This window comes from Cupressus sempervirens, chromosome 2 (genome assembly GCF_028749045.1).
Source record: "Cupressus sempervirens isolate cs-2001-9-10 chromosome 2, ASM2874904v1, whole genome shotgun sequence".
NCBI classification, from domain to species: domain Eukaryota; kingdom Viridiplantae; phylum Streptophyta; class Pinopsida; order Cupressales; family Cupressaceae; genus Cupressus; species Cupressus sempervirens.
Window position 1 is genome coordinate 168,787,245 of NC_143119.1, and position 72,089 is coordinate 168,859,333.

The following is a 72,089-nucleotide window of genomic DNA, read 5'->3' on the forward strand; positions in this document are numbered from 1 at the left end:
TGCTCAAACATCAATGTAAATATTAATATCATTCTGGTATAATATTTAGTATCATTTCAATATCATTTTTAGTTTCAATTCTATATGTTTTTGAATGTATCTAGAAAATCTGAATTAATAGTTTCAACATTTTATATTTTTTCTCTTTCATTTTATATTTTCAAATTCACATTCTTTGGGCCTATTATAGTGGTATCAGAGTAGGTTAATCAATGGGGAGAAGGGTGCTTTTAATAGATTTTTGATGGCTAGACCCTGTTTGTTGTGAATAAAATAGGAGGCTAGAGGCAATGGAGGTTGGAGGATTTTTTATCAGCTCGAGCTAGCTTCTTGCTTAGAGATGATTATTGCATGGGAAGCAATTATTTATGTCTTTGTAAAGATAGGGCTTGGCAAACTCATCCCTGGAGATAAGAGGGGACTTGATGGATTTGTGTCCCTAAAGAAAAGAGGGGGCTTGGCTATGTGATTGTCCTTCTATTGAGTGAGGGGGGGCAGGATTTTAAAAATGGTGTTAGAGACACTTAGAGGAGATGCCAATTTTTGGAGGAAAGACATCCATATGTTAGTGGTGATTATTTCTACAACACTTGAGGAGGTGTTAGACACACTCGGAGGAGATGTGGGTTTTTGGAGGAAAAGTGTCTCATGTGCAGCATAGAGGAAGCATCAGGCACACTCCATGGAGATGTGAAATTGTGGAGGAACTATGTCTCGTTATGTAAGTGAGGTGGAAACAATGTTATTGTGAGGTCAACTTCAGGATTTATAGTCTGAAGTTGGGATATTGGGATAGAAGGGCAACTTTAGGATTAAGATTTGCAATCTAAAGTTGCAGAGAGCTCAACTTCAGGATTAGGATATGCAATCTGAAGTTGCGGACTACTTTCAAAGATTGGTGAAGGAGCTCAAGTTTAGGATTAGGATTTGCAATCTAAAGTTGCAGACTACTTTCAAAGATTGGTGAAGGAGCTTCATCAAAGTTTCCAGAGGAATAAAATTGGTGAAGGCTTTTCACTTTTATTGTATTAATGTAATAAGGGGGGGAAATATTGAATTTATTACATTAATTAGGTTAGGTTAGTTATAATAAGCGAGAATGTTAGATTGTTGAATTAATGTAATAAGGGGGGAATGTTAGATTTATTACATTAATTAGGTTAGTTTCTATGTTTATATTAGATAAATAAAATTAGTTCAATATATAGTTGTGGAAAGTTATTCCCGTAAATAGTTGTTGTAAGGGAAATTAATTGTTGTAAAGAAAATGACTATATAAAAATGCTCAAACGTCAATGTAAATATTAATATCATTCCAGTATAATATTTAGTATCATTTCAATATCATTATTAGTTTCAATTCTGTATATTTTTTAATGTATCTAGAAAATCTAAATTAATAATTTTAGCATTTTATATTTTTGCTCTTTATTTTATATTTTCATATTCACATTTTTGGGGCCTATTACAGACTGAAATGCTAAGAATATGATAGATGAAGTGGCAAGCAGTTAAGTCAAGCGGGGAGCAATAATGACAGTTGATTAGTAAATAAACGAGGTGAGAGAAGGCAAGCAAAATGAGGAAGCGCGAGTTGAAACTTTAACAAAAAAAATACCCTAGTCATACACTAATTTGACTTACCACGCAGTTGACTGCGGCGGGCACATCGGAATTCATTACTTGCCTCTGTAACTTGGTAAATTCCTCGCTCTTTCTTTGACACTTGAAAGTCACATATGATGATCGACACATTTGAATTCCACAAACGAGAAATTTTGACAAATTGAGAGTTAAAGTTTCAAGGTCGTATTTAATTTGACTTATAGTCGACAATCGTCGATTCATGGAAATTAGCCATTCTAATAGAGGAGAATAATCTGGTATGGGCTAAATCAGAAAGTAAACCGTTAAACATACAATGGGCATTCAAAAAAAAGTCGTCTCCTTGGAGAGACGAGAGTTTTAGTTTAGTATTTAGATTTCGATAGGGAATCGCATAGCATCTGCAGAAATACGAATAGTGGGTTCCCCTTAGTTTGGATTATTGTTGAAGGATTTTCCTCCTCCATTTTGTACCCTACTTAAAAGTACTCCCCACTTAGAAACAAAAGAGAAGAAGACCAAAGAGAAGAAAAGTGGTTATGTTGATCAGTATTACTTTTCGAATAAGTTAAGTATGCAATATAAAGTTTGGTTGTTAGGTTTAAAATGTGAAATATTTAAAGTTGACTTATTTTTTCCAAGTTTAATTTTTTAGCATGTGATGCTTTAGGATAGTCATTACTGAAGGACATGTTAGCCTCTTTTTTATGCCCCATTGTTTCTAAGTGGTTCGTTCACAATTTTTTGAATTTTCAACGATCATATCCTTTATCTAGGGCAGGAAATTTAAAATAAACCCTAAATGCAAATGTGAATGTTTTGAAAAAGCACTAGTAGTATTTAAAATCTTTTGATGGGGTTATTTCCTTGTCAAGTTTTTTTTTTTTAAGAATAGAGTAAATTCTTTTAAGTCTTAGTTTACTCTACCCATGGTTGAGCCCTAGTTAGTTCACATGGTAGTTTAATATGTTTATGCAATAATGTGAATTTTTGACACCTATCTAGTGGGACCAAAGAAATGCAGTAATCCTTAGTTTTAATCTCATCCCTCAAATCATGTCAAGATCAATGCCTATTGCTTTGTTGTTGAAGAAAGTTGTGCATACTTTAAAAATTGTGACATAGCAACTTTTTGACACATGGATAGTGTTAGCTTGTTGAAGACTCTTAGAATACCTTATCATCGTAAGCCACTTGTCATGCCTTGATTAGTTCTGAACTCAAGCCAAGCATGTTACCTAGTTACTTCTTGATTGTTGATCAAATTGAAGATCAAATGCTATCACATTCTAGCAAAATGGAGTTTCCACATGTACCTGTGGGTCCACAAAAAGGATGGAGATGTTTACAAAATCTTCAACCGTTGATTAGAAACAAGATCACAGATCATCACATTTTAGTGATTTCTAACTACATGATATTTTAAAATGTGACAAAGTGAAGAACTGACACATGGACTTGGTGGGACCAAGTGTATTGTGAGGTTCAGAAAAAATGATGTCAACATTAAACACCAAGTGGCACATCCTGATTTACTCTTAGTATTATACATGCAACCTTACAGTTTTCTTCCCAACCACTAGATCAAAAAGTGATCCATGCTTGTTGCTATCTCACAAAATCAAGATGTTCTAGTTTTATGAAATGCAAGAATGCAAAAAATCACCACATGTTCCTGTAGGCCAAAATTTTACAACATCAGCATGTAAGAATCATTATTGTCCAATAACTTATAGATCAACTAATGTTGGACACTCACAAAAGAAACATGTGGGATGATTAACCAAAGTGAGAAATCGATAAAGTCACATGTGCCATTAGTAAGCACATTTTCTAAAAGAAATATTAAGAAGCCACAATTATGTTTGGTCATCTGATATGAAGCTAATCAAGGGTTGTCACTATGTCGCAAGTTTGAGGTGCACGATGTTTAACAAAAGTGACAAAGTGAGGAAATGACATGTGTCCTACCGAGTAAAAACATGACACAATATCAAGTTTGAATCACAACTTCATATTTCTTTCAAATCAATGACTAGTTTTCAAATTCTATTGTATTACATGCATAATTTGACTATTGGAACATTAATGATGAATCAAGACACCCTCATACAAATGAATTCATCTTAAAATGTGCAATTTATTCAATGATTTGGTACAACGCAAGATAGATTGAAGTAGAGTAAACAAAGCTTGATTTTTTGAGTTTTAAGTTTTACAAAATGGAAGAATGCAAAAAATCACCACATGTTCCTATAGACCAAAATTTTACAACATCACTATGCAAGAATCATTATTGTCCAATATTTGATAGATCAACTAATGTTGCATACTCACAAAAGAAACGTGCGAGATGATTAACCAAAGTGAGAAATCAACAAAGTCACATGTGTCATTAGTTGGCACATTTTCTAAAAGAAATATTAAGAAGCCACAATTATGTTTGGTCATCTAATATGAAGCTGATCAAGGGTTGTCACTATGTCGCAAGTTTGAGGTGCACAATATTTAACAAAAGTGACAAAGTGAGGAAATGACATGTGTCCTACCAAGTAAAAAGATGACGCAATGTCGAGTTTGAATCACAACTTCATATTTCTTTCAGATCAATGACTAGTTTTCAAATTCTATTGTGTTACATGCATAATTTGACTATTGGAACATTAATGATGAATCAAGACACCCTCATACAAATAAATTCGTCTTAAAATGTGTAGTTTATTCAACAATTTGGTACAATGCAAGATAGATTGAAGTAAAGTAAACAAATCTTGAATTTTTGAGTTTTCATATTGCGAATTATTGTGATTGAGGTAGGTTTTTTTTTTTTTTTTTATGATCAGAATTTTGCAAGTGTCCAGACATTGCTATGGAAAGGTTTTCTATTTGATTTTATGAAGTTGTAATGATACCTTTGCAAAGGGATTTTATTGGAAAAATGGATTACCAACATAGGAATGTTCATGATGATTTACTTGAACAACTACCCACTTCTACAAAAGAAACCACAAAGGGAAAGGAATTGGTTGAGGGATGTAGAAACATCAATGGGTGGCTTGGAGTTATTTAGAAAATGGTTTCAGAAAGAAATCATGATACACCACTCAACAATATCTAGGAATTTGACATTGGAAAGCTTTTTGTACCAAGTCTATTTTTCATGGATGATGATTTGTTGATAATGTTGATAAAGAGATATGATCCTATGTTGTGAGTCGCAAAGAACCATGCTGGGAAAAAATTGTTCAGGGTGATAACGAAAGTGATTATAGAAGTCTTATGTTAAATTCCAACATTGCTCTACATGAGAAGATTGACTTTGCTGACTTGTAGACCAGATATTATGCATAAAGAGTATTCCTTCAAGGTGGACCATTGTGAGAGCATTTTGTTATGGTAGGAAATTTAACATTCCAGTAACACCATATACCCTAGAGCCCCTATTGAAGAAATATTTTAACTCTAGGGCATAGGCTATATGTATTTTGTTCTACAAGATTTTTGGCATGGATGAGCAAGAGTATGCCCCAACAATCTTAGTGTTTATGATGGCACAAATTCTGCAATATGGAATGAGCTCAATATTTTCTTTTGCTTCCCATTTAGCTAAATAAATGCATAGTGGGTTAATTGGCATAAGCAAGGGTAATGTAGATAAATCTTTTGGTTGGTATTCCTATCCTATGTACATTTGTCTCTTTAAAGGTCTTTCTATCTTTGCAAAAGACATGAAATTAGGATGAGAAAAGGATGGAGAGAAGCTACCGATCCAATTTTGGAGTGAATATATAACTTGGGAAGTCAGAGATGCCAGTTTTGTTGATTTTTATCAATATTTTGCATATAAGATGAGGATGTTGTTAAGCCAAGACAACCCTCATATTTCTAAACCCTTACTATATTTTATAAGGCCCAAGGATCATGCTAAGGGATTGAAGGTAAGCCACAATTGGAGAGATATCATCCTGTATTTAGTCTCTACTATTTTAAGACTATATGGTTTCCAAGGGAGACCCCATGTTCTACCCTATCAAGTACCCTTGAAGGTCAAAGTTGCTAAGATTCTATCGAATATTGGAGAACATGGAGAGAGAGAGAGAGAGTGAGTTGGTAGGAAGTTCCATGGGTACAATTTTTCCAAATTTCATTGTTGACCACAATTTTGTAATAACTAAAAGAAGACAAATACACTTGGGTAAGTCCCTAGATAGATATTGGATGACCAAATCTCACCTTAGATTTATAGATCTAGAGAGATTGTTTGAAATGTTTAAAGAAAGAACTGGGGCTAAATTCTATGATCATATATTTTACTTTCTTGAGGATATAATTAGAAATAATTTCTCTATACAAGAACAGGAAGTAAAGAAAGAAAAATGAAGAGTTTTTCATACAATTTAGGAAATTTTTAATGCTGTAGATAATAAATATGATCCTTTTGGTGACATCAAGTTTTGGGGAAATAGGGTAAATAAATTGATGTCACATTTTGTTGGATTATGCAAACATTGAATGAGAAGAAAGGGGCATTAATAAAGACATATACAAACTAGGCCAAGGAGGTGGAAGGAAGAATGGTAAATAAATTTGACAATAGTCCAAGGCAATACACCCTCCAAAGGAAGGCTAGATATGTAGTTGCTAGGAATGTGGAGGCACATCCTGTGCTAGTTTATCAAAGACATCATTCAGAGAGCCCACCTTTAGAGCTAGCAACTAAGAAGAAAAGGTTGGTAGAGGGATCTTCATCAATGATGGAAAAATACTCTCCTTCTCAAATCCCCATATATTTTGATAATGAAGAATACTTGAGGGAGAAATTTAAAAAAATGGGAGGCCAATATGATATTTTAATAACAACATCAAATATAGAGGAGGAAATGCCTCAAAAACTGATAATACCACTGTTAGACCTCATTGTTGAGATTTAAAAGGGAGGGAGATGGACCTTATTGTAGAGAAGGTTTCTAGAAAATTCCTCATTGATAATGATTTTTTTAGGTCGAGCACCTTTATTCAATTCTTGTGGAGAAATGACATCTCCAATTTTGAGGAAAAGTGCAAGAAAATAAAAGTAGAGAAACCTAATCAACAGGACTCTAAAATTGAAGAACATATTAAAGATGAACTAATACAAAGTTTTAATTAGATAACCCCTAAGGGGAGAAGACAATTTTTGAAGGATTCAAGTTTTCTTATACTACCAGAATGGGACGTTGGTCATGCAATGGTGGTTGATGCCATTAGGAAAGAAAAGGGCACCAAATTCAATACACAAGAGGAGGTCGAGGAAAGCCACAAAGTGGTGAAATACAATGATGATCATAAGGCCTTAGTTATGTGGTCAATTGAGAAAATAGATAAGTCCAAACTTTAGGAAGCTTTTGATTTAGAACATATAGGAAGTTAGGTAGTATACAGAGTAGGAGACGTGGATAATGAGAAAACTACTCTCATGAGTGAAGAGGTGGCTGAATTTTGTGTGGTGGTGGAAAAGAAAGATAAAAATAAGCTCCTTAAGATTAACATTAAATTTAAAATTGTGTTAGAAGCCTATGATGAGAGAGGAAGGAAAAATAATGAAATGGAGAAAATCATTTCAAATTTGTAGAAGTAGCAAGGAAAGAGATAGTCAAGGAAGAACCTAGCCAATTCATGATTGCAACTTCCCCTACTCCACCTCCTCCCACTAGGCCTATTGTTGAAATTTGAGATACATCTCAGTATCAAGAATTCTACATTGCAGATGAATTGAATGAGGAGAAGGCTAAACTCAGGGTAGCTCAATTAGAGGTGTAAGTGCAGCATGAGGATAGAGTTAGAGACAGAGTTTTTTTCTTAGTGTATAGAATAAATTGACCTCTGTTCCATTTAGAAATGTCAAGGTTGGTAGACATTTGGAAGTTATTAGAGAATAATGATGTCACTTTGAGACAAATTTCAAGAAAATGGATAAGTAGAACGTATGATATCATTACTCTATATTTTACTATTATTGACAAGATTGATGGTGAAATTAAGAAAGCATACAACCAAGGAAGTGACCTACTAGAATTTGATCTTAAGAAGGAAATGATACAAAAAAGGCTGAGGACATGTTTCTCTAAATATCTTAGTATGAATTTTGATCTCTTTCCCCATGTGTTAAAAAGCCTTGGTAACATTAAAGATAAATAGGAATGGAGAAATGAATTGAAATAAATAATGAGTATAAGGATAAATGATGTTGTCAACAAAGAAAACTATATCTGGTTTTCTAGAATTGTTGAAGAAGTAGTCAATGTCCAAATATTGTTTGATTCTTTCTAACATGATTTTGAGGAAATAAAGAAACTTGGAAAAAATATTTTGAATAGAGAGAAAGAAATCTTCAATTTCAATTGGCCAGATGACCAAATAACACTATTTTTGATAAATGGATGGTAAAGCATTCTTTAGCCTCAAAACTTTTATTGGTTGCATCTGAGAGTAAATCAATGGACAAGTCCATGGCCACTAAGGAAAAATAATTAATTGGTAGGGATATTCATGTAACCATGGAAGAAATAGATGGGATGGATTCACATCTAACACTTGAAGCTAAAGGTAAAGTATTAGAAATAGTTGTGAAAAAAAACATCCAATCATCAAGTAAAGAAGCCAAAGAATTAGATCAAAGCATAATAATAAAAGAAAATGTAGCCCCACCTTCCGAGAGAGATCAAAAGGTTGAAGAAAAACCATCAAAAATTGGCAAGAAAACAACAAGATAGAAGAGGTCATTGCCCCACCACAAAGCACCCAATAAGAAATTACTTTGTTGTCAAATAGAAAGATACCACAAATATTTTTAGTTTCTTGTGTAATAAGGATAAAAAAAAAAATTTCTTTTGTGTAACCTTTTTTTTTTTCTTTAAGAACAACAACCATTTTCACTCTAGGTGTGAAGTTTGTTGCAACTCACGCTATATAAATGAGTTTCCAAGGCTAGAGGAAGGGTCTAAGAATCATTTTGTTGAACTAAGTCTTGTTCATTTTTGTGTTGGTCCATGTATACTATATATGTTTTTTCCCAAAGATGGAATGAAAGAAGTAATAGTTAACAGTGGTTGATAAAATTGAGATTTCTCGGATAGGAATTGACATCGAATTATATATTTTTAAAAGAAAGTAATACAAAGATGCAGAAAGTTGGTTATACATTTTTACATATTGTCTCTTCTTTTGTTGCTAATTAATTCTCTAATATTTGATAGAAAAGCTTACTAAATCTCAGTTTTACTTCATTTTGAGTTGTGTAAATTCTAGACATAAATTGGAAGAATTACCCTCTTTTTAATGAAGATTTTGATAAGAATGAGATCTAGAACTAAATATTGATATTCTTCTCACAAAGTGTTAAGATAAGATCCAATAGTAAGTGTCAAATTTGTATGAGATAATATCCCAATACATAAGGAACTAGTCATCCATTAGAGTTGATATAGTTTGGAATGTCTATATGGTATAATCATTTTATAAATCAACCTTTTAGTTATATTGTTGAAGATTTTGAAAAGTGAGCCTATACTTAATTCATGGAGTCTTAGGTTTTGATAGATTATCAATTGATCATCTTTGTTATAGTCCTAGAATTAGAAGAATTAAGGCTAATTTATTTTTTATACTAGAATTAATATTAAGATTTTAAATTGGAGAGAGAAAGTGAATTCCTAGGCAAACCTATCTAAATTTTTCATAGTTCAAAGTGGAGAAGACATTACAGAGTCTTGTTAGTTGATCCTTTTAAATTGTGTTCTCAGAAAATACTTCTCATGGTTTTTAGCTAACTCCAAGGTATTTCTATGCTTTTTAAAGATTTTTGAAATTATGTCAAATCAAAAGCCAACAAAACATATCCAAGTTGCTTATAAAATGCACTTATATACATAAACATTATATGATGTATAAATAACATTTATCTTTGGCATTGCAAATGGAAAAAATGAAGAAAACCAAGTTCAGATGGCATTTGTTTGTCAACATATTAGAGCACATACTTGTGCATTAGAAAAACTCTCCAATTTGATCGATGGAAATTTTATACTTTTTGTTTACAAATATTTCCAAACTCTTTGTTCTTCATTTTGCATTTTTTATTTTTAACTTCTCATTTATTTTCTTGCATTAATGCATATTAAATATTATTAAATATCATTTGGTTTTAAAAGACAAACTTTGTCATTCGATTTTAAAAATGAACTCTTTTATATTAGGATATATTATTTTAAAATGAAAAATATTTTAAGGTCTTCTTATTTTTATAGAAAATATTTATTTAATTTTTAATTCATAAAATATTTCTTTTATAATTATGTTATTATTAAATATATTTTTAAATTATTAATGTTATATTATTTGAATTTGATGAAAACAAAAAAAAAATTAGAAATCTTGAAATTTTTAAACATGCCAATCTTATAAATGTTTTTGAGTATAACTATTATTTTTCTTATTTTAAAATTATCAGCTTAGATTTCTTAATTTGAATAATAAATTAAATTAATTAGATGCAATAAATCAAATATAATTTTTCTACGAATTTTTACAATAGAATTTTTATTTTTTATTTTTGATTGGTAATGTACCAAAGGCTAGGTTCATTGTTAATTTTATTTGTTGTTATTAACAATTATTATGTTAAGTTTGAGTAGATTCATACCTTAGACCTCCCACATGACAAGCTCATAGGTTATCAATGTGATGCAGTGTCAGGTAGGAGAATCCCCAGTGGAGATGTCCTAACCTCTAGCAATTAACCATGTAATAGAAATAATGCAACAAATAAGATATTATACTAACCACAACACTTTATTAATGAAATAATTGTTTACATGCAATGTGCTTAGTTGTGAGGACCTATGGTTTTCAACCATGTGGCTGCTAATTTAATACTAATTTAAACTACCTTTTATAATGCCTGAGAAAAATAGGAATGAGCTAAAAGCCATTATGGGTATTTTGATAAACAATAGGACCAACTAACAAGACATTGTTGTCTTCTCCACTTTGAATTCTATAAGATTCAAGTAGATTTATCTTAGGAATTCATTCTTATTTACTTTAAAATCAACATTCTCAATACAAACTGTAAAAATCATAGATAATTTAGCCTTCTTCCTTCTAATTCAATGGCAACAAATAGATAATAACTGGCTATTTTACCAAACCCTAAACCCCATGAATCAAGTACACATTGACATTTTGAACTTGAACAACAGAATATTTAAAGATTGATTGATCTATGAATTTCTTGCATTATGTAAAGTATCCCAATTAGATTAATTCCTAAGAATTTCTTGTGTCTTATCTATTGGGCAATGAACTCATAGAGATTATACACCTACTTTTGGATCTTATCTTTACACTTTTCACAAAGATTATAAGCATTCATTTCCAAATCTCATACTTATCATAGCTTTGCTAAAAACTACAATGTTCTTTCAATTTACATTAAGCATTTACATAATCCATTAGATTATTAGCAAAAGCAAATTGAAATATAATTCTAAATGAATTACAACTAAAATTTAATAAACTTTGCTAAAAAATCTCAGAGAACAAGATGGAAACAAGAAAATAGTCAAGATGTGGGATAGACAACTAGCTTTTTGTATTTGTATTAGTTTCTTTGAGATTGTCTACAATTTAGTGATTATCCCTATCATAATGTAACACCAATAGACCAACAATAGTTTATTTTCATATTTAACTCTAGAATAAATTCACAGTATCCATGGACCGACTCATAATTTACAAAACTAGTGTAGAAAAAGAAACTTGGACCCTCCTCTAGTCTTGGAAACTCACTTACATAGTGTGAGTTACAACAAACCTAAGGCCTAGAGGGGAAAGAGCAGTGATCCTTAAAGAAAAAAGTTTTAAAAAGGACCAAATTATCACTATCAAAAATAGTATGAGAAGAACAAAAACTTTTGGTCTTTTTCTTGATAAAAAATCATCCTTTCATTGATAGCTTTCTGGTGGGGCCAATTCTGATTTACCACTTTCTTATTCCTCTATTGCACTTGATGATTTATCTTCTTCCTTTTGTTGCTCATCAAGATTTGGTTCCACCTTTTTGTTTTCTTTTTTACTTGGCTCTTATATTTTGACATCTAAAACAGGTGGCTAATCACTTCTTCCCTTAACAACTATTCGCACAATGCTTCAAATTTCTTGTATTAGTTGGGAAAACACCTCATATGTTATGATGAAACATCAACTATCTGAACAACTTTATCAAAAAACTTTACCTTTTTAGTAGACATTGATTTATCCTTCAATATGTCATATGTTTCTATTGTTGAAGTTTCAACCGTTGGCATATATTTGGCCACCCATTCATCATATGTTACATTGTCAAGATAGTCATAATTGATATTCTCTTTCTCTTTATTAACAATATCCTTCCACTCACTTTTGAACAATTTTTCCTTAGATATAGAACACTTATAAAATTCTTTGTCTTCTTCCAAATCTGCTATAACGTATAAAAATAAACCATTTTCATCATAACTTATTATATAGCCTACTTCCAAAATGTCGTCATCCCAATCTAACAAGGTTTTTATTTCATCTCCTATTGTGAATAGTGAAGGAAAGAAAGAAAAACTTTTATTATGACACTTGGAGATGCATGACCTAATCTTTCTCGTCAGTGACTCTCTATTTATATCAAAATTCAATAAACCTCTTACTTGGTCATAAGTTCTCTTAGCTCTGAGATTATCATTCCCCTAATCAATTATTTTGAACCATATTTCTATCATTACCTCCTCTCCAACTACCCATTTATTCAAAATTTCTCTTCATTTGTCACCATCATTACTAGGAGTTTTATGGATAGAGAGGAATTTATTAACCATGTAGTGTAGTTTTCTGGTATCAATGTCATAGACAAAGAAAAGAATTGCCTCCCTAATATTTTTCTCATACATTTGTTATGCTTCTTCTTTCATAGTATTGAGCCTAGTCTTTTCTTTCTCCACATACTCTTTATTAGTATCTTCTTGATGTAGAGGGGTGTCAGGAATCTCAACTATGGGGCTAGTAGGTGGTGGAGGACTAGGTGAGGAAGCAATAAACCTCTGAGATGACTCTCTAGTTTTTCATATTCTAAATTGTTTCCCTTTATACTTAGCCATTTCATTGTCAAGTCTTAGCTTCTTTTGAATTTCCTCATAATAAGCTGCTAGGACTTGTTTGTACTGTTTCTGCAATTCCTTTGCAAATCTCTTTTCCCTCATCATAGTGGCTAGTGAGAGGTTTGTTGTTCCAATATTTAATTCTGCTACCTCATCATTTGGGATGTCCTCCACTCTTTTTATAATAAAATTGCTTGTTATATAAGAGTTGATAGGCTAAGAGGAGCAAGTCCTAGATCCTCTTTGTAGAGACCAAGTGATGAGAGAAACATGGTCTTCACCATACTTTACACCATTTAATGCTTTACATTTTTTCTCTTTAGTACTACTTTCCTTTTTCACAACATTAAAAATAATTTCAGCTTCAATGTGCCAACTAGGGAGAGGCAAAACCCAAACTTCTTTAATCAGTCTCCTTTCTTCTTTATGAGTTACCTTGTTGAACTCCTACATCATTTCTTCTTTAGTCTCACTTTGCACAACAAAGTCTTCTTTAAAAGGTTGTTCTATTTTCCTTTTGTTTCATCTATCTTCAAAATTTGCAATGTTCATTCTCCATGCAATTTGATAGAAACCCCTTGATTTTATAAAATCATCACTAGATAGGAATTCATGGCTAGCATGTTCAATTATAGGATCTAGATCCTTTCTTTTAAAATCATCCACAAGTAACTCTAGGCTAGGTATAGGGGGTTCTTTCAGAGTTCCTTCCTCCAGCTTTTTTATAGTGATGAAGATTCCACCTTGGCATCCAAGCTTCTCTTCTCCTACATGGAAATGAGAGTAAGATGATGTGTAAATTTTTACTTGAACCATAAGCTCTTCTTCAATCTCCTATCTCTTTGATGATGGATCTGATGGTCATTCTTCAAGTTGGGGTTTCTTTGAGGAAACACTAGTAATTGCTTCAATTTTCCTTTTTCCCTTAGAATTATCTTATTCTTCAACTCTAATTGTATTGTAGCTAGCCCTTCCTTGAATAACCAATTGACCTAAACCAACAATAGGAGTGAAAGATAATCTCCTCATTACCTCTCTTTATCTATTAGGATAGGTTCTAATGAGGAGAGATTTCTTCTCGTTCATGATATCCATTATCTTTGCAAACATGCTCATTCACTTATTTAGCTTATCAACATTTGTTTTAGCCTTTGACAATGAGTTGTAATCTTTTTCAAAATCATTTATAAATAAAAGTACCCTAGAATAGACTCTCCACTTCTCCTTCTTTAACTCTTTCTCCTATAATGAAAACTCGTTCTTAATAATTTCCTCTAGAAAATAGAACTCATGCTTCCTAGATTTAGCCTTATCTCTCTTCCTGAAAACTTCATACATCATTGTCATTGAACCTTGCATGTGAAGTAACCATCTTGTAGGGATTAAAAAAATTTCACAAAAAGACCCAGCCACCCTTTCTAATTACAAACTGGTGTGCAACAATCTAAGTGGGAAATATGGAATCTTTTATCTGCCTATCAAGTCTAGTTCTTCTAATCCACCTATTTGTAACAAAATGTCTACTAATCCTACCCTAAAAGTAAATTAGTAAGGAAGCAGATGTGGGGTCCCTTGAAATCCATATACCCTGAATACAATAGATACTAGATATAGGATGATATCTTCCCAAACAAGGGAGACTTTCAAATTATTGGGGGCATCCATATGTCTAATGAAATCCAAAAGCAGCTTAAGAATCCTTGGATTATCATTTGACAATAGAATCCTCAACCTAGATGCAAAATACTTGTCAAACCTCACAAAACTAGCCTCACCTACATCCCATGTCATATCTGCACTCCCGAGCTAAACTAGCAAAGGCTCTTCATCATATTCTCTTATTAATTCCATCTCTTTCTCAAAGTATTGAACTCCTTTGAAAAGAAATATATGCATCAACATGTATTAGAGACCAAATGTTTTCTCTATCTTCCCCTTCGCAATCCCAATCAATCCCACATGGATTTCTCTAGCCAAGAAGGAGGCAAAGTAAAAAACAATATTAACCCTGGAAGATGAAATCTATACCATCATATACATAAATTTAATTGGCATATAGTCCTACTCATCTTTACCAAAAGCCCTACATAATGTCATACATACATACATACATTCATACATCCCTGCATGCATGCATGCATGCATACATACATACATACATACATACATACATATATATATATACATATATATATACATATATATATATACATATACATATATATATATATGTATATATATATATATATATACATATATATATATATATGTATATACATATATATATACATATATATATGTGTATATAAATATATGTATATATATATATATATGTATGTAGATATATATATATACACATATGTATATATATATATATACATATATATATACATATATATATACATATATATATACATATATATATATATGTATATATATATATACACACATATATATATATATATATGTATATATATATATATGTATATATACATATGTATATATATATATATATCTATATATATATCACAAGGGAGTTGAGAAAATGCTTCTTAAAAGGTGCAGGGGTTAAGGCTATGACTAGTGTCAAACCCTTAATAGTGGTAATATGTCCCCTCAATGCTCCTTGCCTAATTTTCTCTTTCTAGGGGTGATATTCCTTTTCCAACCCTTGAAAGTCAATGACCTCATGATACTATCAAGTAGGTTCCATCATGAATACTTCCTAGAATACTTTTGAAAACTATTTCTTGAAAACTCATAATCTTGTTTTATATGTTGTTGCATCTTGGGTCTAGTTACCTTTATCATACAAGCCTTTAGCTACCTTTAATTTTTTATTTACAATGATCAATTTCTTTATTTAAGTGGTTTCATCAGTAGACTCATTCAACTGTTCTAGGTAATCATCATGAATATTCCTATGCATGTAATCCCTTTTCCTGGAGAAACCCTTAATTTGTGGCATTATAAGTACCATAGACAAGAAATCCAAATTCTTCTTGAGGATGTGAAATTACTTGGCTAAAAAAAATTGTATCTAGATATCATAGTAGATTACTATTGTGAAAAATCACAATTTGGCTTTACACAAGAAATAATTCCAAATGGCACCATGAAACCATCAACTTTTCCATTATAGTTTTCATATCAATTTGCACGAGATGCCATTAATTATCATAAATATTTTACAGAGAGGAGAGTTGCATGTTTTAATTTGTTTTTAAAAAGGGTTGTTGATTCACAAAAAAATGATGAACATAACTTTATTTGCAAGTTGATCTATTGTGTATCCTCTATTTTGGTAGTCAAACTAATCATTTCATAACATTTGGAAATATTATTCTTTATCAAAATCCTTTGTCTAATGGTTGCAATACATGGGACATGTGTCACACTGTTGTTATGTTGCTATGTTTAAAAATTGAGAAAATCTTGTTAGTGATATAATGAAAGCCTTTGATCTACCTTAGATCTAAAGACTAAGAAATGAATATTTGAATTATTTCAAAGTGGACCATACATTCCACATGTCATACCATCACTATATTGCTATGTTGAAAACCCTGCATCTCAAGATAGTGACATAGTGACAACCCTTGATTACTTTTTGATCTAACAGCTGGGATAAGCTCTACATTATAAACTACACTTGCCCATAGGGACACATGTCATGAATTCATTATGTCACTATGATTGAACAACTTATATCTTTCTATAGGGATATAATGACAATTGTAGATCTGTCCTTAAATCAACAACTCATATTATCTTCTTTTAATATTATATTTGGCTTAAGAAAAATATGTCCCACCTATTCCATATGTTGTGTTGTTGCTATATTGTTATTTTTAAAACTCTTTGAACTCTCATTAGTGACATAGTGAAAGCCATAGATCTTTGATCAGATCAATGACTAAGAAAAGACTTCAAAAAATGGCACACCTTGTAGAAGAATGAATTAAGAATGAACATATGTCACTTGCCTGAGAACCTTACCTCTTGCAAAGGGAACTAGTCCATAGGGACACATGTCACCACATTGTTATGTCACCTTGCTTCAAAATTGCACTATAAGTATCCATGACAACATAGCAATGATTGTAGTTCATGTAAAAATTAAATGATTGAGAAGATGCACCAGATCATTATTTTTTCTATGGTCCCACATGATAGATGTTACTTCATCATTATGCTACTTGGATTAAATAGTTTACAACTCTTCTTAGCGACATAATGACAATCCTTGATTTTTGGGAAGATCAAAGGCTATTAATTATAACCTTATAACTTTGATTTAAAAAAGGTATCTTATGTAGATCAAAGGGAAAAATGTGATCTAACCTTAGGTTGAAAAGGAGTCACTAGCTAGGGAAAAACATAACTCACGAATGACTTATAAATGATCATAGAAAATAAAACTTTAGAATAAGAAAATTAAAAAGATACTATTTCCTTTTTTAAAATCTCCCACCTCAATTCAAAAAGGTGTGGTCAATTAATTTATTTTTTTGAAGGAACCTAGGGCACAAAAGATCTTAGGGCATAACAATTAGGGATTTTCTAGGGTATGACTAATCATGAGAATTGCAAACCCTAATTTCTTATATGAAATAAACTCAATTTTCATAGTGAATTTTAAGGATTCCAACTAGGTGAATAGCTAGGCCAATGGTGGCTCTGTTTGGGGATGATGAATGAAACAAATTCATATGAGGGCTTAGAATCTCTAGAAAAAGTAAACCACATACTTTAAAAAAATGATAATTTTTTTAGAGAGTAACACACACACACAAGGAAACACAGCAAAAACAAATAGCAGGGCAAACATATATACAAAAAAATTACATAAAGAAAACACACCTAAACTACTACTCATGGAAAGAAAAAATACCTTCAATAGAAGTACTTCTTCAACAATTTTCCATGAACTAAAAATTCAAGAAGGTCATCTAATAGTTCTTTCAAAACATATGAATCCTCACCCCAAGTAGATTCAATCAATTATGGGCCAATCCAAATGGGATAAAACTTTCCATGTATACCTTTATCTTCAATTCTTGCATTCCAAATGAGGATTAGGTCCCTAAGCTAAAATCTCCTTGCCACTTCTTTCTTGTAATATAGGCTCTTTGCCTATAACTACAATTTTACATTTCTAGTAGAGGCTTCCTTCCTAGTTTCAACTAATCCTACCAATTCATCCATTCTTTCTTGCATAAAATCTATGATATCATCATCATACAACTTGATATAATTGTATAGGCCTTTCAAGTTATTTTAGGGGATTCTTGCTTGGATTTTGTATACTAGATCAAAAGGTGAAACATCTATTGTCTTTTTAACTATTACTCTATTAGCCCACACTGCCAGTTGTAGCATAGAATCCCATGCATTTTTTTTATTATTAATCTCCTCTTTATGATCTTTAACTGACTTTTATTAGTTAATTCATCTTTTCAATTCCCCTATGGATGATAAGGAAATGATGTTGATCTTATAATTCCACATTTGTCACAAAATTTTATGAACTCCTCTAATATCATAAAACAAATAGTATTATCAGTTACAACCTTTTTAGGGCACCAAGTATTTGTTATTATGATATTCAACATGAAATTATTTACTGCTTTACTAATAGTGTTCCTAGTAGGAATAGTCTCTACCCACTTTGTTGAAATAATCTATTGCTACTAGTATCCATGAATAACTAGTGCTGGATTTAGTTGATATTTCTCCTATGAATTTCATTCCCCATTGCTAGAAAGGTGCTCATGTACTTCTACTAACTTCAAAAGGGTTTTTCCAGATAATTTTAACTTTCTAGCAAATCTCTAGCAAGAATCATGTTTCTTAACCAAAACATGTGCATCTTTAAATAGACTAGGCCACCAGAAGGCAGATCTCATTACAATGTGGGCAATAGTATCTGCCATATAATGACCTCACATATTCTTGAATGCATCTTAGTGAGTATCTTTTCTGACTCCTTATGATCAATACACTTCAAAATTATTTCTTCAAAATTTCTCCACCACAAACTTCGATTAATGATGATGTATCTAAATGCATATAACTTCAAAAATCTATTTTCATCATTATCTTGATGATTTGGAGTCTCCATGTGTTTTAAATAGTATATCACATCTTTGTACCAATCATAATCATCCAGATCACATCTGCCTAATCTAAGGTCCTCACATAAAAAATTTATTTTGTTAGCATCCAAATCTGATTTAGCCATAAATTTTGCTAATTCTTGACCTCTAACCAATTTAGTAATTTGGATTTCAATATTGAATTCTTGGATTCTATTATTCCAACTTCATCTTTTGTTAAACACTTCTTGTTGGGAGAATATATCTTTGACTATTGCGCTAGGTAAAAGTGCAATAACAATGGCACCAACTAGATAACATTTGAAAGCCATAACAACTTTGAAAAGAGTGTATGCCTTCTTCTCATTGATCTTATACTTTAACTATATAGGCTAGAGTGATTTTCAAAAAAATGCAATGGATTGTCCATACCCTTCTTCATTCTTTTGAAGTAGAACTGTTTCTATGGTATGGAAGGAGGCAATAGAAAATCTATGCATTGGCTTTGTATAATCAGATGTCATTAACACTAGTGTATTTTTATAGCATCTTTGATTTATTGGAAAGAAAGAGATGGCTCACCTTCTTAGTTGATTGTTGCCCCTTTAGTACACATTTTGGAAATAGACTTGTTAATCTTAGAAAAATTTACCACAAACCTTCTCAAGAAATTTACCTTGCCAAAGATAGGATGAATACCTTTGATATTCTTAGGTTTAGGGACCTTATCTATTGATTTTACCATTTCAAGATCAATTTCACTCCATCTTTGGATACTAAGTGGCCAAGCAATTTTCCTTTTATCACTCCAAAAGTACGCTTCTTTGGGTTCAATGAAACTCCATATTCCAAGAACTTTATAAAAATATTCTCTAGATGCTTATAGTATTCCTCATCCATTTTTTCATATATTGTTAGATCATCCTAATAAACAACCATAAACTTATCAATGTATTAGTTGAATGGAACATCCACGGCTCTCTAGAATGTGGCTCCAACATTAATCAAGCCAAAAGGCATCTGCACATACATATGTTATCCAAGGAGTTGCCAAGGCTATGTTGAAGTGTTACTTTTCATTAACCAACACTTGGTTATATCTAGAAAGTACCATCCATCATGGACATTGATTTTGACTGAGTTACTTACTACAACATAGCCTCTATATTATCTTTTAATGAAGTAATAATCAAATTTATAAAATCAATGCACAATCTAATATCACCATTTTTCTTCCTAACTAGCACTAGGTTGGACACCCATGAAGAATGTCTAATTAACTTAATTATCTCCCCATTCCTCATCTTAATAAGCTCTTCTTCCATTTTAGAGGTTAATGTGGGATTAACGGGTCTTTGCTTTTGTTTGAAATGCTTAGCATTCTCTTTTAGGGATATTATATGCTGAAAAAGGCCTTCCCTATAAGATTTAAGGTCATCATACGAACATGAAAAGACATGCCTAAATTTTCACAGCAATACAATCAAGGATTTTCTAATTTTAGGAGACAAAGTCTTACCAATGCACTATTAAACTAACTACCAACCTTCCCCTTTGGGATTCATGGCATGGCTTAACCACCTACTATGTTCTATAAGTCTAGTGGTTTTATTAGGCATTAACAAGTCAATATTTTGGTGCACGATAACTCTAGCTTGCAATAAGTGATATCAAAGCTTAGTCACAAGTTCAAATCTCCTTGAGTAACACTAAGGGGGAATTGTTGGACTAACCACCAACCTTCCCCTTTGGGATTCATGACATGGCTTAACTGTCTCCTATGTTCTATAAGTCTAGTGGTTGTATCAGGAATTAACAGGTTGATCTTTTGGTACAATGACAACTCTAGCTTGTAACATGTACATCTTCTTAGGTGATTCAACTATTCCAAGGTTTACTTCTTGAGGCTCCCATGGTTTCCTATCCTTAACATCTAAATGAACTTTTTCTTGATCGCCAAAGACACTCTCTAATACCACTAATCCTTTGGGTACTTTTTTGTAATTGTAGAATTTCTTGACCAAAAATGGTTTCCTTTCCATCTATTCTCTTAACCAAAGTGCTACAGTCAAGTTCTTGGCCATGCTATTTATGTTCATTTAGAAGAAAATTCAAAATATCTTTATCATTCACAAATACCTACCAATTTTCTATGTCGTTAGGGATGGATGGTATTTTTTGCATCTCAATCTTGGATACACCAAAAAATGATATGCCATCAAGTTTAATGACTACATTAGCCAACAAATCATTCATCTTATTGTTACTTCTATCCATCCAAGAAATACCAAAAGCATCAAATGCATCAATCTGATCCAAAACAACATTACTATTATGTGTTAGTCTCTTGTTCTTGGATGCATATATGTCTTTTACTTGAGACACAACCAAATCACAATCACCAATAACATGTAATTTTTTGATACCATGTGTTACAACCACTTTTAATCCAAATAAAAGTGCCTCATACTCTATAATGTTATTGGTACATGTAAAGTTTAGGGTGAATGAGTATCTAAATGTATTCTTATCTAGAGATATGAAAACTACTTGATCCCTTGACCCTTCTTTAGAGTTAGCCCCATCAAAATATGTAGTCCAAAGACTTTGAGATTCTATGAACTTTGCTACTTCTTGTGAAATTAGTGGGGTTGGCTTCTCAATTTCTTGAATGGTAATTTAAGCTATGAAAGAATTCACCTCTATATCTAGGAAACAAGTAGCATCTATATCAATATTATCTTCAAGCATATGAGAAAATATTGGCTCTCTATCAACTTTAATGACTTTTTATCCTATGTGAAATGTGAAAAATGACATATCATATTGTAGGCTACCTCCCATTGTAGTGTTCCATTATCTTGAGAGCAACATCCCATATTGTGGACGAATATCAACTGCTAAGATAGTCATAATTAGGTCAACATAAAGGTAGACAACTAGTTTAAAAGGCAAGGCATTAATTGTACCTATGACATAGACTTCTTTTTTATCCATGTCTCTACACCTACCTTTATTTGAATCTATTTTCAATTCAAGGGCTTCCATAATTCTAAATGACATGATATTGTTTGATGCTCTTGAATCAATCATATAGTTCTTTAAGGTTTTACCATTTATGATTAGACTAATGAAGGAGGGGTCAATGTTCTCTATATATGCTATAGATGAATTATCCAAATATATCTGGGGTAGTTGGGACATGACTCCTTTTTCTTCCTTTTCATTCACTACAAGTCATACTTCTTTCCCTACTGATGACTCCTTTTCAACCACATCACTATCCCTAATTCCTCCTAACCAAGAAAAAGCTTTATTCTTGTGTTCTTATATCCTAAACATCTTAGATAATGCTACTTTAATAGTAATTTGTGACAACATGGAAATCATGTCTAGAGGATCATACACAATAGATTTAAAAAGATTACCTCTAGTTTCTTTTTCTTGGAGAGTGGGTTGTTCAACTTGTTTGATGACATCAAGAATTGATTTTATTTTTTCTTGTGTGTTGATCTTGACCATCTCTACATCTTGGAATTTCACTTTCTTCTTTCATTCCCATTTCTTAGCTTTAACATCCTTGATCTTTAAACTCACTGGACATTCTTCTTTATGGGTTTCATTCATCTCATGGGTTGTGTCCATGATAAAAATGCCAGATTATTTTCCAACATTATTATTTACTGGTCTATTTATGAGATTACAAGTGTTGAGAGCTTGGGTTACCATCTTAGTAGTTATTCTATCAATCTCTTCATTAGATTCATATGCTCAACATCTGATATCATGTTGCACATCTTATCCTTATTTTGATCATCAACATCATTTGAAAATACATGCTAATGATGCAATTGATATATATGTCTCTGGCTATTAACATAAGTCTCAGAGTCTTCTAGATTATATTCTTAACCATTATCACACAAATCAATCATATTATATGCCACATCTTAGGGTCCTTTCCTCCCTCACCTTCTTTAGTCTTTTTTTTTTCTTTTTTTCTTTTGATTTTCATAAAATGATTGGGCAACAACATAGTAGTTAGGAGAGTGAGGGGACTAGCATATAATACACAAAGGTATATCCTCCATCATATTTATAGAGTTTCTCTATAATGGGTCTAGTGTACCCTTATCCTTTGTTCCTTGGGTACGATTAGGAATGGGTTTCCCTTCCTTCCATTGTGTGGCATAAGGATAGTTCTACATTTTGGTTTGCTTATTGTAATGGTTATTAAATTGAGGCTTCTCACTAGTATTTTCTTTATTTGCATAAGTTACTTGTGGATTCATGTTCTTAAGTAGGTCTAGAACTTAATCCATCTTATGATCCTTAGGCTTCTTAGTTGTAATAGGCTTATCACCTTTCTTTCTATCATCCCTAGGATTAAATAACTTTGGATCATCTCTTCTCCCTAGCTTACCAAATTCTTTCCTATTGTTTTTTATTTTGACAACCATTTTATAAGCATCCTTCAATGTCTTGGGATCTTTATCTCTTAGGGTGCAGGCCATCTTACTATCAAAAGAATTGAAATAACTTGTAAGACACACATCATCATCTAGTCTCATTACTTGGAATAACTTATATATTCCCTTCTAAAATCATACATTGAAATAAATTTTAATTCATTTGGATTCTTCTTTATGTTATTGAACTCATTTAAAACAAAATTTATGTTAGTGTTATTACCATACTTCTCCTTAAAGATCTTTTTCTAAATCATCCCGCGAGTCAATACTGTCATCAGGTAATCTTCTAAACTAATCCCTTACATCTTTAATAAGTGAGAATATAAAAAATTTCATCACCACATCCTCATGCTCAACTTTATAGTCATTGGACATATCAATGAACATTCTATGATTCTCTTCACTAGTTATAGTATTATTGCCTGAGAGCTTAATGACCTTATCTCTTAAATCATTTGAGATGGGATAAGGAAAACTAGGTATACCTGCAAAACACATCTACTTATATTTTTCCATGTAGATAGGTCTCTTCTAGAAACCTACAGTATTTGAACTACTTGCTCCTACCCCTTGAGTCTGTATAGGGATTTGAGCTTGCTAAGTAGATGTTATTTGGCCAATTGTTGTGGAAGAGGAAGCTGGTACTAACTGAGACAAATTTTGGTTAGTCATTATAGGTCCACAAACTAGGATAGAAGACATGGCTTGTGAGGGCTGGTTTGGCTAGGATGCTAGGGCTGAGGTGGATTTGGGAAAATATATATTTCAATGACTTGGGTCTCATTTACAAGTTTTTCTCATTATTTAGCCAAAACTTCCCTTTCCTTCTTTTCTTTTTCTAACTCCAATTGAAGTTTAGATATGACTAGATTTTTAGCATAAACTTGGGGCTCATTGATCTATATTCCTACAACCTTTTTCTTTCCTTTATCAAGATTCTTTACATTCAAATCTATGACATCCATTCTAATAGGTTTGTAGGGCTGGATCTGGGAGATAACACGTCCTTCCTTTTCCTTTAGAAGGCATTCTTGGTCTTTGATTTTAGACCTTAAATCTTCAACATCACCAAAAATATCTTAATGTAAAGGAGAAGACTTTTCTTCTAACTTCTTCATTTTCTCTTTCAATGCCTCTATCCTTCTAAGAAAATATTCTCTGTCAATGAGAGCTTTCATGGTGATAGTTGCCTTTTCTATTCTTAAATAAATGTATTTATCATCCTCTTCTACAACATTCTTCCTAAGAGTTTCAATTTATGACAACAACTCATCTAGGTTTGTAGAAGTGGTCTCTAAATCAACTAAGTCGTCTAGGTCTATGAGATTTCTCTCAACACATGGGATTTGTCTAGGATTTAGTCCAGTATCTAGAATATTTTTATATTCATACCTATGGTTAACTTCTTTTTCCATATTAGGCCTAAAAGGGATGTTTCCCATAAAAGAAAGAGTTTTATCTTGGTAGATCCTATCTTTTGGTAGCAGGTTGGTGAATATTTCTCCTAGAAGTCTAATGGTTTTAAATTCAAAGATTAGAGATAAAGACTCCCTCTCTATTATTGGCTAATATTGTGAATGGATTGATACACTATTTCTAGGCTTCCAGTTATGGTTAGGATCTCCCTTTTCTCTTTAATTGGTTCTTCCTACCCACATGAAGTAAATCTATGTACAATGACACTTCTAGATTAATTTTTGTGAATTCTCTTGTGTTTTTGCTTTTGTCTACCATTTTAAATTAATCATTTAGGATTTATAGCACTAGCTTCAAAAAATTTGACCGATTCATCACCCAATGAAGGGAAAATACTTTCAAAATGGCTCAAAGACACAAAATATATCATGGAAAAAGCTCTCAACAATAGATCTGACACAAGGGCCCAACACATAAACTTTTTTAATATTGCACACTTTGGGGAAATAAAATCTATACTACAAACAAGGTACTATTTAGATAGAACCCACATTATGTTCCTCTTATTGTATTGGAATATTTTAGATTCTAAAGGTTTGTCACTACAAAGAGACCACTATAAACATGAGCAAGACATAATTATAGAGAGACTATAGACATACATAGATAATAGACTTCAGTATTTCAAATGCAATCCCCAATAGAGTCACCATTTTGTTGGCTCCTAATTAAACAATAATTTCAACTACCTTTTATAATGTTAGAAAAAACTAGGAATGAGCTAAAAACCATTATGGGTATTCTGATAAACAAAAATATCAACTAGCAAGAACTTATGGTCTTGTCCACTTTGACTCCTACAAGGTTCAAGTGGGTTTACCTTAGGAATTCATTCCTATTTACTTTAAAATCAACGTTCTCAACATGAACTCTAAAAATTAAAGAAAATTTAGCCTTCTTTCTTCTAATTCAACAGTGACAAAGAAATTACAACTAGCTATTTTGCCAAACCCTAAAACCCTTGAATCAAGTATTGGCTCACATTTTGAACTAGAACAATAGAATATTTAAAGATTGATTGATATGAATTTCTTGCATTATGTAAAGTATCCCAATTAGATTGATTCCTAAGAATGGCTAGTGCCTTATCTATTCGGAAATGAACTCATATAGATTATACACCTACTTCTAGATCTTATCTTTATGCTTTGTGAAAAAATTATCAATATTCATTTCCAGATCTCATACTTATCATATCATTGTTGAAAACCATAATGTTCTTTCAATTTACATTAAGAATTTAAATAATCCATTAGATTATCAACAAACAAAAATTGAAATATAATTCAAAAAAAATTACAACTAAAATTTCATAAACTTTCCTACACAATCTCAAAGAACAAGATGGAAACAAGAAAAGAGACAAGATGTGGGACGAATAACCAACTTTGTGTATCTGTATTAATTTCTTTGAGATTGTGTACAATTTAGTGATTATCCTATCATAATGTAACACCATTAGACCAACAATTGTTCAATTTCACATTTAACTTTGGAATAAATTTACAATAAGCATGGATTGACTCATAATTTTCAAAACTTGTGTAATAAAAGAAACTCAGACCCTCCTCTAGCCTTGAAAACTCACTTATATAGTGTCAGCTACAACAAGCTTTAGGCCTAGAGAGAAAAGAGAAGTTATCCTTAAAGAAAAAAGTTTACAAAAAGGAAAAAACTATCACTATAAAAAATTGCACAAGAAGAATCAAAACTTGTGGTCTTTCACTTGATAATAGAATGATCCTTTCATTGATCTCTTTGTGGTGGGCCCAATTCTGATTTGGTAGTTTCCTATTCGTCCACTACACTTAATGATTAATCTTCTTCCTTTTGGTTCTCATCAAGATTTGGTTCCACCTTCTCCTTTTCTATTGTACTTGGGTCTGATATTTTGACATCTAAAATAAGATGATTATCACTCCTTTCCTCAGCAACTATTAGCGCAATTGTTTGAATGTCTTGTGTCAGTTGGGAAACTAGCTCATCTATCTTATATGAATCATCAATTTTCTAAACAAATTTACCAAAAAAACTTCACCTTTTTAGTAGAAATTGATTTATCCTACAATATGTCATTTGTTGCTATTATTGAAGGTTCGGTTGGTGGTGTATATTTGTTGACATATTAATCAAGTTTTTTATTAGTGACACACACTTATTCAGATTGTATATAACCACCAAGCTCATCATATAGTTTATAGTGTTTTTCAAGTATTTCACTTGTCACTGAGTTCTATAGTTTCTACTGAGTCATTTGGACACATTCTAGTGGTTACCAAGTAGTTTTAGTTAAAATGAAGACTAGTAGTGTAAACTGTGCATTTTAGTTGATGGCGAGTTTATCAATGGTTACTGAGTAGTGCAGTTTTCACTGAGTTCATAGTGTATGTGATGAGAGTCTAGTGTTAACTAAGAGACTTTTTTTATACCAAGCTCAAGGTGAGAATGTTTATCAAGTCATTCAATGTAAATTAGGAGACTTAGTTTACATGACAAGTTTCACAATGTCTACCAAGCCACCAGTGTAGATTAAGTTCAAGACTACTTAGAAGTGATTAGTTTAGACCAAGCTTGTACATCTACTGAGTGCATTACAATGTCAAGTATTGATAGTGGATGCCAAGTATTAAAACCTCATTGAGTCAGTCTTCATAACTTGAATGTCTTCATGTGTGTTGACTTTGTAACATTTGTCGTAACTTGTATGCTGACTTTTTAATTTGTATAATTGAATTGATATATATGTATTGCATTGTATCATATCCAATGTATGATGATTTATTTATGTAATGTGTGGAAAAATGAATGAGAATTACTTCAGAGAAATACAAAAAGAGCGAATTGTAAAGGCCATGATAGCATAAGGAGTAGCAAAGACATATCTATCATAGAAAGGTGGTCAGTACACAAAGGAATCTCATTTAGCAAACTAAGTTGCAAATTAGAGATCTACTACTACTTCATCCTAACAGGTGGATCAATCAAATCCTTTCACAAGGTAGACCTAAGAGTCTTTTGTAAATCTCTTTACTGAGTGCATACTTGATTGTATGTTTGTAAATCCTTCCACAAAGTGGACCTAGTAGTCCTTATTGCTCTTAATAGGGAAGATCATCAGAAATGGTCAATGTAGGCTTTAACAAGCTAACTTTATACTATAGCACTAAAGTTATGGGTATCATCCCCGCCCCTATTTTACTTTCTACTTGGAAGGTTTTTGCGTCACCAAATGTTTGTGTCTCAGTGTTATGAATGTTTTCAGTTTCTTATGCATGCAATTTGATCAAAATTTATATTATGGATAAACACTAATTGAATGGTTGAATTAAAGGTTGAAAGTGTTGAAAGTTTAAGAAGTTACTGATTCACTTCTCCCCTCTCAATAACTTATCTTTGTCTTGAATATTTCCAACAATTGGTATCAAAGCTTTTTGGTTCTTAGAAGAAAGCTTAATAGCTTGAGCAAAGATAAAGGCCATGGAGATATTTAGACTTGTAAAAGCCACTGATAATGAAAAGTTGGATTTAGAAATGGCCATTGGCCAACTCAAGAAACCAAAGGAGCAACTCTCTCAATCCTTGAAAAGAAGAAAAGAACTTGCATTCAAATGAATGATCAACTCTACATTGAAGAGAATTGAAGTCCTTCATTCAAGAAATTTAGATGAAGCCAATGAAGCAATAAAAGAGCTCCTATAAAAGAATGGTGCCCTACAAGAAGAGCTAAGAAAAATAAGAAAAGAATAAGAAATTTAGTTAGTAATGTTACGTGAAGTCTTGGAATAGAGAAATAAGGTAAAAGAAGAAATGGATGGAATGAACAATGAAATCCAAAACCAATCCCTTTAGCAAGTAGACCTTATTGATTAGCTCTCCAATGCAAATGAAGAAATCATAAGCCTAAGATTTAAAAATGAAAGAATGAGGAATGATCTAAATTCTAAAAGGCAAATCAATGAAAGAATGAAAAATGATCTAAAAGCTGAAAGACAAAACAATGAAAGATTGAGGAATGATCTAAACTCTGAAAAGAAAATCAATGAAAGAATGATGAAATCTCAAGTAGACATAAATCAATTGAATGAGAAAAACCTCTATAGGTAAAAAGGAAAAGTAGGAATTGGATATATAGAAGAATGAGAATCATCCAAGCAAGGAGCTCAAAAGAACAAAAGACCTACTTGCAATCACTATGGTAGGATAGGTCATATATCAAACAAGTGTTGGAGTAATGGAAAAGCAAAATTCAATGGAAAATGCTACAATTGCAATCAGCACGGTCATAGAGTTAATGAATGCAAAGAGAAACCAAGATTTGAATGATAATGTCACAAATGCAAGAAACATGGACACAAGTCATCAAAATGAAAAACCAAGGTATTGAATCTAGCAAAGAAAATTTTGAAAGCAATATTTGGATGGGACTACAACACTTGGTGCAGATGTCATTACTATGGAGAATTTGGACACATTTGTATGAATTGTGTTAAACATCATATGAGGAAAAGAGATACCACTAAAAGATGTTTCATTTGTACATAACTTGGTCATCTTGCCAAGAGCTACTTGAATAGTGGTAGAATTGAAGATGAAAAGAAGCCAAAAGATGACAACATCCAAAAACAAATGAGACAACAATGGGTTCCTAAGTCTACCAAGGATACAAGTTTGAGAAATGATGAACAAGTCACTCAAGAATTAGGTGACTCTACCATTTCTAATTAAGTTCTCATAGGAGAACTAGAACTAGGCTATCAAAGATGACATCCAAAATATTTCCAATTGAAAGGTGGCAAAGATCCAAATTTGTGTTTAGGATACAAAGGGATCACTAAGTGAGATTGGTATTAGTTACTATTGAGTTACTTCTCTATTGAGTGAGGTTAGATCATAGACTCTACTGATTAAGGTCAAGAGTAATAAAGATTCATATGGTTATGAAGTCAAAAAGAATTTGATGAGTGTTCAATACCAAGTAGTAGATGATAATCTATCAACATATCTACTTCTATGCCAAGCATTAATGGAAAAATTTCAATAAAAGACATGGAATTGAAATCATTTCTTATTGTAAAATTTTGAGTGCGACCAAAGCGATTTGAGAAAATTTCTAGTGAAGGTTTTTTGAATTCTCTCAAACCCTACTAAGTGAAAATTACATCTAGTAGTAGCAAGGTTAAGGCAGGATATGACATGTTGGTTTGTGGAGTTGAGTGGAAGGTGCCAAATTTTAAGCTCACTATTGTAGATTCTGAAACCCTAGATCCAAGTAGTGCACAATCCCAAATTCCTCCTAAGCTACTTCTTATCAATGATATTTGCACTCATTTAAAATTTTTTATTCAAGAAATTGGTACACTAGAAATGGATGATGCCTTAGGTCAGTTATGTGTGAATGGAGTCCTAAAACCTAAGCATCGATACCTAGAAACCAAAGGGTTGACACACATCCCTCACATGCCCTGAGAATTTCAAATCAAATGGATTAAGTTTATCCTCAATCGGGTGCCAAATGGGTAGCTATGGCTAGAACAACCAATTCTGATAATCAAGAAGATGATTCATCAAATTGCTGGCCTCCCTATGCTAGCCAAAGACAAAATAGGAAAAACCCTAGGTCATGCAGAGCTGGAAAAGAAATCCCTAGTTAAATAGGATGGAAGAGGAATAAAAATCAGCAATGTCACTAATGTAGAACTAAAGTTTGGTATTCATGTCATTGCACACAAGATATATAGTTCAAGAAGACTGAATAGTGTGTCATGTAAAGCCATGGACTTAGCTTAGAATGTGGTCAAGAATGATTTATCATATGAGCTTGCCGAGCTATTGCTAAGATAGTTCAACAAGAACATGGAAAGTATAAGAACTTCAAAGAACAACCCATTTAAATTCAGTTCCTTGTTGACTTGCCTATTATTTTATGTACAAAAATTATTTCCTTCTAAATTCATTATAGTATGGAGAAAAAATGTGCCTATGCTCTATCAAATAAATGAGTATATTGTAGTGATGGACAATTATTTTGATGTATTTAAGGAGAAAATGAACAATAGGTTCAGAATCCCCAAGAATCTAGTTGAGCAATACAAAGATGATATATGTTTCATGGTGGATAGTGATAAGGTGTATATTCAGGTAGCTAAGCCTATAATAGTGTGGGTAAAACCTCTTGGTTATGAGGTCAACATCGATGAAGTAAAAGATATCATTGAAGCTCCTATTAATGAACCAGTTGATTCTAAGCCTGCATACTTTGGAATGCATTACGAAGCAAAGGTTAGGATTGAACTTGAAATAAAGCTCCCTTAGGTGGTCAATAAAGGAAAAAGAAGGATTGCAAAGCTGAAATCAAGTTCACCCCTTTTGTTAACCAAGGGAAAAGGTGAAGATGAGAAAGGTGAAGAAGTAGAGGATGAGGAAGTGTCTGAGGAAGAAGATCCACTAAAGAAGAAAGGCAAGGTGATCATCACGAAGCCAACAAAACCATCCACTACAATATTCACAAGGAGGTCAAGAAAGAAAGTTAAGAAAGGAGGAGACATCATATTTAGAAAACCTCCACCAACTTTCCAGAATAGGTTAAAGAGACTAGAAGAAGCATGCATAACAAATTTTAAATCATTAAAATATGAGATTAGGACAATAGAGGAGTAGAGGCAAGTTGAAGACCTGGTGTTAAATAAAATGGGTAAGTGGAAATACTCACCAGATTAGCTAACTTCTCAAGTTCCTAGTGAATTATTAGAAAAGATAACTCCAAGATGCGATTTTGCTATGCAAACTATCAAGGACATATATGGACAAACTCTAAGGTAGTTATTATCGAGCATATCAGATGCTAAAGTGAAAGAGTCATTGAAGAAAAATTGACTCTAAAGTTCAAAACTTGTCCAGTTTTGATCAAAGACATTGAGCATGTTGTTAGGAATGCAACAAACACTTGGAATAATATATACTTGTTACATAAGCCAAGTGATTTTCCAGTCAATGTCAAAGACAATGATGAAGAAGAAGATAAGGAGAAAGATGAAGAAGAGAATGTTGAAGAAGTAACTCACTTTGACAATGAAGAAGATGAAGAGGATCAAGGACAAGAGGTTGTTGAGGAAGAAAAGAAAGATGAAGGGGAGACTAACCCAATTAAGATAGTTGCAGTAGCCATTGCTTCACTTCCCCACTCTCCAAGCAAGCCAATGTCAACATCAATTATGGAGACAACATCAAAAAGTTTGATTATGACCACTTGTGATATAGCAAATGTCCAATCACTGTTTGTTCCCACTCAGCTCAGCACATTACTAACAAAAATGACTTCCACTTCATCCATTGAGCTGCAAATTCTTCTTTCATCTACTAAGTCAAGTACTTTAGTTTTGACTTCTCCAATTTTGACTTTTTTAGTTGTAAGCACACCAGTTTTGACTTCTTCAATTTTGAGCACATCAATTTTGGGTTCCTCAGGCATTTCTATAAGTATTCCTTCAGTTAGCATAGTATCATTTTTTCTTGTGAGCCCAAGCATCTCTACTATTTTTTCTATTCTGAATACAAAAGCAATAAGTGCAAGGATAGTTGAACCCAAGGTTCAATCGAGCACACAAGTTTGGGAAAAGGAAAGGAGATAGAGGAATACATTGATTTAGATGAGGAAATAGTAATCCCTAATTAGGATACTTACAAGCTTACTCCAAACCAAATATAGACATCAAATGAACTCCTCCAAAATAAGGCTAAGAGAGGAGAGAGATAAAGAGTATAAGATAATTGAAGATACTAAAAACATTTTGGCAAAGGCTATAGGAATTGAGATTGATTCTTTTGAACCTATTTTGTATCAACCAGCAGAAGCAATCTAGAAATTCAATGAAGACATTGATACACAAGATAAGCTAGTGCAAAAGGCTGAAAAAAAGTTTAACAATAAAGTGCTAGAGCACATTGCTCAGAAGATTTCCATTCATCATGTAGAGCTCTCTACAATTTTGGGAAATTTAGAAACATCATGATCAAATGTGTCATCACTTTTTGGAAAGCTATGTGATGTTTCTAGTTTTACAAAGGAAATAAAAGACAAATTGTCCAAAATAGATGATGATCTAAAGGCTAGTACTTAGCAGCTGCAACTTGACCCCAGTTCAAGCTCTACACACTTCAAGAAAATAAGTTTCTTGTCAGAAAAGTAAGAAGAATTTCTATCAAAAGAAGCAAGGATCATATCTACATTGATTGACATATAGAACATGATCCCAACATGGATGCACTGCAAAAACATATTGCACATTCAAAAACTCTAATCCATGACAATAACTTCTCTATTATGGACAACATGATAGAATTGTTAGCAGAAATACAAATTGCACTTCATAAATGTAAGGTCCTACGGTAAAGTTTGGATAAAACTTTGGCAATCATTCTTAAGGTATATTCTAAATTTTTGTCTCATTTTGGTGTTTCTATGTAAATAAAATAGAATAAATCATTGGCATTACTATCAAAAAGTGGGAGAAAAGTTACATTGAAGAAAGCCATATGTTATGGGGAAGTAAGACATGTACATAGAGAGACACACAGTTGTTTGTCTCAGATTGGTTTTGACATTTGAGTCTCAACACACTTAACCAATTCTTTAGTTAATGTCGAGTAGAATATAGAACCTGAGATACAGTGTGTGCCAAGCCAAAGAATTCAATAGGGTCCAAGTAAAGTTTAGGTGTCGAGTGATCTTTAGGTGCCGAGTGAAGTTCAAGTGCCAAGTGATAAGTGATACCGAGTCACTATACATGTCGAGTAGAGTATAGATGCCAAGCAAGACAAAATTGCTATATGAGTTGAGTGACACAAAATTCCTATATGTGTCGAGAATCAACAACTAATAAATGTTGAGTAACACAAAATTGGCATATGAGTTTTTATCTACACAAACTTAGATGTAAACCATTTTTGGAGCCGACATGGGATGAATCTTGAAGGATCTTGAAGATAAGAACAAATCTTTCGTATTACCTATGTAATCAACATGCAACCAATAAGAAAAATGGAGAAGGCATGTAATCAATAGGAAAAGTGCAAGAAATGAGTAGGAAATGAAGATTTAATATTGATAATAGATTCATACCTAACCCCAAGTCTTTGAAATCTTTAAAAGGAGGACATACCCCATTATGCATGTATGAGAGAGAAGTGTATGGGTGAATTATGGAAAAGTGTAAAAGGGTGAAAAGACTTAGTAAAAAATAGACATTGCATAATCTATTTTATTAGGAATAGAGTATCAGAGTTTTGAAGAGTGACTAATCAAATCAAGCAAGTATTAGAGTAGTCAGAGCTGAACAAGGATCTAGAATCAACAATAGAGGATTGCAAGTCATCAGGTCAAAATCTTCTAATACTCTCTAGCAATTATATTAGGACAGAAAATTCTATGGACTTAGGTTGGCCTAGTAGCCATTTATAAATCCTTTAACAGGGTGGAATTCCAATTGAATGTACTGAAGTCCTTTAACCAGGCCTACTTTTAATAGGGTAGTTAAATCCTTTAACTAGGTCACTTTTAATAGGGTGTAAACTCTTTAACAAGACATGCCTTTCATAGAGCAAACCATTGCAAATAGTCAAACACTATAATCTTGAATCTTTATATATTGTTGTAGTGATACTTTGTGGGTGTCATTTGCACTCTAGTTTACCTTCTCATTTTGGAGGGTTTCTGGGTTACCAAATCTTGTGTTATGTGTTTTCATGCATGTTTTTACTTTTATGCTTATTAGATGAATTAGATACATCTAAATGTTTTTAGTTAAAAGGATATGAAAAGGATAAATTTAGTTACTTCTAATTCACCCCCCCCCCCCTCTTAGAAGTAAATCTTCCCACTTGTAAATTCCAACAATTGGTATTAGAGCCTAGTTATCAAAAGGAGAAGCCTTATAGCTTGGAGAAAAGATCTAGAGATGGAGGTCTACAAACTTGCGAAGATTATAAAGAATCAGGCAATTGATAAACCAACTTGCTTTACATGCTTTGGAAGAAGCTAGATGAGAACTAAGAAAATCCTTAAAGAGAAGAGGGATTGTCATAGCTAAGTATGATACACAGTACAAGGAGATGACACCTCAAACTTGTTTTCAAATGGAGATTCCAAGGAGTTTGATGCAGCAATAGTAGACCTGATGAAGAAGAATAAAGCTTAATCGGGAGAAATTAGAACACTTAAGCTTGAACAAGAGTCACAACCCATGATGCTTTGTGAGGTAACTAAATAGAAGAAAAGAGCCATTGAAGACAAGGCTATGCTAGAAAAAGACAAGACAAACCTTTCCAATAAACTGGAAGAAAAGTCAATTGATCTTGCAAGAATTTCAAACATGTAGCTAGACACCCTAAGCTAGATGATGAATGCATATCATGAATTGAATGTCAAATATATTGAGATCTCTACATTAAAGATGTAGAATGAACAACTACAAAATGACCTGAAAAGAGAAAAGGAGATTGCAGAGAGCTTCAACAAACCTAATGAGGTCATGAAGTACTTAAAGTAGCTACTAAAATCACCAAGGGCTAGCAATGATTCTTCAGGAGTAGGTTACATCAACACTGAACAAGGAGAGTCATTTAAGACTATAGAAGAAAGGAGTAAAAAAGGTAAGAACACTAAACCTAATTTTCATTTCTATGGTAAAAAGGGACATACCTCTAATGTGTGTAGGCATGAAAAACCTAAGAATGCAAGTTATTGTCATAAGTTCAAAAAGAAAGGACATCAAGTACATGATTGCAGGACTAGGACTATTAAAACACCAAAATTTGAAGGTCACTACTACAATTTAAAGAAGTATGGACATAGAGCTTTTGAGTGCAGATCAAAGCCTATGTGGTCACCAAATCAGGTAGGAAGGGGAAATAACCATGGACATCACAAATTGGGACTACAATACCAAGTATAGTTGTCATTACTATTAGGAATATGGACACATTCTTGAAAATTGTATAAGGACACATTTCAAAGGAAACTACAGTAGATGGTTGAGCCAAACCACATGTTTTAGTTTCTTAAAGACTGGTCATATGAGCAGGAATTTTCCAACCAAGTCAAAGGCATCCAACTCAAAGAACAAAAAGGGTAAAGAGAAGGTAGATGTTGAACACATCAAAGGAGAAATGAATAAGAAATGGAAGAAGAAAGATGAGTGTGGCATATCAAATGAAGGGATCACTTCACCTATTAGGTCAAGTGATCACACTTCATCAAACTAAGTACAAGAAGGCATAAGGAACTAATTTACAAAGCTTTAACATACATCAATTCCTAAACAAGCAAGTATTGAAAAGAAGAGATTAGCATGAACAAAGATGCAAAGTTAAATTTTCAAGATTTTGCAAGTATTGTCAAGCTTCCCTCAGAAGCTAAGTAAAAATTCTATTGCATGTCGAGTTAACTGTCAAAACCAGTAGAAGCTAAATGAATATGTAGAGCTGAGTTGGTAGAGGAAGCTGAGTAAAGAGGAAATTCAGTTGAAGTCGAGTAAACAATACTCATGTGGATGTCGAGTGGGTGAAAAGCCAATGGAAGCTGAGTAATTTAGAATCCTTCAGAAGCTAAGTGAATAGCAGTAACCACATTAAGAATTAAATGCAATAAAAATAGGGTATATTATCCCATTTTCAATCATTTTTCCTAATCATGAACAAAGAGAATGATGAGAAAGAGCACAGAGTGAGTTTAAAGCAGAGAATCTAGCATATAAATAGATTTCAACAACATTTTAGCATTATTTCATCGATCTTGAGGTATTTATGTTTGTGCTGAGCTACGTAGTTTCATATTTTCTTTGCATACAAACCCTAGATTGCAAAAATGGCTTCTATCTCTAGGAAAATTCAAGAGAAGGAACATTTTGAAGTCCAGCTTGTGTCCAATGAGGTTAAACAACATGATTTCTTCCCAAACCCTAAAGTGGCATATAAGAATGACCCAGCTATAGCCCTATCCATTATACCCCCTAAGGTTGTCATGGTTTGGTATGTAAGAAGATGTTATAATTGCAAGATTGGAGCCATAGGTGACATGGAAGTGAGGGAAACCTATAAGAGACTGTGTGAAAATGGTGTGTTAAAGGAAGAATACTAGATTTTTTAGAAGAAGGGTTTAACATGAGCCCTAGAATTCCCCACCATTTTCAAGACTAAATAGATTAGGCTATTGCTGAGTAGAATGCATGATGGTAGCTTATGGTTGGAGAATGGCCCTATAAAAATTACAAAGAGAGTTGTACATAGAGTAATAGGGTACCCAACCCTGGATCAATTGAGGACACTTAGGAGTGATGCAAAGGAAGCAATTGAGAAAAATACTGGTGCTAAATGGAATAAGAGAGGGATGACAATTGATACCATACAAGACCCTATTGTTTATTTCTCTATTAGAGTTATTGCACACAAATTCTACCAATCTAGCTGACTCAATAGTGTTCATTGCATTTTAGTAGATGTAGGCTATGAATTGGTGAAAAAGGATCATGCCTATGACCTTACAGAACTACAACTACAATAGATCAATGAAAATTTAGCAGCAATCAGAACAACTAAGGGAGCCCAAGGAAAATTTGGTGCTATCTTTTATTTTTATTTTCTTTTATAGTTTAGAATGAGTTTCCTTCTTTTGGAAAAGTTGCATGCAGAACTGATAGGCCAATAATAGCTCAAGTAAATGAATATATTGAGAAAATAGGAGCTAATTTTGAGACCTTAATGACTAGCTATTTTGAAGGCTTTAAGAAGTCAATGAAGAAAAGGCTAAGAATTCTAGTTTCTTGAGTAGAGAAACATGTAAATGATGTATCTTTTCTTGTAGATATTGACTATACATACATTCAAGCTACCATACCAAGAGTGAGATGGTTAAGACCTCTTGGCTATAAAATTAACATAGATGAAGAATCAACAAAATAACTACATTATTAGCAGAGGAAATAGACAAGGATGCACCACATATTGGAACCTATGACATGGTAAGATCAAAAGTCAATATGGATTTAAAGACTACCTCCACTTTGAAAAATAAGGATAAAATTTCAAGAAATTAAAAGCCAAATTTGGAGAGGGAACTGTAGAAGCAGAAGAGAAAGAAGGTGAAAAAGCCAAGGATATGAGGAGGAACAAGGCCAGGGGCCACTTGCTGTAATGCAAGGTATGGTGGAAGATGCAGATGAGGAGGAAGGTTCCAAGAAAGAAGCACCAAAGCTAGAGCTAAAGAAAAGAAAAGATCAAAAATAGTCTCCTACACAGCCCAAGGGGAAGAAGAAGGCAAAAAAGCCAAGCCCAACCAAGCCAACTACAAGGTCAGATACTAGGGTAACTACCCAAGTGGCAAAATAACAGGAGAAGAAAAAGGCAACAAAACAAGGAGAACCTGCAGATCAAAGGAAAAGAAGAAAGTGTGTTGCACCTCCTGAATTAGATGAAGAAAGGATAGAGTCTCGTGATGAACAATTCAGATTGGTAAGTCATTCTACCACATCGAAATTAGAAAGCATTTGTAATAACATTAGAGACAATGCTGATTTAATTGGCTTGAAGACCATAGATTTGAATAAGTTGTCAAAGGAACAATAGAACATAGTGGAAGAGACCTTCTATCCTATGATGGCTTAGTTCAAGACCACCTCACTTGAACTAGATAATTCAATGCCTAAGGAGCTAAGCTCACTAGTTGATAATAAATGGCATTACTGTATCAAGATGGAAAAGGAAATAAGGGAGTCAACATTGGCTTGTGTAATTCCAGACCTAACTAAAGGTCAAATAAAAAAGGCTAGTAAGAAGCATGGGAACAAATTTGCACCCAAATATAGAGCCTTCAGAATTTTGCAAAATTAGATTGAAGATGTTGTGAAAAAGTCCACACAAATGTGGAAATTAATCTATGGATTGACAACTATCAAAGAAGGTTAGGAAGACCCATTTGAGGGGAGAAATGATGATGAAGAAGAAGAGAATGAGAAAGAGGAAGAGGTAGAGAAAGAGAAAGAAGAAGAATAGTTGAGAAGACACATGGTGAAGAGGCAACAACTAAAGAGCAACAACCAAAATAGAGTGTCCAAGACACCCAACTACCACCACCATGTCCTCAACATATAACACCTATAGAGATTGTAATTGTCAAGGATGTTTCTGAAATTCTAGCTCAGAACATCAATCCTTTAACTACAGAGGATCTCAAAAAGATCCTTCACCAAACTACATTGTAGGCACAACTATGTACAAATCAAGTTCTAATGAGTATGGATGAATTGTAGAAAGTTGTAAAGAAATCACAAGGGAGAAGGAAAACACACAATAAACATCTTCACAACCTCCCATAGCTACAACATATCAACCTAAAGAGCAAGAAACACAAGATAAAACTGGTAAGGTTGATTCTACAGTTAGAATGAAAACAACTACTAAGGAACCAACAAAGGAACAAATAGGGCAAGATGTTCCTACTACACAAACCCAAGGTGCACCTCCTCAAATCATCATTATTGATCAAGGTAGTAGATAAGAGGATAAAGAAGAGGAAAGAACCCCTAAGAAAAGGAGAAGGAGGCAATACAAACATTGGCTAACTTGCCTACCTCAGAGACTCCTGCCAAGAAGTCAAGCATTGATGCAGTACCATTGCAAATTTTAGCACCAGGCTTGAGCTCCACCAAGGTTGCAAGGGTACTTCACTATGGAGACCTACACTTGATGAAGAAATAGTCATACCCAGTTATGACTCAAGGACAATGAATTTAACACAGATAAATGAAGTGCAAGAGGCACTAGAGAGAAGGAGGAGACAAGAGATGCTCATAAATGAGTATCGACAAAAGAAAGTACTTGTGGAGATCAAAGAGATATTTCTTGATGCATTTAGCTTGCAAGTACTTGACGAAACCCAACCCATCATGGAGCAATTGTCCAATATAGTGGACCAGGTACATAATGAAGACCTCAAAACTAATGTTAAATTATTAAAATGGTCTGAAAATAAGTTTTAGATGAAAGTAAATGAGAAAATATCTAGTGAAATAACACATTCACAAGTTGAATTAGCTAAGAAGATTTAAAAGGAAAAAATAGTACTTTGGAATGTATTCTCATTATATTCAAAGTTGTGTGATTCATCATATTTCACACAAGGAACTAGCCAAAGGATACTGAGCTTGGAATAAAATCTCAAGATTTCCAACACATAGCTACCCAAAGATCTAGCTCAGAGTGAGAAGCATTTTGCAACTATGCTTCACACATAGAAAGAGTTAGTTGTATGGATAGTAGAAGAGGCCAATATTAAGGCCAAATTGATAATAATTCAATCCTCCATTACCCCCATTTAGAAGCACTCCATAAAGAAATGGCTTATGCAAAAAATGTAATAAAGAAAGATCCTAATCTTTCTACTCTAGAAGGCTTAGTACATCTAGCAGTAGAGACAACCATCCAACACAAGTCATTGGAAATTGCTTTAGACAATTGGGATGCTTCTTTAAAGATGATCATGGAGATAAGTAAAACTTTTTTGGCTAAATATTCTATTCATTATTAGGACCCTTTGACATAAGTGTCAAAAAGGGGGAGAGATAATAAAGGGGGAGATATGGAGATATAAACATTGTGCATAATATAATAAGAATGGATGTGTAAATAAGGGGAGACATACGATAAGACAAGGATATAAAATTTTGAAATTTTGAGGAGAAATAAGAAGATACAGCCTAAAAACTATGAAAAGATGTGAAAAGGGAACCAATACAGAGTACATGCATAAATAGGGTACAAATAGATATAGAGTGTAGGCAAGGGAAAGAGTATCGGATACATCAGCATGAGACAATTTTAGCACAAGAGTTTTTGGTTATAGAAATGGCACATTAGCTAAGGGGGAGTTAAAATTTTTTTGAGGTATACAAAATTTTGAACAATTTTTTGAAGTTTTGAACAAAATGTGTAGTATACTCATAAAGATCAGATTCATAATAATTAGTTAAGTCTTTTTGCCACTCATGTCAATGGGGTAGATTGTTGGTCTCAGATTGATTTTGACATTTCAGTTTCAATGCACTTAACCAATTCTTTAGTTAATGCCAAGTATAATACAGAAGCCGAGCTATAGTGTGTGCTAAGTCAAAGAATTCAATAGGTGCCAAGTGAACTTCTGTAAGAACCCCAAATAGGCTCTATGCTGATCACTGTTTGTTTCCCTGAGTGTAATGATTGTTTTTTGTTGGTTCTTGAATGTTTCAAGCTGCTTCTGGTTTTTTTTTGAGTTTATTAAAGAGAATACAAATATTGAAACTAATTTACCCAAAATTATAACTCAAATCTAATTATAATGCTGATCGAACTCATTTATTCAGATGGCTCATACAATTTATACAATGTTTATTGTTGGAAGAATACATAAAAAACATCAGCATTAATAGTTGAAAAAACCTGATTTTTGACTCCCAAAATGCAAACACGCTGCTGATTGCTCCCTCTCTAGGCAGCGCCTATCAAAATCTGCAATATTAAATCTCTGATTTTGAATTTACTGTAGCGCGGTACTGTTCACGGCACTGTTCACGTCACTGTTCACGGGCACTGTTCACGGTACTGTTCACGGCACTGTTCACGTCACTGTTCACGGGCACTGTTCACGGTACTGTAGCTGCTGTTATAAATCTGCAAACAGATCCATCCAATTTTCTCCTACTGAAACACAATATTGACTTCTGGATGAAGCCAACTCACAGGCAAAATTTGGGTGATATTTCACACCTTCAAATTGCATCAACTCTGAAGAAACTACGTCCTCCACAGTCTGAATTCTTCTCGAATTTGTAGAAACCCTGGTTTTAAATAATTCTCATAACATGCTCTTGAAGGAAGACAAGGTTTTTTTATAAAGACTCCTCAACTCCAGAATGAGGCTCTACGCTCAATGTGGGATAAAAGAATATAATAATAACATAAAAAATGTTATTACATTAGAACTTAGAAAACCCCTTTTAATTTTCCCATAAGCTTGGACCCACAATTAATTGAAATATGGCCCCCTTTTATGATATCATGACCCTCACTTAAGTTATAATATAAAAACATATTATAACTTAATAATATAAGCTCAAAACCAATAATGTTTATTCTAACTAAATAAACATTAATATCTCCATTATTACTCAACATTTTTGAATGTCGTCTGAACCGGGAGCTAACATGATAGAGCTGCATATGACCATACCCCTTTTCTAAAAATAGCAGGGGTCCACCTTTATAACTCCAAAATTGCTAAAAATAGCCTGACCAAGCCAAACTCATAATAAACAAACTCTGGCAACCCAGAAGTGTACTCTTCTCAGGTCCTTGGAAGATCTCCACACCAAGGTGACCCTCTAACCAATCCTACTAGCCTACGAGGGTCTCTGATAGGCTAATCACAAGCTAAAGTGATGTCTCTAGCTAGAAGGGGACATCACAGTCCACCCTCCCTGAAATTGCTTGTCCTCAAGCAATATCAACTCTGGATGCTGTAAAATCTCCTCGCTCTCCCAAGTAGCATCCTCTACCGGCAAATCCTTCCACTTCACCAAATATTCCCGGATGGTACGTCTCCTCAAGTTCCTTTCTCTGAAATCAATGATAGCCTCCGGAATCAAAACAAGTTTTCCCTCATCATCCAGGGGCGGTAATACTGTAGAAGGCACAATATGATGCCCCAACGCCTTCTTGAGACGTGACACATGAAAAACATTGTGCACCTTGCTCTCTGCCGGTAAGTCTAACTCATAAGCCACCTCTCCCACTTTCCTGATAATCCTAAATGGACCATAGTATCGTGGCTTAAGTTTCTCGGCACCATTCTTCTTGAGAGTGGATTGACGGTATGGCTGCAACATAAGATACACCATATCTCCAACCTCAAAAGTTCGCTCAGTCCTCTTTTGATCTGCGTATTGCTTCTGCTGATTTTGTGCCTTAGTTATATTATCCTTGAGAGTCTTAACAATGTCTTGACTCTCCTGTAACAAATCACCTGCACTGGGCACTCTACTGTCATTCAAAAGCAGATCCATAAAATTGGGTGCCTCATACCCATACAGGGCCATAAAGGGTGACATCTGAATAGACATGTGATAAGTGGTGTTGTAACAATACTCACAGAGATAAATCCACTTTACCCATGCCTTCTGTTGCCCTGTTATATAATTTCTGAGATATCCCTCCACCCATTTGTTCACTATCTCCGTCTGACCATCTGTCTGAGGGTGGTAGCTAGTACTCGGAGTGAGCTCTGTCGCACACAACCTGAATAACTCCTGCCAAAAGTGACTCATAAACCTGCTATCTCTATCACTCACAATGCTCCGAGGTAAGCCATGTAATCTAAATATCTCTTTGAAGAACAACTCTGCCACTTGTGTAGCAGTGTATGTAGCAGTGATCGGAAAGAAGTGTGCAAACTTCGTAAGGCGATCCACAACCACATATATACAGTCCCTGCCTTGGGCTCTAGGTAGTCGTGTGATAAAGTCCATAGACAAACACTCCCACTTCCTATCAGGAATCGGAAGTGGCTGCAGTAAACCGGCTGGATAGGACTGTTCTTGCTTATTCTGCTGGCAAGTGAGACACTCCCTAACATACTGAAGTACTTCTGTTTTGAGCCCCTTCCATGTGAAGCGCTCTCTAATCTGCCGGTAAGTCTTGTAGAAACCAGGATGTCCTGCCATAGGTGAATCATGAAAAGATTTCAGAACCATTCTTCTCACCGCTGATCCTAGGACCAAAAATATTCGCCCTTTGTAAATGATGAGCTCATTCACAAGGGTGTATCTGTTGTCCTGAATAGTCCCATCTATGAATCCAGTTGCCCAAGTATCCTTCGCATACTCTGCAAGGATCAAGTGTCTCCAATCCTCCGATATGTCTGTCAATAAGCTCAAATGGGGCCTACGTGATAAGGCATCAGCAACTACATTCTGCGTCCCCTTAAAATATGTAATATCAAAGTCATAGGACTGTAACTTGCTCACCCACTTTTGTTGCCTATCATTGAGATCTCGCTGCCCTAGAAAATGCTTTAGGCTATTATGGTCGGTTTTGATACAAAATTTGCTACCTACCAAATATTGCCTGAATTTAGCCAAAGCATGCATAATGGCTAACATCTCCTTATCATATATACTGAAGCTCCGCTCTGGCCCTCTCAATTTCCTGCTCTCATAAGCAATAGGGTGCTTCTCCTGCATAAGCACCGCTCCAATGCCCTCTCCGGAAGCATCACAGTGTAGCTCAAAAGGTTTGTTGAAATCTGGTAATGCTAATACTGGACAAGAAGTCATCAACTCCTTAAATTTCTCGAAACACTCCTGTGCCTCAGGAGTCCACAAAAAAGCTCCCTTTCTCATCAAATCTGTTAAGGGTGCTGCATGCCTGGAATATCCATCCACAAACCTCCTGTAGAAACCACATAGTCCCAGAAAGCCCCTCAACTGTGTAAGGTTCACCGGTGAAGGCCACTCCACAATGGCACGAATCTTTTCAAGATCCATGCGTACGCCCTCTGCACTGATGATGTGACCCAAGTACAACAACTCTGTCATGCCCAAATCACACTTCGACTCCTTTGCATACAAGGATTCTCTGCCCAATATATCCAACACCGTGTCAAGGTGAACTAAGTGCTCCTCCCAAGATCTACTATATACCAAGATATCATCGAAGAAGACAAGTACAAATCTCCTCAGCTGAAGATGGAAAACCCTATTCATTGTTGCCTGAAAAGTAGCGGGTGCGTTAGTTAGCCCAAATGGCATAACTACAAACTCAAAATGGCCACAATGACATCTGAAGGCTGTTTTCTCAATATCCTGCTCTCTAACTCTGATCTGGTGATAACCTGATCTCAAATCTATCTTTGAGAAGAAGCAAGCTCCATGAAGCTCATCTATCAACTCATCGATCCTGGGAATGGGGTACCTATTTTTAATTGTCTTCCTATTAAGCACCTTGTAATCAATGCACATCCTCAATGTCCCATCCTTCTTCTTTACTAACACCACTGAAGAAGCAAAAGGAGACTTACTTGGTCTAATGTGGCCCATAGCAAGTAACTCCTTTATGGTTTTCTCAATTTCATCCTTCAACCTCTTCGGATGCCTATAAGGTGTAATCATGATGGGCTTAGCCCCCTCCTCTAACTCAATGATGTGCTCAATACCCCTGTCTGGTGGTCTACCTGGTGGAATGTCACTAAACACCTTAGAGTGTTTAACTCTAAGCTCCTGAATATCAGGAGGATATTCAATCTTCTGCTGTCCCTCCTGTGATGGCATTAACATGCACTCTGCTGCCCATTCTACCTGATTATGTCGAATCAATCTACCCATCCTCCGAAAAGAGACCATCCTGAGATCACTATCCCTAATTGCCTTAAGGATATGTGTCTTCCCATTCACTTTAAACCTCATCTCCATCTCCTTGAGGTTAAGAGTGAACTCACCAATATCGTGCAACCAACTCATCCCAAGAACTATATCTATATCTCCCATAGGCACAACATAGAAATCTGCCTTAAAGTCATAATTATTAACTTTCAATGGGAGTCTAGTGATCTTACGATCACAATTGAGAACATAGCCATCCGCTACCCTCACTCTAATTCCCCCAAACTCCTCTGTTTGTATGCCACGCTTCTCCACCATCCTAGCATCGATGAAATTATGAGTGGCACCTGTATCAACCAAAGTTATAACTCGCTGTCCAGCAAGTACTCCTCTCATCCGGAATGATCCTTCTTGCTTAATACTAGTGAGACGAGCTTCCCTAAGTTGCCCATCTCCTTCCCCATCCTTGGACTCCATTTCAAACAAGTTTTCAGCCTTGTCTTCCTCTTTTCCACCATCCATTTCCTCTATATCAGACTGCTGATCTGAATTATCTGATTCTGATTCCTCATAGTATGCCCACATAACTCTGTTAGCTTTTCCCTTTGGCCTAAGAGGACAATCATGGTTTGCATCATAGGGTCCCTTACAGTAGAAACATAATTTTTTCTTCCTCAAATCATTTAATGTTTCCCTGTCAAAAGGTGCTGGAGTTTTATCTTTAGAATCATTTTAAAAATCAGTCCTCTCTGGTGTTTTATAAAATGGTTTGTTATCCTTACTAGAAGATGCTCCTTTGGACTGAAATTTGTTTGTTGGGACTGCATGTTCCATACTTCTTGCCTTTTTCATCGCTTCCTGTAAAGAAATAGGATCAAATGCCTTTATCCACCCTCTCAGTGGTTCGGATAGGCCCTCAATGAAAAGAACTATCAATCTACGCTCTGAAATGTTTGGCACCATCACTGCCAACCGCTGAAATTCACCAATGAAATACTCCAAGTTGCCTGTCTGTTTCAACTGTGCTAAGTCCCGGAAGTAAATCTCTGGATCCTTCTTATCAAATCTTTCAACCAACTTATCCACGAAGTCCTGGTACTCTGTCACCTGGTTATGCTGAAGTGTTACCATACCATGGTACCACCAATCATGTGCTACTCCCTCCAAATGCAAGGTGGCATATTTGATAGCTTCAATCTCTGTCATTGGCCTCAGTGCCAAAAATGTGTCAAGCTTATGAATCCAAGCTTGAGCTGTCATCTTACCACTCCCATCAAATGTAGGCATAGTAAGCTTGCCTGTAGCCCTCTTCAGCTCACTATTTTGACCTCTAGGCCTCCTATCCTGTCTGAGTGACCTGTAATGCTCTCTCCTCTGATTAACAAAGCGTTCAAAGGTCATCCTCTCCCGAACCTGTGGAGCTAATAATTCCCATTCATCATTTGCAGCCATGAGTGCATCTGCAAATATGGGGTCTCCTCCCGCCTCCTCTGTCGGATCTTCTTCTGGCTCCTCCGGAACAAATGTAGGGCGTGTAGGCCTATCAGCTGTTCTAGAATGGGTCTGTTGTGGTCTCTGATTACCTGTAGCACTCCTGTTATCTCCCTGTACTCCCTGTTCCCCATTCTGTCTAACAGGTGGGTTCATCCTTTCTACCATAGTAGTGAGTGCCTGTAATGCCTGTGTCATCTGCTGCTGCCCTGTAACCATTGCACGAAAGAATTCTCTGGTATCCTGATCATCATTATTCCTCCTGTTTCTAGGTGGACTACCATCATACCTCTCTTCCATATTTCCTGTTTCCTGTAGCTGTTCTCTGTCAATCAAAGCTCTCCTGCGGGTATAGTACCTGTGTGGTCCAATTTCCAGTGGCTGCATATGACTCCCAAACCCTCAGGATGGCAGGAACTAGGCTCTGATACCACTATAAGAACCCCAAATAGGCTCTATGCTGATCACTGTTTGTTTCCCTGAGTGTAATGATTGTTTTTTGTTGGTTCTTGAATGTTTCAAGCTGCTTCTGGTTTTTTTTTGAGTTTATTAAAGAGAATACAAATATTGAAACTAATTTACCCAAAATTATAACTCAAATCTAATTATAATGCTGATCGAACTCATTTATTCAGATGGCTCATACAATTTATACAATGTTTATTGTTGGAAGAATACATAAAAAACATCAGCATTAATAGTTGAAAAAACCTGATTTTTGACTCCCAAAATGCAAACACGCTGCTGATTGCTCCCTCTCTAGGCAGCGCCTATCAAAATCTGCAATATTAAATCTCTGATTTTGAATTTACTGTAGCGCGGTACTGTTCACGGCACTGTTCACGTCACTGTTCACGGGCACTGTTCACGGTACTGTTCACGGCACTGTTCACGTCACTGTTCACGGGCACTGTTCACGGTACTGTAGCTGCTGTTATAAATCTGCAAACAGATCCATCCAATTTTCTCCTACTGAAACACAATATTGACTTCTGGATGAAGCCAACTCACAGGCAAAATTCGGGTGATATTTCACACCTTCAAATTGCATCAACTCTGAAGAAACTACGTCCTCCACAGTCTGAATTCTTCTCGAATTTGTAGAAACCCTGGTTTTAAATAATTCTCATAACATGCTCTTGAAGGAAGACAAGGTTTGTTTATAAAGACTCCTCAACTCCAGAATGAGGCTCTACGCTCAATGTGGGATAAAAGAATATAATAATAACATAAAAAATGTTATTACATTAGAACTTAGAAAACCCCTTTTAATTTTCCCATAAGCTTGGACCCACAATTAATTGAAATATGGCCCCCTTTTATGATATCATGACCCTCACTTAAGTTATAATATAAAAACATATTATAACTTAATAATATAAGCTCAAAACCAATAATGTTTATTCTAACTAAATAAACATTAATATCTCCATTATTACTCAACATTTTTGAATGTCGTCTGAACCGGGAGCTAACATGATAGAGCTGCATATGACCATACCCCTTTTCTAAAAATAGCAGGGGTCCACCTTTATAACTCCAAAATTGCTAAAAATAGCCTGACCAAGCCAAACTCATAATAAACAAACTCTGGCAACCCAGAAGTGTACTCTTCTTAGGTCCGTGGAAGATCTCCACACCAAGGTGACCCTCTAACCAATCCTACTAGCCTACGAGGGTCTCTGATAGGCTAATCACAAGCTAAAGTGATGTCTCTAGCTATAGTGTGTGCTAAGTCAAAGAATTCAATAGGTGCCAAGTGAACTTCAAGTGCCAAGTGATCTTTAGGTTCCAAGTGAAGTTCAAGTGCCAAGTGCTAAGTGATGCTAAATCACTACAGGTGTCAAGTAGAGTATAGATCTTGAGTGAGATAGAATTGCTATACGAGCCAAGTGACATAGAATTCCTAAATGTGTCAAGCATCAACAACTAGTAAGTACCAAGTAACAAAGAATTGGCATAAGATTTTGTATCTTCACAAACTTTGATGCAAACCTTTTTTGGAGCTAACATGGGATGAATCTCGAAGGATCTTGAAGATAAGAATGAATCTTTTGCATTACCTATGTAATCAACATGCAGCCAATAAGAAAAATGTAGAAGGCATGCAAACAATAGGAAAAGTGCAAGAAATGAACCTGAAATGAAGATTTAATATTGATCATAGATTCATATCTAATCTTATGTCTTCAAAATCTTTAAAATGAGGACAAACCCCATTATGCATATGTGAGAGAGAAGTGCATTGGTGAATTATAGCAAAGTGTAGAAGGGTGAAAAGACTTAGTGAAGAACATAGCAGCATTGTAGAATATAGTTGATCAAGAACAAAGTATCATAGTTTTGAAGAGTAACATATTAGATCAAGCAAGCATTAGAGCAGTTAGAGCAGAACAAGGATCTAGAATCAGCAATAGAGGATTGCAAGTCATCAGGTCAAACTTTTCTAATGCTCTCTAGCAATTGTATATAGATTGAAAATCCTATGGACTTAGGTTTGCCTAGCAGCCACTTGTAAATCCTTTAATAGGGTGGCATTCCAAGTGAATGTACTAAAGTCCTTTAACCAAACCTACTTTTAATAGGGTAGTTAAATCCTTTAACTAGGTGACTTTTAATAGGGTTTAAAGTCTTTAATAGGATAGGCCTTTCCTAGGGAAGACCATTGGAAGTGGTCAAACATTATAACCTTGACCAATTACATATTGCTATAGTGATATTTTGTGGGTGTCATCCCCACCTAAGTTTTACCTTCTCATTTTGGAGGGTTTCTGGGTTACCAAATCTTGTGTTATGTGTTTTCATGCATGTCTTTAATTTTATGCTTATTAGATGAATTAGATGCATGTGAATGTTTTCAGTCAAAAGGATTTGAAAAGATTAAAGTTAGTTACTTCTGATTCACCCCCTCCTCCTCCCCTCAGAAGTAAATTTTCCCACTTGTAAATTCCAACAATATGTTATGGGGAAGTAAGACATGTACATAGAGAGACACATAGTATAAGGAGAAATATGCCATGGGGAACAACTTTCAATAAATAAGACATGTTGTATATAGTAGGAAGATGTATAATATACTATATATACCTTACAAAATCAATTTTGAAAATCCCAAAAATAGTATACTCCACCGAGCATGGTGATGGATATAAGGTATTCATTTTTGGCTTATAAATGTTTTTGTCACTAATGCCAAAGAAGGAGATTGTTGACATATCAATCAAGTTTGTTATTAGTGACACAATTATTTAGATTGTATATAGCTACTAGGCTCATTGTATAGTTTACAATGTTTGTCATGTATTTTAGTTGTCATCGAGTTCTATAGTTGCTACCAAGTCATTTGGACACATTTTAGTCATTAACAAGTAGATTAAATTAATTTGAAGACCAAAAGTGTAAACCATACATTTCAGTTGATGTCAAGTTTATTAGTGGTTACCCAGTAGTGCAGTGTTCACCGAATTCATAGTGTATGTGATGAGAGTATAGTGTTAAGCAAGAGACTTAGTTTATACCGACCTCAAGGTGAGAATTTTTACTTAGTCATACAGTGTAAATCAAGAGACTCATTTTATATGACGAGTTTCATAATGTTTGCCAAGTCACCAGTGTAGACTAAGTTTAGGACTACTTAGAAGTGATTAGTATGGATTGAGCTTCTATGTCAACCGAGTGCATGAAAATTTTGAGTATTGATAGTGGATGTCGAGTATCAAAACCTCACTGAGTCAATCTTCAAAACTTGAATGTCTTCATGTGGGCCGACTTTGTAACATTTTTGGTAACTTGTATAATGGTTGACTTTGTAATTTGTATAATTGGATTGATATATATAATGCATTGTATTCTATCCAATGTATGATGATGTATGTGTGTAATGTGTGGAAATATGAATGCGAATTACATTAGAGAAAAGGAAAAAGAGCAAATTGTAAAGACGATAACAACATAAGGAGTAGCAGAGACATATCTATCATAGAAAGGTGATCAGTACACAAAGGAATCTCATTCAGTAAACTAAGTTGTAGATCAGAGATCTACTACTACTTCATCCTAACAAGTGGGTTCGTCAAATCCTTTCACAAGGTAGACCTAACAGTCTTTTGTAAATCTCTTTACCAAGTGCATACTTGATTGTATGTTTGTAAATCCTTTAACAAGGTGGAACTAGTAGTCCTTATTGCTCCTAACAGGCCATATCATCAGAAGTGGTAAATGTAAGGTTTAACAGGCTAACTTTATATTGTAGTACTAAAGTTGTGGGTATCATCCCCACCCCAATTTTACTTTCTATTTGGAAGGCTTCTAGGTCACCAAATCTTTGTTTCTTAGTGTTATGAATGCTTTTAGTTTCTTATGCATGCAATTAAATCAGAATTTATATTATTGATAAATCTTAATTGAATTGTTGAATTAATGGTTGAAATTGTTGAAATTTTTCAAAGTTAATGATTCACCCTCCCCCCTCAGTAACTTATATTAGTCTTGAATATTTACAACAATATTTGGTCACCCATTTGTCATATGGTGCATCATTAGGTCAATCATAATTGATAATATCTTTCTCTTTATTAACAGTATCCTTCCACTTGCTTTTGAGCAATTTTGCCTCTGATATAAAAATATTATAAAATTTTCTAGCTTCTTCCAAATTTACTATAACATCTAAAAATAAACCATTTGCATCATAACTTATTATATAGCCTACTTTGTCATTTAGCACTGCCAAAATATCATTATCCTAGTTCATTAAGGATTTTATTTCATCTCCTTTTGAGAACAATGAAGAAAATAAATCAAAACTTTTATTCTGACAGTTGGAGATGCATGACCAAATCTTTCTCTGTAGTAACTCTCTATTTATATCAAAATCCAATAATCCTCTTACCTGGTCATAAGTTCTCTTAGCTTTGAGATTATAATTCCCCTTATTAATTATTTCAAAGCATATTTATGTCATTACCTCCTCTCTAACTACCCATTTATTCAAAATTTCTCTTAGTTTTTCACTGTCATTACTAGCGATTTTATGGATAGTGATGCAAGAGCATCCTGTGTGTAAGAGTGATCTTGCATCACCCAAAAAAAATTATTTTCAGTCTTTTCTATTCTAATAGCAACTAGTATACAAGGTGGTTATTATTTATGGGAACTTGCTATTTTAGTAAGTTTCTCATACGAGCTCAAGATGTCCTCATTTTCTATAGGAAAGTACATTTTAGAGTTGTAAGCCTAGCATAAAAATCTCATTGCTCAAGCTTAAGTATCAGAGAATTTATTATGGATTTTTAGTGAAAATTTTTGTAGAAAAACATTTAGGCTCACCGTTAGAGGTCTTAGATTTCCCAGATGAGGTCCAAAAAATTGATGGAAGGTCAATTGCATGGTTCTGAGCTTATACATTAGGAGCTAGTATTTCCAAAAAGTGGTTATAATAGCCAATCAAAGAAATGGTTTGAGAGTTATTGCCTTCCAAAGTTGTGCTACTCAAAATATCTAAAATAAATGTCAAAAATATTTTTGGTTGACTCTATATGTATTGTTAGGGTCTGTCGACCATAGGTATTAAGTTTCATTGTCTAGAACCTTCCTGGGTGGCAAAAAATTGCCTATTTAACAAACATTGTATAGGACAACTCCAAGTGATAGTCCGTAGCTTGTCTCATAGATTACTTTAATGAAGGCACCCATGTGGGTTAGGATATTGTACTAATGAATTCTATAATTCTACATTTGTGACACAAAGAAGAAATCCATATTTTTTTCTCGCATTTGTTGTCATTTCTTTGTTTCTGTTATGTGTTTATGGTATTAAGGGGAGCACCCTTCATCAAGTGGTATAAGAGGTAGATTTCTTGAGTGTGTGGAAAAATTGTCGACTATGAGGTAGGTCACACTAGGACCATGGTTTGGGTTAAGTATGTAGATAGATCATGAATTGAGAGGCAATTTGCACTAGGGTTTTAGTAAAAGTGCGAAAATGCCTCTACAAAGAGAGCATGGTAGAAGAGTTGTAGGTGTTACACCTAAGGGTTTTCAAGCCCTCCAAAGACAAATTCAAGCATTGGAAGAACAAATGCATAGAGGAATGAATCTTCTTGTAAGAGATGAAAGCGAGGATGATGATGAAGTAGAAGAAAATGCCAAAGTAGATTAGTTCTAAACCTAGAGGAAGAAGGGCTTTTTAGGGCCATATCCAAAATTGGAGAAAGACCTAAGTTTGAGATTCCCAAATTTTTGGGAAATCTTAACCCAAAGGAGCTAATCAATTAGATCAATGAATTGGAGGAGTACTTTGAGTATGAAGATATCAAGGATCCTAATAGGGTCAAATTTGCAAAGGAAAAACTGAAGGGCCATGCAAAGATCTAGTGGCAGGAGGTTCAGTTGGAGAGAAATGGAAAGGTAAAGGAAACAATCACTATATGGGAATGAATGGTAGCTAAAATAAATTGAAAATTCATTCCTATGGATTATGATCTTGATCTATCGAAGAAGATGCAAGGGTCGAAGTAGGCGGAAAAATCTATTCAAGAGTAAACTAAAGAGTTCTACCGAGTTCTCATTAGAACTAGCCATGTAGAAGCAGATAAGGAGAAAGTTTCCAATTATCTTAATGGGTTAAGGCCAGGCATTTAGGATGAGCTAAGTCTAGTTCAAATGAATAGTATTGAGGATGTGCATACTAGTTTTCCCTAAAAGTTCAGGAGAAACTAAGAAAGAAGTTTGACAATAAGAATAGTGGAAGAGGTCATGGTGGAAGATCTAGTGGACAATCTTATGGAGGTTGTAATGATGATCAAAAGAAAATGGATGAGGCTAGAAGTAGTAGTCAAAACCATAGGGGAAACAATTCCAATCATTTCCATGATCAGAAAAATAGAGATTAGAGAGGAAAAGGTAGAGGACAAGGGTTTGGAAGAGGACGCTTCTGTGGAAAATGTTCTTACCACAAAGAAGATGGGCATAGAGCATTCAAATGTACCCAATGTGAAGGAAGGAAAGATCAAAGAAAAGAAGGCCAAGCCAAAGTTGAACATGTTGATGAAGATGCTAGATCATCACATTCTAAAGATGTTGAAAGAGGAGAAGTCCTCGTTAATAGAAGAGTCCTGATGGGTGCTAAGAATGAACCTAATCAATGAAGGAGTTCATTTTGCATGAGGTGCAGAAGTGAAGATAAGTGTTGTGATGTGATCATTGATGGTGAAAGTACTAGAAATTTGTCTAAGAAATGATGGTCACCAAGTTGAAGCTTAAAAGAAAGAAACACCCACATCAATACTATATTCCTTAGGTGTAAGATTACCACAAGTTCATGGTTAATGAGCAATGCTCTGTGAAGTTCAAGATTGGAAGATACTAGGATGAGGTACTATGTGATATCATACCTATGGACATATGTCATATGTTTTTGGGTAGGCTATGGTAGTTTGTTAGACATGCTAGATATGATGGGCAAGAAAATACCTACGCTCTAACTAAGGATGGAGTGAAACATAAGTTAAAGATGTTGAACAATAAAGAAGAAAATGTATGTAGTATTGGCAAAATATGTATTGTTGATGGAAAAGAGTTTCTCAAAGGTATTAAGCATGAGCATATGCATTTTTCTATAATTGTTAAAGATAATAAAGAAGAAGTAGAGGACGTACTTGCAGAAGTTGTAGATATGGTGGGAGAGTTTTTTGATGTTGTGTTAGATGATGTATCTAATGAATTTCCCCCAATGAGAAAGATCAATCTCTAGATGGATTCGGTTCCAAGAGCTAGTTTTCCAAACAAGGCAACACATAGAATGACACCAGTAGCAAGTGAAGAGTTGAATAGGAAAGTTCATGAGTTATTGCAAAAGGGGTTCATTCATGAGAGCCTAAGTCCATGTGTTGTACCAGCAATATTAGCACCAAAGAAGAATGGAGAATCGAGGATGTGCATAGATTCTCATGCTATCAATGATCAAGTACAAATTTTCATTCCTAAGAATGGATGATATTATGGACTGTTTGCATAGAGTTGAGTATTTCACAAAGATAGATCTAAAGAGTGGGTACCATTAGATTCATATTAGAGAAGGAGATGAATGGAAGACTACTTTGAAGAACAAATAAGAATTATATGAGTGGATAGTCATGCCTTTTGGGATAACCAATGCACTAAGCACTTTCATGAGGCTCATGAATGAGGTACTGAAGGTGTTTTTAGGTAAGCTTTCTATTGTTTACCAAGATGATATATTGATCTTTAGTAAGACATTGGAGGAGGATTTGATTCATATTCACAAGGTGTTTAATAAGTTGAGGGAAGAAAAGTTGCTAATAAACCTGAAGAAGTGTAGTTTTGTGAAGGAGTTGGTGTACCTAAGATTTGTAATCTTGGTAGAAGGTCTGAAAATGGACCTAGAGAAAGTGAAGGCTATCCTTGAATGGCCTACTCCAAGGAGTGTGACAGAGGTAAGATATGTTCATGGATTGGCTAGTTTTAATATAAAGTTCATAAGAGGATTTAGCAGTATTTGTGAAACCCTAACTAAAATAATGAGAGGGGATAGGAAAGAATTTAAGTGGATTGTAGGAGTAGATAAGAGTTTTAATATGTTGAAACATAATTGAGCAACCTATTTTAGTACTTCTAGATTTTAACAAGGTCTTTCAAGTAGACTTTGATGCTAGTGGTACTACAATTGGAGTTGTTTTGAGCTAAGAAGATAGACCTGTTGCTTATTTCAGTGAGAAATTGAATGATGCAAAAAGAAAATATTATGTTTATAATTAGGAATTTTATGCTAGAGTTCAAGCATTGAAAAAATGGAGAAACTATCTTCATCCTAAGGAGTTTGTGTTGTATACTAATCATCAAGCTTTGCAATTTTTGAATAGTCAAGAAAAATTGAACCAAAGGACTTGAAGTGGGTTGAATTTTTGTAGAGTTGCAGATGCTCTTAGTAGAAGAAAAATTTTACTGACAGAAATGTATATAGAGGTGATTGGGTTCAAGGAACTTAGTACTTTATATCTAGATGACCCTAATTTTAGTGAAGCATGGAACTCATGTACAGAACATGTTACACTTGACAAGACAAAGTGGTTGAATTTCATGATCTAGGATAATATGTTATTCAAATGAAGCTAGTTGTGCATTCCCAGATCTTTGATGAGGGAGAATATCATCAAAGAGAAGCATAATGGAGGATTGGTTGGACATTTTAGTAAAGATAAAACTATATATTTGGTTGCTAAGAATTATTATTGCCCACAGTTGCAGCAAGATGTGAAAAAGTTTTATAGAGTTGCAAAGTATGTCAGATGACAAAAGGAGTAAAGAAAAATATAGGGTTACATCAGCCATTACCTATACCAGAGAAGCCATGGGAGGATGTCAGCATGGATTTTTTTCTTGGATTACTAAGGATGCAGTGTGGGCATTATTCTATTTTTGTGATTGTTGAGAGGTTTTTAAAGATGGCAAATGTTGTTCCTTGCAAGAAGACTAGTGATGTTGTTCATTTAGCAGAGTTGTTTTCTAGAGAAGTGGTGAGAATACATGGTCTACCAAAGAGTATAGTTTTAGTTCAAGATACCAAATTTGTTGGGTATTTCTAGCATACATTGTGGAAGAAGTTAAAGAGGGATTTGAAGTTTAGTTCATCACATCATCCACAAACTAATGGACAGATAGAAGCTGTGAATCACAATTTAGAGAGCTTATTGAGATGCTTGGTTGGAAATAAACCAAAAGAATGGGATATGATTTTACCATAGGAAGAATTTACATATAATAATTCTATCAATAGGAGTACTAGTAAATCACCATTCCAGATTTTATATGGGAGTAGTCCCATAAATGCTTCTTAATTGAGGCAGTTGGATAAAGGAGAGCTAAGTTGTGTTGAAGCATAAGATATTACTCAACATTTGAAGAACATCAATGAGGAGGTGAGGAAGCACATCATAAAGATGAATAAATAGTATAAGGCTAAGGAAGATGTGAAAAGGAGGTATAAGGAATTTTAGGTTGGAGATGAAGTCATGGTTCATTTGAGAAAGGAGTATTTTCCAATGGGTACATATAATAAGCAAAAGATGAAGTTTGGACCATGCAAGATAGTGAAAAGGTATGACTCTTGAAATGCTTATGAAGTGGAGTTTCTTGTTAAATTGAATATTTTACTAGTATTTAACATTTTAGATTTGATAGAGTATTATGAAGGAGGTGATGGGGATGAAGTTGCAGAAGTGTAATGGAGTATTCTAGCAACTAGTTCAGCTATAAAGGAAATTAAGGAGATACTAGATAGTCATGTTGGGAAAAGTACTAGGAACAAAACTTATGAGGAATATCTAGTCAAATGGAAAGGGACGCTAGCTAAGGATTAGCATGGCTAGCAAAGGAGGAGGTCAACTATCTTGGTTTTCCTCTGAACACCTAAGATGTGATAGAGTCACTTTTCAAATTACCCCTGGTGTCTAATGTAGGAGCATCTTGGGTGTAAGAGCGATCTTGCATCACCCAAAAATATTTCATTTTTAGTCTTTTCTATTTTAATAAGGACTAGTAGATAAGGTGGTTACTATTTATGGGAACTTGCTATTTTTAGTAAGTTTCTCATATGAGCTCTTAATGTCCTCATTTCCTAAAAGAAGGTTCATTTTAGAGTTGTAAGCCTACTATAAAAATCTCATTGCTCAAGCTTAAGTATCAAAGGAGTTATTGCTTATTTTTGATGGAAAAATTTGTAGAAAAATCTTCAGGCTCATCATTGGAGGTCTTAGAGTATTGAATGAGGTTTGAAAACTTGACGAAAGGGCACTTGCACAATTTTGAGCCTATAGATTAGGAGTCGACATTTCTAAAAAGTGGTTATAATAGCCAATCAAAGAAACAATTCAAGAGTTATGGCCTTTCGAAGTTGGGCTACTCAAAATGTCAAAAATAATTGTCAAAAATGTATCTGGCTGACTCTATATGTATTGTTAGGGTCTATCGGCCCTAAGTATTATGTTTCATTGTCTAGAACCTTCCCAGGTGGCATAAAACTACATATTTAAGAAAGGCCTGAATATTGTCTAGGGCAACTTTGGGTGATAGTTCACAACTTGTCTTGCAAATTACTATAATGAAGTCACCCATGTGGGTTAGCATATTGTACTTATGAATTCTATAATTTTTCATTTGCAGTACAAATAATAAGTCCATATTTTGTTCTTGCATTTTTTGTTGGTTCTTTATTTTTTTTATGTGTTTATGGTATTAATGGGAGCACCTTTCATCAAATAGAGAGTAATGTATTAACCATGTAGTGTTGTCTTTTGGTATCAATGTCATAAACAAAGAAAAGCATTGCCTCCCTACTATTTTAATCATACCTTTTTCATGTTTCTTCTTACATAGTCTTTACTAGTATCTTAATGATGTAGAGGGGTGTCAGGAATCTCAAGTATGGGAATCGTAGGTGGTAGAGGAGTAGGCAAGGAAGTAATAAGCCTCTCAGATGACTCCCTAATTTTTGATATTCTAAATTGTTTCCTTTTATACCTAGTCATTTCATTCTCAAATCTTAGCCTTTTTTGGATTTCCTCATCATAAGCTACTAAGACTTGTTCATACTTTTTTTCCAATTCCCACACAAATCTCTTTTCCATCCTCAGAATGGCTAGTGTGAGGTTTTTTGTTCCAACATTTAATTTTTATGCCTCCTCATTGGGGGTGCCCTCCACTCTTTTTATAATCAAATTTCCTATTATATTAGAGTCACTAGGCTCATAGGAGAAAGTCCTAGATCCTCTTTTTGGAGACCAGATGACCAAAGTAGGATGGCCTTCACTATACTTTACACCACTTAATGCTATATATTTTTTTCTCTTCAATAGTTATTTCCTTTTTCACAACATTAAAAACCATTGCATATGCAATATCCCAATTAGGGAGAAGTGGCACCCCAGCTACTTTAATCTTTCTCCTTCCTTCTCCAAGAGTTATATTGTTGAATTCTGACATCATTAAAGCTTTAATATCACTCTACACAATAGAGTCTTCTTTAGCAAGTTGTTTTTATTTTCCTTTCGTTGCATCTTTTTTTAAAATTTGCAATGTTCATTCTCCATGCAAACTAATAGAAAGCCCTCAACTTTATAAAATTGTCATTAGATAGAAGTTCATGACTAGGCTATTCAATTATAAGATTTATCTCCTTTCCTTTAAAGTTAGCCAAAGTCAACTTGAAGCTAGGTATAGGGAGTTCTTTCGTAGTTCATTCCTCCAGCTCTATTGTAGTGATGGAGACTCTACCCTAGCATCCAACATGCTCTATTTGATCCATAGTGAGCTATTATTCTCCTACATAGATGGGAGGCTAATATGGTGTATAAATTTATCCTTGAACCATAGACTCTCATTCAATCTTCTATCTCTTTGATGATGGCTCTGATGGCCTTTCTTCGAGCTGGGGTTACTTTGAGGGAACACTAGTAATTGCTTCAATTTTCCCTTTTCCCTTAGAATTATCTTATTCTTCAACTCTGATTATATTGTAGCCAACCCTTCTTTGAATAACCAATTGACCTAAACCCATAGTAGGAGTGAAAGATAATATCTTCATTACTTCTCTTTCTCCATTTAGATAGGTTCTAATGAGGAGAGATTTCTTCTCATTCATGATATCCATTATCTCTCAAACATGGTCAACATATTTTTTTTTATCTTATTAGCATTTTTTTGGGCCTCTGACAATGAGTTGTAATCTCTTTTGAGAATGATTTATAAATTCAAGTACCCTTGAATAGACTATCCACTTCTCCTTCTTTACCTTTCCCTCCTACAAGGTAAACTCATTCTTAACAATGTCCTCTAAAAAATAGAACTCATGCTTCCTAGCTTTAGTCTTTGCTCTTTGCTTGAAAAATTAAAAGAATCCCTCACTATCATTGAACCTTGCATACGAAGTAGCCATATTGTAGGGATTCAAAATTTTGAACAAAAAGATCTAGCCACCCTTTGTAATTGCAAACTCATGTGCAACAATACATGTGGGAAATATGTAACCTCTTGATCTACCTGTCAACTCTAGTTCCTCCAATCCACCTATTTGCCACAAAATTTCTAGTAAGCCTACCTTAAAAGGTACTTGGTAATGAAACACATGTGGGGTCCATTGAAATCTATATACCTTGAATACAGTTGATACTGGATATGTGATGATATCTACCCAATTATGTAGACTTTCAAATTATTGTGGGGATCCAAAGGTCTAATGAAATCCAGAAGCAAGTTAAGAATCCTTGGATTACCATTTAACAATAGAATCCTCAATCTAGATCCAAAATACCTATCAAACTTCACAAAACTAGCTTCACCTACATCCCATGTCATATCTACACTCTACAACTAAACTAGCAAACTCTCTCCCTCATGTTCTCTTATTAATTCCATCTCTTTCTAAAAATGTTGAACTCCTTTGAAAAGAAACATATGCATCAACATAGAATAGAGACCAAATGTTTTCTCAATCTTCCCCTTCGTAATCCCAATCAATTTCACATGGATTTCTTTATTCAAGAAGGATGCAGAGTCAAAAATAATAAATTAACCAAGAAAGATGAAATATGTACCATCATATACATAAATTTAATTGGCATATTTTCCTTCTTATCTTAACCAAAAGGGGGCCCAAAGTGAGTGAGTGTGTTATGTATTCCATGATTAGTGAATTGAGAAAATGCTTATGGATAAAAGTACAAAGTTGTGTCACCTTTCAGGTTGACTTATCAGAATGATTGAATTTGAGTATTTCTATATAAAATTTGATTTTTTTAAAACATATGATCTAGATAAATTCATTCTAGATAAGTTATACATATGGTCTCACATTTTTCCAAATTGAAATGTTTATTAAATGAATGTTTTATACTAGTTTGTATCCAATTACTAAAGAATTAAAATTATTTCAAAAAATTGGTGTTTCAATAACTCTTACTATTTTTTATGATATAGTTTTAATAACATATAAAAATCATTTTATAGAGCTCAGAGTCAATAATATTGTCATGTAGATTTTATAGTGTTTTAATTAGATATAGTATATTGAAATTAAAAAATTTCACAACCATATATTTTAAGACTCGAAAAGATGTCAGTTTTGAGAAAGAAAAAAATATTAAATCATATCAAAAAAATATAAAAATTATATAAAATTCTAGAGGGGAGAGTCCTCTTATAGAATGTATAAGTTTTCTCCTAGTTAAAATAGATTTGTTTTGAAAAAATTGGTGGGAGATCAAAACTATTGATTTCAGGTGAGTTCAAATTTCAATCCTTTTAAAAGAGAAGATATAGTTGTAAAGTCAATTTGTTATTTTTTATTGTTCTAGTGATATATGTTATCTATAACATAGTCTTAAATCAAAGGGAAATAAGTTTATTTGCATATTGTTTTGTGGTGGGAACTAGACCCCTAATTTTTAGCGTTTTCAATGCCTAAAAGTTATCTATAAAAATTAGGAAAGTATTTCAATTCTTATTTCAAATAATTATTGAAAATTATAATCCTTAAATTCATCCATTTCTACACATTTCATTAGTTTACTTCATTTCCAAATTCAAAATAATAATACCAATTATTTGTCATTGAAGGCGAATTGTTATACTTTTGTTAGCCTTTTCCTTTACAAAAGGGTGACATAGGTTTTTTCTTTTACCCTGCTCAAAAGGTTCATGGGTTGAAGTTGTGAATACTTCCAAACCCCCAATAGTGCCAAGATGTCCCCTCAATTCTCCTTGGTTAATTTTCTCTTTCTAAGAGTGATATTCCTTTTCCAACACCTGAAAGTCAATGACCTCATAATAATGTGAAGTAGAATCCACCATGAATACTTCCTAGATTTTTTCAAGTGTTATTTTCACTAAAAATTCCCTCTTTATCCTACTTATAGTTTTGGTAATTGGATCATACATTCAGGCTATAGAGTTGAGGAGGTCTGAATCCATAAAGACTCCTGGGATGACTAACTTTCTTAGGTCAAAATTCCAAATTTTTCCATGTAGTGCAAATAGTTTCCTTTTTGAAAACCATTTATTGAGAAGTTGTAATTCTATTTTAGACATTTTTTCATCTTGACTTAAGTTACCTTTATCATATAAACCCTCACTTACCTTTAACCATGAATTTATAGGGATCAATTTCTTAATTTGCATGGTTTCATTAGTAGACTCATTCAACTGTTCTAGGAAATCATCATGAATATTCCTATGCATGTAATCCCTTTACCCGGAGAAACCCTTCTTTGGAGGCATTGTAAGTAATAGAGATAAGAAATCTAAATTATTCTTGAGGATATGAAATTACTTACTTGGATCAAAAAAATTGTATCTAATTATCATAGTAGATTAGTGTTGTAAAATATCATAATTTTTCTTTGCACACGAAACAATTTCAGCAATAACCATGCTCCAACTCTTCAAAAATCTATTTTTAAAATGAAACCATCGACTTTTCCATTATAGTTTTCATATCAATTCACACGAGAAGCCCTTGATTATCATATATGTTTTACAAAGAAGAGAGTTTCATGTTCTAAAATTTTAAAAAAAAGGGTCATTGATTCACAAAAAACATGACGAACAAAACTTCATTTGCAAGTTGATTTATTTTTCATCCTTTGATTTGGTAGTCAAACTTATCACATCATGAAATTTGGAAACCTTTTTCTTTGTCAACATCCTTTGTGTAATGGTTGCAATGTATGTAACATGTGTCACACTATCATTATGTTGCTATGGTTAAAAATTGAGAAAATCTTGTTAGTGACATAACAATAGCCTTAGATCTACCTTAGATATAATGATTAAGAAAAAAATACTTAACTTACTTCAAAGTGGGCCATACATTCTGTGTGCCATACTGTTGCTATATTGCTATGGTTAAAAACCTTACATCTTGGGATAGCAACACAATGAAAATGTTGGATTAATTTTTGATCCAATGGCTGGAAAAAGATCTATATTATAAATTGCATTGGCCCATAGGGACATGCTTCATCATCTCATTATGTCTCTATGATTAAATAGCTTACATCTTTCTATAGTGACATAATGAAAGTCATAGATCTGTCCTTAAATAAACAACTCATAACATCTTCTTTTGATACTATATTTGGCTCAAGTGAATAGGTCCCACCTATTCCATGCATTGTGTTGTCACTATATTGTTATGGTTAAAAAAATTACAACTCTCATTTATGACATAACAAAAACCATAGATTTACAATCTAATCAATGATTGAGAAAAGACTTCAAAAACTAGTAGACCTTGCAGAAGAATGAATTAGGAACAAATATTTGTAATGTGTCTGAGTACCTTACCTCCTCCAAAGGGAAATGGTCCATTGGGACATGTTCACCACATAGTTATGTCACCTTGCTTAAAAATCACACAAGTATCCATGACGACATAGAGATAACTGTAGATCATGCAAAAATTGGATGGTTGAGAAGATGCACCTAATCATTATTTTTTCTATGGTCTTGCATGATAGATTTCACTTCATTGTTTTGTCACTTGGATTAAACAGTTTACAACTCCTCTTAATGACATAATGATAACACTTGATCTTTGAGAATATCATAGCCTATCATTATAACCTTAAAAATTTGATTTAAAATAGGTAACTCATGTAGGAAAAAGGGAGAACTATGGTCAAACTTGAGGTTGAAAATGAGTCATGAACTATGAAAAAATGTAAATCCTGAAAGATTTTAGAAATGGTCCCAGAAAAATCAATTTAGAATAAGAATATTAAAAGGATACTAGGGCCTTTTTCAAAATCTCCTACCTCAAATAAAAAAGGTGTGGTCAATTAATAATTTTTTGAAGGAACCAAGGGTACAAAAGATATTAGGGAAAATTAGGGATTTTAGAGGGTATGCCTAATCATGAGAAATTAAAACCCTAATTTCTTATATGAAAAAAACTAGATTTTCACAATGAATTTTAAGGATTCTAACTAGGATATTAACTAGGCCAAAAGGCCAAATACAATAGCAATTACAATAACTATTTTGCAAGATCCCTTGGGATCTAACCAAAACCCTAGCTAGAAAAAATCTATATTCTAGTAGAAACCTCATGGAAGAACTAAAATTTTTCTTCAAATCCCAGCAAACAATCTCCTTGTTTTTTGAGCCTCAGCTACTAGCCCTTCTCAAACTTTACCCAAGATCTAGGTGTAAACTGCTTCACATTTGATGCTCTATTCGAACACTTATGAAAAATTCACTCACTTAGCTACTCTATCTTCTCCATGCTAGGTCCCACACTCAATAATGACTCACTTCATTGAATTAATGACTTAAGACTCCACAAGACTCCCTTACTTATAACCAACTAAGCCACAAGTTGACTTGGTATGTTACAAATTAAAGGAACCCTTACATTAAATGTAAATTTAAGCCACAAGTTGGCTTACAATAGAATTTAAATATATACAACCAATTCAAATGCTATGGTTGGCTCACACTAGATACCAAATATAGACAACATGGGCAAATCTAGATCCAAGACATGACCAAGCAACTGAAAACCACTTTTGAGTATTAGCAATAATCAAGATAACAGTACAACTTGGTTAACATGATAGGTTTATACTTGGTTAACACTACAACCAAGCATCTTCGAGCTCCCAGTGTATGCTCAGTGCCTTCGATGATCGCAAACCTCTTCTTTGAGCAAGTAACACTCCAAGTACTCTCCAAAGCAACTACTGAGAATTCCTTTAAAAACTCTAAAGTAGTTAATTATAATTTCATTTCCATAATCCATCATAGTAATTCTATGCTTCTGGATTTTAATTGTGTGAATTTTCTGAGCCAATTGTAAATGCATTTCCAAATTAGTTACTAAGAAAACCCATGATGCTCCTACATCAGAATCCCCAAGTAAGTGAAAAATTGCATCCAACACTTTGATTCCCAAAGAAAGATTCGATCCAATCTTCATATTCATCAAAGGCTTCTATTCCATCAAGGAAAATAAAAGCAATCTATAACACCCACATCTACATCATTCTATCAAACACCAAAATCTCCTAAATCTCAAACACCCAATCAACATGCTCACTTCCGAAAACAAACTAAACATAATGCTCTAGAGGTAAATCCTCATCCATGTCAACCATCAAAAATTCAAGAACATATAAATTTGTAGAATAATGTAGATCCAAAACTAAATCCACATCAGTAGCATTGCCAACAAATGCCAAACTCCCAACACTAGTAATCTCATCGCTCATATTAAGATCACCCACAACAATTAGATCATCCATGACCAAGTACTCTACAATTTCCATGTTAGACTCAACCAAGTGACCATGAAACCAATCTCCATCCTAGCATCAACAAGGTTAGGAACCTTTTTATCAACAAACACAAGTTTCTCTATAGGTTTCACATCAAACTCCACAGACTAATCAACAAAACCAACCTATTCCACCTTGACCTTTCTATGCAATATTTATTCTCAAAAAATTTGTCTAACGACTGGATAACTCAATCGATAGAATCCAACTCCACAAACATTTGATAACTCAACCATCCCTTGGTTAAATTAATTAGTCAATCTAACTTCAAATTGAGTAGACATCTCTAAATATTTCTTCTCTATCACATCACTGAGATTTGCAATCATCTTAGGGTACAAAATTCTCAAAGACATTTTCCAAGATCTTCTCAAACCCTATTCAATAGATCATTCCCACACACCTTGTGGCAAACCCAAATGTTTTGTAAGTTAGAGTTAAACCTACCACCTCCCACAAACAACCCCAAAAAAGTAAAAAGTCTAGGAACATAGATTGACAATACACATCCCACAAACTCTCTATGATCATGCTCCAACAATATCAACCTTTCGTCTTTGCAACCATCAATCCATCTACAAGTCCTTTGTAATTACAAGTTAGAACCATGATCTTCCACCTCATAACCAAGTTATCTAGGACCCCAAAAAGAATAATCCACCATAATATTAACCAGATCAAGATCTTCTAAGATCAACTCCTCTCAACTAAAGGTCCTGGTACAAACTGGTACAACTTTGGTGATCTGTCTAGACACTGAGGAACAACTATGCTCTAATACCATCTAATGTAGAGCAAGGTATGAGAATCCCCAATGGAGATATCCTAACCTCCAAAAATTAATGATGTAGAGGTCGTAGGTGGACTTGCAATCATTCATACCAAGAGGGACTTCCATAGTATTCTCATAATACCAACCAAGCATCTTCATAGGATCATTCTCCTTGATCCAAGCCACACTATGACTCTTAGAGTGAAAAAAACATTTATTATGCCACTATAGGCTCTACATAATTTTAAATCATCCCAATGTCCCTCAATTACATCAGCATCTTCAACCAAGAAAGCATTTCTTACTAAGTGTTTAGTAGCCCAATCACTAAAAATATGCCTCATTGTTGTCCTTGGATAGATTGGTACATAGAGAGGTATAACTTTTGAAGCTGATAAAAAATCTTGAATCACTCTAGTGAGGATGGGTGCAATTTTTTTTTCACCGCCATACTCTAATCTTAGCAAGATCCAATGGTTGGTTGCCAAGATATTACCCTCACATTGGAATGCAATTTTCTAAGACAATCATCTTTAATCTTTTTCCATAAACTACTCTCTACCACCACATCCTTGCATTCGTATGAAACCAAAAATATATGGATACATATCATACATTTTCTTTTAGACTCTCCACAAAAGTCACATTAAGTATAGTAAATATAGGGAAGTCTTTCACATTCATCGTGTCTTCAAAACAAATGACTAGTTTCACAAACACTCTACTAGGACAATCAGCAATAAACTTGTCTTTATTTGCTTCAAATGTTAAAAAAACAATGTAAAAATTGTATGTAATGAATAAAAAAATGTAATATCATCAATCTAAGACATTTCTAGTCAATATTGCATTGAAATAAAGAGTTTAACATTACAAACACCATATTGTATTCTACAGGCAGAGAATTTGTTCCCTTGACCACCAACTTCTTCCCAAACTCCTAAGACTCCTCTATCTTTTACAAACTCATGTACACATTCAATAAAAAGACTCCCAAACCAGTTGAAACTGCTCAAAAGCTAGTTATAATCAATTTTATGACTATTAGAAATTAAATTTATTATTTATTTTGTTGTCTAGTTGACAACCTTGTTGTCTAGTTGACAGCCTAGTTGTCAACTTCAACAACCCTTCACTCTCATGCATTTTTTAACCTTTTAAAGGTTCTTAGGACTCTATCCTATCCTCCAAACATCTTAAACCACTCTAAAACCCTCTTATGTGACTTTTAAGCTTATTTTGCCATTTTGGACAATATTACATTTTTAGGCACTTTAAGTGCATTACATCCATTTTAATGTCTTTATTGGTTGTATTACATTCATTAGGAACTTTATTGGTCATTAAACATTTCACCAACACCTAGGATCCCCAAGTGACTCCTAGGTACACTCTAACTCCCAAAATACCATTAAGACTTACATCATTGATCCTTTTACAAAGTGATCAATCAAAACATTTTAAACATTATTAAGTGACCATTGTGGACTTATCACAATTAAATTAACCTTCAAGGTCATGTTCATTCTTTTCTCCCCCCTAGGATCTATTCCACAATCCCATTTCCTTTTAGGCCTTTTTCCTTGGCCCTGGTGCTCCTACACCAATTAATCGCATAGTGAAAAAAAAGAAAAAAAAGATTTGATACAAAACACAACACTTTAATCATAAAATAACTATTTACATGCAATGTGCCCAACTATAAGGCCTTCAAGATTTCAACCAAATAGGATAGCAATTACAATAAGAGTTCTACAAGATCCCTCAAGATCCAACCCAAACCCTAGCTAGCCTTGATCCACACTCTAGTAGAACTACTAGCCCTTGTAAAAATTTACTCAAGATCTGGGTGTAAACTACCTCACATTTGGCATTTTGTCCATACAATTAGGAAAATTTCACTCACTGAGCTAATCCATCTTCTCCATGCTAGATCCCACACTCAGTAATAACTCACTCCACTAAATGAATGACTTAAGAATCCACAAGACCCCCTTACTTATACCAAACTAAGAAACAAGTCATCCTAGTATGTTACAAATTAAATAATCCCTTTCATTGAATGTACATTTATGACACAATTCGGCTTACAATAGAAATTAAATACATAAAACCAAATTAAATGACGAGTTCATCTCACACTAGAAGCTAAACATAGATAACTCAGGAAAAGTTAGATCCAAGACATGGTCGAGAATTAGAAAGCCACTTTCAAGTATTAGCAACCATTGGGTTAACATGATAAATTAATACTAGGTTAATAGTGCAACTTAGTTAACATGGCAGGTTAATATTTGGTTAACATTGCAACCAAGTATCATCAAGATCCTAGTGTGTGCTGATTTACTTTGATGATTGAGTAGCTCTAGGATTGTTTAGCACCTATCCTTTGACCAAGTAATGCTCCAACTACCATCCAAAGTAACTACTAAGCATCCATCCATGAACTCCAAAGCAGATATTGGGAAAACCTACAATGCTTCTACATCATGATGCATTGTAAGCTCTTGTGTTATACTATATAAATTTTAATATTATAGTAATATTATATTTACATTATTTCTTATTTATATTATATTTTATAGTAGAGCTTATTATATATAAATATAATATTTACTAAATTCTATCTATTTCTCTCCTTTTCCCTTTCTTCATCCATAATGTTTTCTTAATATAATTTTGTCGCACGTCAAGCTATCTTTGATATGTTATGTTTATCCCTCTACCTCCCATTATATCCTATATCACATCTATTTATTTTCCTCTTACTGCATTGATCTTTATAAACCACTTTGTCTATTAGTTCTGAGTTTTGAGTTCTCCATGACTCTTGCTAAGACCATATCTCTACCCCTCCTCTTGAATAAGTGAAAGTTATTTTTGTTAGTATTATTATTATTATTCATATATAACAATTATTATTGTTAAATATTATTGTGGTTAGAGAATATAAATTGGTCCATTCTCAAGCCTATGTCATTATTAGGATTATGACTTAATATTTGGCTCAGGGTTAAGATTACGGTTATACTAAGAGTTGTGAATAGGGTTTAGAGTTATAACTTTGGTTAGGGTAAGGGGATACATCATGGTTAGTATTATATGGTTAGAGTTAGGATTTAAATTAGGATTTGAATCAAGGTTAAGACTAAGTTAAATGAAGGAGTATGGTTAGTTTTATGTTTAAATACATAGTTTTTATTAGAGTTATAATTAGGAAAATGGTTAAGGTTTATGGCATGATAAGGGTTACAATTGTGTTTACAATTTGTGTTATGATCTTGTTTAGGATTAAGATTATGGTTAGGATTCAACTTTTATGTTTGTGCTAAGATTTAAAGTTCATAGTACTGCAATATAACTTTTCTTCTTAATTGAGAGGTTATCCAAATTTATTTATTATTGGACTAATGTAATTTGATGCATAATTATTTCATTCCTATCACTACCTATCTTTCAAAAATATCATGGATTGAATAGTTTTCCAATTGACTTTATTAGTTGTACAAATATATGCAAAAGACCATTTAATGCTTAGCATTAGGGTTTTGATTATGGTTATATAATTTAACTACTATATTTTCAATTTCAAAAACTTTTAAGGAGTGTTTTTATGAAAATTCAATCTTGTTTGTATACTTAATAGTGCACATTAATAGCCATGTCAATTTTTTTTGATAGAAAAGTAATGCATTTTTCTTAGTTTTTATGTGTGTCTTATTTACATGCTAAATATATTAAATAGAAATAATTACATATCTATTACACATTAGTGTTTTATATTTACTTATAATAAACAAAGGTGGACTTAGCAAGCTTAATGAGAAAATCAAGACTATGTATAATGATTGTATATAAAGATACAAATAGTCTTATTGTACCTTCATCATAATTTATGGAGTTTGTCTTTCCAAAATTAAATTCTACAATGGACTCAAAACCATCCCTCAATCCCACATTCTCATACACCCTAGTTCTTGGCAACATATAAACACATGTGGTGAATGGTTTGCAAATGAGGTTGCAAATAAACTAGGTTTAACCAAGAGAAAATTTCATAGTTAAGAACACTTGAACTAGAGTAGTATTGGCATAGGTGACCTCATCAAAATTCTTGATTCTTCACTTCTATGAGCATCACCTAGATCTAATCAGCAATAAGTGTTCCAGTCATTCTCATGAGAAATGGGTTTGTGTGAACCACCATAATAAACTATGAGTCAATGATTTTGACTCAAAAACTATAGAATTGAATCCTATTATCAATATGAAAATTTGACTTAGTATGGAAGAATAGCTCCTACTTATTAATGTCTAAACAAGAAAATGAAACACAAACTTATGTTTTTTAAAGCTTTTTTTCAATCTTCTTTATGTTTTAATATTTTTTAATCTTATTTATATATTACCTTTTAGTTGGCTATTTAAGAACCACCCTAGATCTTCATCCTTTATCATTAACTTCATCTTTATTGATTTTTCTATAAAAAACAACATTGTGACTTGAGATTCCACCACGATGCACTAGTGTCCTTAAAAATTACTACTACATAGGAAATAAAAGTTGCACTATGGTAATAATGTGCTTGGCTTTTCAACCATAATAGATTTGAAATGTATAATCTTTCTCATTACACTTGCTATGTATTTCATAAGATAGGACATTTTTCTGTTATCTTAATCTTCATGCAAAGGAAATGAAGATATTTCTTCTAGCTATTCCCTCAATTTTATCCCTTTAAATTGAGACTTCAAGATATTTCACATCTTTTTTCTTATATATGATAAATGCAAGATTCAATAGATATCTAATTTTGAGTGGCATAGGTACTGTAGGGGTGGAAATGTGAATCAAGGATACATAACCTAATTTCATCACATAAAAATACACACATACACATAAAAAAAGAGAGGGAAGTCAAGGATATAGGTCCTTTCAATCCCAACTCTAAAGAACTAAATCTAGAAGATTAGTCCTAACCAAAGAAGAAAAGAGCACTAGTGGAAACTAGGTCTAGGAAGAAGAGGGGAAAATATATCCAAATCCTTATAAACGCTAGATAATATGATAATATAGAGCTAGATATAAGTGAATATGCTAAAAAGACAAAGAAGGTAAAGAGCACACCATTAGAATCTATTTTTATGCTTGTTGTAGTAATCAAAATGGATGATTTTTTTTATCTTGGCCTTAAGCTATGCGAAGGACAAAACCTAGACTTGTTTGATAGTTTGTCAAGGATAAACATGATAATCGGGGGTGACCCGATCACTATTAATGCATTAGTGGTGATCTAGTAAACCCTAATGGAATGAGTGTGATGTTTATTCTAATTTTATGATTCTTAGGAAAGCCAAAAGAGAAACTCAAATCTACAACATGTTCATCGATATGATATTTGTAGACTATAATAAGAAAGGGTTTTTCTATTAGAGGAGAAGGGGGGTTATCTTGGTAAAACCCTAGTTTAGGAATTAACTTTGAATTGTAATAATTGAAATTCCATAAATGTAATGTAAATGTATGATTTTACCTTAAAATAGGAGAATCTCTTCAATCGAATGCAATGTGTTTACTTCACCAATTGATTAGCATCAAGAAAATAAAGATGAATAAATTTAAAAGACACAACAAAGGATCTTGAATAGGTTGAGCGATATCTTGAAGATGGCTACCATAATTTCTTGAATGCTTGAATCCTTGATCATCAATGAAGGATGCTTAAAGACTTGAAAACTTGAATGCTTGAGAGGTAGAGTGCTAAAGTACTTGTGTGTGTATGACCTTAGATAACAAATGGATAAAATGGAAGGGTTCATATAGATCTTAGAAATGACTAATTTCCACAAGAACATTGGTTATTCCACTATGATATAGAGATAAATCACTATTTTTTAATGTCTTAAACATACATCTCATGCAAAATTATAAAATTTTGTATCTTTTCTAAGCTACTAACTTCATGTTTGTAAAAGAGAAATTTTTTGTTTTATTCCCAGTTACAAAATTTAGTCTTTCAAAAATGCAAAAGAGAAATAATGGTAATTTTCATAAAAAAAAATTAAGAAACTATTAGTAGCTCTTTTTGGGGATGCATATTTGGACTACAAATATGATGAGAATCTAGCTATCTTTGAGGATCAAAAATCAAAAGAAACATTAAAAATCCTACCTTAATAACAATAAATATATGATCACGTCTTGATTAAAAGAAGAAAAATATGAGATAATGACCATAGACATGAAACTTTTGCATGTTG